Source organism: Camellia sinensis, chromosome 11 (genome assembly GCF_055761805.1).
Source record: "Camellia sinensis isolate YWXY chromosome 11, ASM5576180v1, whole genome shotgun sequence".
In the NCBI taxonomy this organism is placed as follows: Eukaryota; Viridiplantae; Streptophyta; class Magnoliopsida; order Ericales; family Theaceae; genus Camellia; species Camellia sinensis.
Genome location: NC_138971.1, coordinates 136,104,746 through 136,176,834, shown reverse-complemented (window position 1 = coordinate 136,176,834; position 72,089 = coordinate 136,104,746). Strand labels below are relative to the sequence as shown.

Below are 72,089 nucleotides of genomic sequence, written 5' to 3'. Positions count from 1 at the left end.
CTTATGCTCCACATGCCCGAACTACTAAGTCAAAAAGGAGGAGCGTGCCCACGTGATCCATGACGTTAGCAAGGAGTGTCCTACCTCCAACGGGTATATTTTTGTGTATAAATAGAAGTGTTTTGTGTAAAGAAAAATCAAGAATTTGAAAAGAAAAAATCTATGTGCTCCAAAATTTTGAGTGTATTTTGTACTTTACTTTTTCACTTTCAGATCTAAGTGTTGTCTTTGTTCTTACACTTTCATATCTATTATTTGTGAGAAAATTATTGTAAAAGAGGGTTAAAGTACTTTTTTATCTTTATTCATTATTTTGTGAGAGAATTTTGTAAGAGTGAGACATTTATTGTTGAGTGACGCTCAATAAATAAGAGTAAGACCTGTGTAAAATCCATAAGCTTGGTGAAGCTTTGGTGGTGTATTGATTTATTTTGATAGTGAAGAAATTCTAAAAGAGGTTCCTTGGGGAGTGGACGTAGGCCCGGCCTGCCGAACCACTATAAATCTCAGTGTTTAATTTTCTCTCCCTAATTCACCTCCTCTTGGGTTGCCTACTTGGGATAACAATTGGTATCAGAGCAAGCACTCTAAGTTTTGAGACTTAACCGTCTTAGAGTAAATTATTGCAACTCCTAACTATTCTTTACCTGAGGGACAAGCATTCAATCGACCACCATTGTTTAGCGGTACCAATTTTAGCTACTGAAAAACTAGGATGACTATACACATACAATATAACAATTATAAGTGCTGGAAAATTATTTGTAATGGTCCAAAAATTCCTACCAAAACCGTAGTTGGCCAAAAGATACCAAAACCTAAAGATAAGTGGACTGAATTTGATATATGAATGGCTCAAGTTAATGTTAGAACCCCAAATATGTTGTTCTGTGCCTTAGATGCCAACGAGTTCAATAGAATTTCTACATGTAAGACTGTAAAAGAAATTTGGAATAAACTCATAGTAACTCATGAATGAACAGATCAAGTTTAGCTTGCTAGTCCACAATTATGAACAGTTTAAAATGAAACCTGACGAAACCATTACTCAAATGTTATCCGTTTTACTGATATTGTAAATAGTTTAACATCTCTTGGTAAAATATATTCTAATGTTGAAATTATAAGAAAAGTGCTCAAATCATTATCTAAGAGTTAGGAAACAAAAGTCATTGCCATTACAGAAGTCAAAGACTTATCAAAGCTAAGTTTGGACAAACTAATGGAATCTCTTTCTACATATGAGCTCATAATGAAAGAAAGAGATAATGAAGAAAACAACAAGAAAAATAAGGGAATAGCTTGCAAAACCACTGTTACTCGTAAAGAGGAAGATGAAGAAAATTCAGAATTTGATGATGAAGAAATGGCCTTCTTAACAAAAAGGTTCCAGAAATTTATGAAAAAGAATCAAGGAAGAAGAAGATTTTTCAAAAGAGATTTTAACAAAAGAGAATATAGTAGAAAAGATTTTACAAAAAGAGAAAAAAAAAAAAACTAAAATCACTTATTATGAGTGTAACAAGCCCAGTCATATCAAGGCCGATTATCCGAAAATCAATAAACAATACAAGAAATACAAAAGAAGAGCCATGATTGTTGCATAGGGAGATAGTGACGATTTAAAAAATGACGACAACAATAATGAAGTTGCCAACCTATGCTTAATGGCATTTGGAGATGATGATAAGGTAAATAATGAGTTGTATTCTTTTGGTGAATTACAATCTGCATTGAAGAATTGCATGATGAATTTCGAAAACTTGGCATTAAAAATATTGTACTTAAAAAATTGCTTTCAAATTCAACAAAAGAAAATGAATCTTTATCTAATAAAATTGAAAAGTTACAAAAAGACTATTTAAAGGTAAAAGAAGAAAATGAAATTTTGAAATCAAAAGAATCTCTTACTTTAAAAAAGGAACTAAATGATTTAAAAATTGAAAACAATTCTTTAAAAAAGGAGAAAATTACTTTGAATAAAAATATAGAAGATTTGAATAATACTCTTTCAAAATTTAGTCAAGGAAGAAACACTTTGGATAAAATTCTTAGAAGTCAAAATTGTACATTTGGAAGAGCTGGAATTGAGTATAAACCTTTTTCAAAAGAAAAAACTTTCAAAAATGATTTTATTTATGTTTCTTCTAGACACTCACATCTCACGTGTCATTTTTGTGGTAAAAAATGTCATATTTCACCATCATGTCATATTAAAAGAAATCCTTTTTGTAGAATAAAAAAGATGTGGGTTCCTAAAGATATTTCAACTTCGTTAAATTCTAACTTTTATGGACCCAAAAAAATATAGGTACCAATAGAAAAATCAAATTTTTGTAGGTATGTTTCAAGACAAAATCCAGTAACGATAGATGGTATCTCGACAGTGCATGCTCAAGGCACATGACCGGAAATAAAGTTATGTTTGCCACACTTCAATCAAAGCATAGTAGATATGTAACCTTCGGCGACAATAGTAAAGGAAAAATCATTGGTGTAGATAGTATTAGTAAAAAAATTTCTCCTATCATAGAAAATGTTTTACTTGTTGAAGGTTTAAAACATAACTTGTTTAACATTAGTCAATTATGCGATAGAGGTAATATAGTTATTTTTGAAAAAAACTCACTGCACAATTGAGAACACCAAAGACAATAAAACATTGTTTGTAGGACATAAATATGAGAATGTACATGTGTTTGATTTGCATAACTTGTCTTCTCATTTTGATGTTAAATGTTTATCTGTAATAAATGAAACTGGTTGGTTATGGTATAGAAGAATTAAGACATGCTCATTTAGATTTAACTTCAAAACTTTCAAAAAATGAGTTAGTTATTGGTTTGCCTAAAATTAGTTTTGAAAAAGACAAACTTTGTGATGCATGCCAACTTGGAAAACAAACTAGAATTTTTTTTAAACCCAAAAATATTGTTTTAACTACTAGACCGCTTCAACTCTTGCATATTGATTTATTTAGACCATCTAGAACATTAAGTTTAGGAGGAAGATCATATGCTCTTGTTTGTGTGGATGATTAAACTAGATATATATGAGTATTATTTTTAGCAAACAAAAATGAAGCTTTTTATAAGTTATCAAAACTTTGTAAAATAATTCAAAATGAAAAAAAATCTTAATATTTGTAGTATTAAAAGTGATCATGGTAGAGAATTTGAAAATGATGATTTTATTATGTTTTGTGATGACTTAGGAATAGATTATAATTTCTCAATCCCTAGAACTCCTCAACAAAACGGTGTAGTTGAAAGAAAAAATAAAACTCTTGAAAAAATGGCCTGTACTATGCTTTGTGAGAATAATTTACCTAGATATTTTTGGGCTGAAGCCGTTTTCACTGCATGTTATGTTGTAAACCGTGTCATGAGTAGACCTATTCTTAAAACCTTATGAACTTTGGAAAGGTAAAAAACCTAATATTAGCCACTTGCGTGCTTTTGGTTGTAAATGCTTTGTATTAAATAACAACAAAGATAGCTTAGGAAAATTTGACACTAAATCGGATGAAGATGTATTTCTTGGTTATTTGAATTCTAGTAAACCTTATAGAGTATTCAATAAAAGAACTTTACTTGTTGAAGAATCTGTACACGTTGCCTTTCATGAATCTAACAGTGTTGTTTTCAAGAATCTTGTAAGTAATGGTACTGCAAAAACACATACAAGAATGGAGAGCATTTACATAACAAATGAAGAAAATCCATCTCTTGAACAAAAAGAAGAAATCACAATGAAAAATCTTCAAGAAGGATATGCTCGTCCAGAAAACGAATCAAATCTACCAAAGGAATGAAAGTATGCTCATGGCCACCCCAAAGACCTTATCATAGGTGATGCAACGGAAGGTATAAAAACTCGTTCCTCTATTAAAAATATTTGTGGTAACTTTGCATTTGTTTCACAAATTAAACCAAAATCGTTTTTAGATACTGAAAAAGATGAAAATTGAATTTTAAGCAATACAAAAATAATTAAATCAATTTGAAAAAAATGAAATTTGGCTTTTGACCCATCGGCCTAAGGATTATCCAGTTATTGAACAAAATGGGTTTTTTGAAACAAAATGGATAAATCCGGAGTTGTTATTAGAAATAAAGCTAGATTGGTAACCTCGGTTATAATCAAGAAAAAGGCATTGATTTTGATGAAATTTTTGCACCGGTTGCTAAACTTGAAGCTATTAGAATGTTACTTGCTTTTGCATATTTTAAAGCTTTCAAATTGTATCAAATGGATGTTAAAAGTGCTTATTAAATTGATACATTTCGGAGGAAGTTTATGTTGAACAACCTATCGGTTTTGAAAGTCATAAATACCCGGATCATGTTTTCAAATTTTCAAAAGCTTTATATGGTTTAAAACAAGCTCTTAGAGCGTGGTATGAAAGATTAAATAATTTTCTACTTGACAAAGGTTTTTCTAGAGGGAAAATTGATACAACACTTTTTAAGGGAAAATTGATACAACACTTTTTATAAAACCAAAAAAGAAGATATGCTAATTGTTCAAATTTATGTTGATGATATTATTTTTGGTGTTACTAATGAAAATTTGTGCAAAACGTTTGCTAAAGATATGCAGGGTAAATTTGAAATGAGTATGATGAGGGAGCTAAATTACTTCCTTGGTCTACAAATTAAACAAACCAATGATGGAATCCATTTAAATCAAACAAAATATATCAAGGATCCACTCAAATGGTTTGAAATGGAATCATCAAAGCCTGCAGCAACTCCAATGAGCACATCAATAAAAATTGACAAAGATGAGTAAGGTAAACCTGTAGATGAAAAGAAATATCGGGGTATGATTGGTTCCTTACTCTATCTTATTACAAGTAGACCCGATATAATGTTTAGTGTTTTTATGTGTGCGCGTTTTCAATCTGCACCGAAGAGTCACACATCACTATAGTCAAACGTATTTTCAGATATTTTGTTGACACTCTAAATTTAGGATTATGGTATCCTAAAGGAACTACCTTTGAACTTTTTGGCTACTCAGATGCCGACTTTGCGGGATGTGGATTTGATCAAAAAAATACTACTGACACTTGTCATTTTCTTAGACACTCTCTCACTTCCTGGTTTTGCAAAAAACAAAACTCAGTGGCTCTATCAACTGCCGAAGTAGAATACATTGCCGCAGCTGGGTGTTGCGTACAATTACTTTGGATAAAACAACAACTTCAAGATTTTAGACTTCACTATGATCATATTCTTATAAAATGTGACAGCACAAGAGCTATTAACCTTTCTAAAAATCCTATTCAGCACTCACACATTGAATACATTGAAACAAAGCATCATTTTTTTAGAGATCATGTACTCAAAGGTGACATTGAACTTGAGTTTGCGCCTACACATCGTCAATTAGCTGACATATTTACCAAGCCTCTTAATGAAGAACAATTTTGTTATATTAGAACTGAACTTGGTATGATGACTTCTCTCTTATAATAATCTATATAATAAGGGAGAAAGATTTTTGAAAATGTATAAAATGTATCAGAGATACATTTTGTATCAATGGCTGGGATGATTCCTATATACTATCTAACAGTTGAGATCATTTTTATACCCGCCCAAACACTCTCTGCTCTCTCTCTCTCCCACGTCTGCCCAAACGCCTTCTCTGCAACTCCTACGTTCTCTCCTCGACTCCGTCTATGGTGGATCTCTCTCTCACATTCGAAATTCTTTCTCTTCTAAAACTCGCGACCAGAGGTAGCAGATTAGAGAAACTGAAGATAATCTGAAACTGAAGAAATACCTCGCCATTGATCAACATCAAGCTCTGCGACTGTCCACCTTCACTCGGCTCTCACCCTCCCAACATCAGAGGTATTTTGTTTCTTCAGTTCTTCAGTTCTGTGAGGCTTCAGTTTTAGGGCAAATTTTTGAATTAGTCTATATATATGAACTGGTTTCCAATTTTCTGGTTGTGGTTTCCAATTTTCCCTTTCTCTGCAACAGAGACGGTGGTCTCGCCATTGATCAACATCAAGCTCCGTGACTGTCCACCCTCCCTCAGCTCCCACCTTCCCTCGGCTCCCACCCTCTCAATATGAGAGGTATTTTATTTCTTCAGTTCTTCAGTTCTTTGAGGCTTCAGTTTTAGGGCCAATTTTTGAATCAGTCTATATATATATGAACCGGTTTCCAATTCTCCCTCTTGGTCACTGTTGTGTTTTTCTCTTTTTTCATCACTACTCTTTCAAAGTGAGTGGTCACATGTCAATTTGTTTGGCTTACTGCTTAACCAACCTAAATTTTTAGAATTATAAGTCAAAAGGTAGCGCATTCTTTTGCATATATAGTGCTTAATTATGAGAGTGCCAGTGGAATTTATTTTTTTAGCATTAAGAAGGATTTGGTTTCTGTCTATTAAGTTTTCTTTGTATTTTGAAGCATTGTATACTTACAACTTTGGTTTCTGTCTATATTTTTTACTTAAAACTTTGTAGGATGAGCAACCTGAAGTTCAAGGGCCAGGAGTTTGGGTGTCAACTGAAAGAGGTGCAATAAATAGTCCAATTAGTATGCATTTGTTCATGTATATTGGGATCAATTCTGATTGTGAGACACATTTATTCATCAATCTTGCAGGCTCTGTGCTTCACTAATTGTATGTATATGTAACTTTATTATGTTTATTTTTTACTGAGCATCCTCTGCCTGTTCGTGATAACTGAACTATTTGCTGAAAATATGAACAAAAAATTCATTTAAAACGTTGAGCTACTTATGATGGTCTTATAATATTCTTTTGTTTTAATTTTTGTTTGTTTGTTTATTTTCTTTCTTTTTGGAAGCATGTTTCTGGAATATAAAAATGTTTGGGGTAGTTGCAATGTTAGTCATTGATACTGATGGCAATCACTCAAAGGGTAAGGGAAATGTGGATTCTTTGAGCAATATGCACTTTTGGGATTGGTTTCCCCATCTATACAGTCCAATTTAAAAAAAATTATGGTAAAAGAGGTTTTTTTTTTTTTTTTCTTCTTGATTCCAATGCAATCATATAACAAGATCTAACTATATAACGAAATAGAATCTTTGCAACTATTATATAACGAAGTAGTTGTTTGGATTTGTTGTTTACATTCTCCATGGTTTTGTAGTTTATGGTGGTGGCGTATCATATTGGTTTGGAATTTTTGTCTAATTCTCTATGGTTTTGTAGTTTAGGTGGATGTTCATTGACATCTGTTATTTTTGCAATGGCATTTCATTGACATCTGTGAGTCCTTCATATTGGTTTGGAATTTTATTCTCATTTTAGGAAATTATATAAGCATCAAAATTACGAATTTTATTCTCATTAGCCTCATTTCAAAAGCAGCAGTCAATGTGTCTTGGAAAGCTAATCTTTATTCTCAAAATTTAATCAATAAGTAAATTTCTGGTTACAAAATTCTTGATGGTTTACATTTTTCAATTATAAAATCCAAGTAACATCTAACATACTCTCAAAATTGTTGATTAGTTGAGAAGAAAATTTTAAAGCACATCATATGCCAAATTATGATTTTGTGGTCTTTTGGTTACTTCCTATGTTATGACCTGGTCATGGCTAGTGTTTATGACCTATTGTGATTAGGAAAATGATATAGAAGCTTATTTTTCAGACTTACTTTTTAGATGCAATGATGTGTGGAAGAGATGATTGGTGATGATTAGACACTACTATCAGGATTACCTATGGTGATCTTGGTTATAATCGAAAATGACTTTGGATATATTTTCGTGGTGTTTGGTTGTGACACTTTTTTTGAAGTTATGATTGAAAATGATTTAGTTATGACATTTATGTAATTAATATAAAAAATGTACATATGATAAGGCTCTGTATTCTAGAATGACCCCATTGTAAGTACACTAATATTGTAGATGGTTCAAATGTCAAAGATTGTTGGTTCAGATATTGTGTAATTGTGCACATAATGTAATTTTAGAGACGTTCAGTTGTACTATGATGATGTGTGTGAGCTGGTTTATATGTGTTTTTGGTTGGGGTTTGTTTAGGTTAGAATGTGTGGTGGTTTGGAGGGTTGGTCCCTTGTGGGTAATTGTAATTTAGTCAAATTGTCAATTGTAAACCAGTATAAAGCTCAAGGGTTGGTGGTGGCTGCATGTTGTGGCTTTAAATCTCAGATGTGGGTTCATGGATTTTGTTTCAGTGTTGCAGTAGAGTAAAGATTCTTAATTCCTCTGTGCTAGCTAGAGAGGATGAATTTTAGCGGCTTGATCATTTGAAGGAATAAATTCATGCATTGCAAAAAAGAATTTTTTTTCCGTCATGTTGATGCAGAAGAGAGGAGACAATACTTTCTTATGTGGTGAACTCATAATTTTTTTTTGCTATTTCTTTGATGCAGCGCATTTTTTTAGCTAATGTGACAGATTTTGAATTGCATTGGTTCTGACTTTGGGGTTGAGCATGTCTAATTTAAATCTTGATTCTTCATGTGTAGATTTTGTGGTGTGAACATTATTTTTTTGGCAAAGATGTGGAGTCCTTCATATTGGTTTGGTTTGTAAATTGTGTTCACATACTAATTTTTGGTTTGGAATTGTTTTGCTTCCGCTACTATGAAACATTATTTGGCCATTTTCGCCTTATCTTCTGCACTTAAATTAGGGCTTTCTTTTTCTTTGAGAGATTTCTTTTTCTTCTTTTTCTTTTTTCCTTGAGAGATTTCTTTTCTTCTTTTTCTTTTTTCCTTCAATTTGTGTAGTGGATTACAAATATTTACTTTTAGATGCTGATTAAGTTATACAACTATTTCTTTTTTGATCTACAAAACATGCTGATGTACACATTGCTGGATGGATGTTGTTGTGGTCCTTGCTTTATTGTTTCAGTCCCTTGATCCAATTTCATGGTGTGTTCATCTGAGCAAACCAAATGGATAGTTTTATTTGATTTTTTTTAAATTTTTTTATCAGTTGTTCATAGCATTTTAGTGCACAACGTTAACTCATTAATATTCTTTAATATAATGCTTGGGTTCTATTGGGAATTAAATTGTGCAATCTATTTTTAGTTTACAATTATTTTTTAAAAAAATTTAATATTATCATCTATAACTTAAGGAAACAGAGAGTCATCGTTTGAGAAGAGAGAGGAACGGGGGGATATCAGTCGGTGAGAGAGAGAGAGACAGTTGAGAAGATTAATGTTTTACAGTCTTTGGGAGAGAAAGACTGAGGTAATAGAGAAGATGAGAGAGAGTGGGTGAGAAAATTGAGAGATTGCAATTTGGGGGAAGTGCAATTTATCTTGGGAAGATTTTTTTTTATTAAAAATATAAAAAATGCTACATATTCTTAAAAAAATACAACTTTATAACTCTCACTCACCTGTGATTGGTCCAGGAAGGAAATAACAACAATAAAAATATATGATTGGTTCACCTATTTTGGGAGTCATGGAGGTTCCTAATTTTGGGGGTTCCTGAAATTTATTTGGGTTACTAATAAATTGGTGTTTCATTCAAGTTTCATATCTTCATTTAGGAATTTTTCTCCTTCCTGTGAATTCATTACCTACTCGTTGAAAAGAAAAGAAAAAAAACAAAAAACAATAAATTTGAATACATTCCTCTCTAATTTTGATTTATATTTTAATCTCATCATTAATTGTATTGTGCCTTCAGGCATGGGCATACGCTAGTTATAAAATAAAATAAAATTAAAAAAAATAATTTTTTTTTTATATAAATCCTTTCTTTCTCTCTTTACTCACCCACTCTTCGCTTCTTTCACTCTCGCTCTTTCTTGCCTACTCTCAATCTCACTTTTTATTTTTTCTTTCTTATCCGTTCTCTCTGACACCATCTTCATCCCCACCATCATCCATCCTCGATCTTCTCTATCATCACAGTTCATCACCATCATTATCAATCCAAATCCCTCACCGATCTACCCAAATCCATTCTAAATCTACATAAATCCATCACCCATCTACCAAGATCGATCTTTGATCTACTGATCTTCACTGTTCTTTTCGATTCTCTCTATCGATGTAGATTTACATCATCATCACTGATTTTCACCATTGTCACTGATCTTCATCGTTGTCAACAAATTTTACATCCACCAACATCTTTTCCCCTATCAATATGTTAAAATTATTTTTGTATTTTGTTATATTTCTTAAATGGTTGTATGTGGTACAAATTCTTTTGTATTTAATAACAATTGTTTCTACTTGGTATGAAGAAATTGTTTTTATTTGTATTTTCTCTTTTTATGCTAGTGCATTTAGTGTAGTTGTTTGTGGCTAGATCAATCTATTTTTTACAATTTGTGTAAGTTTTAGTGCATTAATTTAGGGGGAGACTCATATTATGTAATATTTTGAAATTTAAAAAAAAAAAACACACACGCACAATCTTAAGAGGGCTTTTGTATATTCAATGCATAATTTTAGGGGGAGTATATATAGTTATCAACTAATTTTTTTTTACTCCTGAGAGGGTAATTTATGCTCCGGCGTTGGGCCGAGGTATAGACCGAGCAAGTTGAGGGCCCAGCAGAGCATTGGGCCGAAATGATCGACTGTTTGCCCAAAATGGGCTGCCAGAACTTGGGCCGGGCAGAGTTCGGGCAGAGTGTCACCCCGAACCGGACAGAAACTGCTCGGCAAGGCGGTGTTCGGTCGGTCCATGATGCTCGGTCCGAGGACGGCCAAAGCCGGATTGGCCGAGTGACCGGGCAACCAGGAAGGCATGGACAACCGAGGAAGTTGAGAGGCCGGTGCCCGAAAAGGCGTGGTAAGCCGAGGAGACTGTATGGTCGGCAGGAAGGCCGATCAAAGTAGGTATCCGGGCTAGGCTCGGCCGGGATGCCGCTTAGCCCGGTCCTCCGTTTGTTTATCCGGTTAGGCGCTTAATGTATGAAGCATGGTACGACCGAGGTAGGGCAGCTCGGCTGCCGAGCCCCAGCTGTGCTGACAGGCAGTTGAGAGCAGGTGATGAATGGCATGGTCTATGCTGACAGATGGGATAGCAGAGCCACGTGTCAGGAGACGACAGGGAGTGGATATGGGGCTCAGAAGGTATATGAGCATGTCTGCGCCCCCCATACACGAGACACGAACATATCTGTAAGAAAATACTTACACTCAAACACTCTCTCCCTTCTCTCTACTCCTCATAAGGTGTGTGCTAACTTGATCGTCGGAGGGTTTTTCCGGCCACACACCGCCGGGTAGCTCACCGTTATTTGCTCGCAGGTGATCGGACAGAAACGGAGCTCAGAAGAAAGAAATACAGGCTTGCCTGAATATTTGCTCCCCGTACAATTGGCGCCGTCTGTGGGAAGCTTGACAGACAAAACCTTGTCTTCCAGGTTCATCTGATCGCCGTCCATGGTGAACAACGACGAGTTCCCGTTGTCCGCCATCGATGGAGCCACCCCGGAGTATACCCGAAGGAGAGAGGGACCACCTGCCGTCCATCCAATGGCTGACTTGGGGACGCCCACTGGAGGACAGTCAGGAGACGCGCGGGATAAGCGCGGAAGGAGTCATGGGCATTCACGAAGTTCAGACGGTCACCGGCGGAGAGACTCACACGCTAGGCGACTGGAAAGCAAGTTAAGGGACCAAGACGCTGCCATCAGGCGGATGGCGGCGGAGATGGAGGATCTTAAGCGGCATGTCAAAGGGAAAGGTGTAGCTGGAGTGGGTGACCACAGTGAGCGCACCCCATCCCACCGTTCAGGCGGACAGAGTCAACGACGTACTCAGTCCATATTTATCACCAGAAGTTACCAGGTTGGTGATTCTGACGTGCGTGCAGAAAAGTCCAGCGCGCAAGACAGCACCTACAAACCCTCACGTCCGGCGACGACGTCGAGGTATTCTTATTCAGCTCAGTCAGAGGACTTACGGGCAGTATTAAGGGAGCGGGCTCGCCGGCGCGAAGCTCAGAGAATACCAGCTTTCCAGCGGCTCTCCTACGGGGTTCATGCCAGCGAGGAGGTCGGAATGCCTCCACCCCGCCAAACAGTGCCAGCATTTGAAGATACAGACCTGGCCAGGCTGAGTGCCACCCCTTTTTCCCTAGAAATAGAAACAACGCCACTTCCGGCAGGCTTCCACCAGCCTAAGTTCACGCTCTACGACGGCAAAACCGATCCTTATATGCATGTGAGCCACTTCCGTCAGGTCATGGCCGGACATAGGCGGAATGACGGACTTATGTGCCTAATCTTCCCGTCCAGTTTAGGTGAGCTGGGCTTAAAGTGGTTTGAGAGGTTGCCGGAAGGGAGCATACAACGGTGGCATCAGTTGGCCGAAGCGTTTGTTACGCACTTCAAAACCAACACAAAAACGCCAAAGGAAGTTGATCACTTGCTGAGTGTCAAGATGGAACCGTGCGACACACTGAAGGCATACAATTCAAGGTATTGGGAGACCTTCAACGAGATCCTGAATTGCCCGGTCAACCTTGCCATCACGCAATATAAGCGTGGTCTCCCGGTCGGACATAGACTGCGGGACTCGCTTACCATGCACCAACCGACCTCCATGGGCCAACTCATGCAGCGCATCAACAAGCACATCCGAGTAGAGGATGATGCGTCAGCTTCCACCATGAAGGCCACTCCGGTCGGAACAGACAAGAAGACAGCAGGCAAGGTGCACGCAGTTGGGCAAGAGTCCAACCGGTCAAATGACCGAGCAGAGGAATCAGACCGAGGTTCAAATCGAAAAAACCGGGGTAGAGGACGTCGGAATGACCGAGATGATTACCCCCGAGATGACGTTGAGGACACAAACAGAAGAATGAAGGCAAGGACTGGCATAACCACGGTCTTCAAGATTCCAATCTATCGCATACTTAGCGAAATCCGAGACGAGGAGTACGTCCGGTTTCCTGCTAAGTTGGGCGATGGACAAAAGGGGTACAATCCGCGGTATCGTTGTACGTTTCACCGGGAGAGGGGCCACCGGACTGAGGATTGTTTGCCTTTGCGACAACATTTGGAAGAATTGGTTGCGGCCGGGCATCTGGACCTTTACATTGATGGCGGCGTGAAACCAAATCAGGCTCCGGTCGATCCCAGGAGAGAGGATGACCGAGATGCGCCACCGCAAGGAGTTATTAATGTCATCCACGGCATCGTGAAACCGGAGCGCGTTTGCGAACTCCGGGGCATGATCAAGAAGGCAGAGCATATGAGGGAAGTTTTGTCAGTGCAACCTGCCATCAAGAGGGGGAAGACAGAGGAGAAAGACGTGATAAGTTTCACCTCAAGAGATTTAGAGCGTATCCAGACGCCGCACAACGATGCTCTTGTAGTAACATTACGCGTCAAAGAATTTGATGTTAGACGGATCTTAATCGATCAGGAAAGCTCGGTCGAGATCATGTATTATGATGCGTTCAAACAGCTCAAACTCCGTGAGACAGACTTGGCTCCGGCCACTTCGCCACTGGTTGGATTTAACTCGCAGCCGGAGTGGCCATTGGGAAAGATTATCCTGCCGGTCAAAGCGGGATCTGTGGTCAAGCAAGTGGAGTTTTGGGTGCTACAAGTACCTTCAACGTACAACCTTATCCTTGGAAGAGGATGGCTTCACGCCATGCAAGCCGTAGCATCGACCTACCACCAGGTGATGAGATTCCCCTCGGCTATGGGGGCAATCGAGGAGATTTGGGGTGATCAGGTCATGTCCAAGCAGTGCTTCGTGGCGGTCAACGGGAGCCGGGCAGCCAAAGGATTCGTTCAAATGATCGAGGGACCGGAGGACCAGAGTGTCTTGGATGATGTTGGCACCAAAGCAGAAGACAAGGCTGTTGAAGAATTGGTTGAGGTGCGGATTGATGCCGAGCAGCCGGACAGATTCTTCTTGCTCGGTTCAAGTCTCTCGGCCATGGAGAGAACCGAGATGATTGAGTTTTTGATGGCGAACATCAAAGTCTTTGCATGGTCGCCCTACGACATGCCTGGCCTTGATCCAAGTTTTATCTGCCATCACCTCAATGTCTTCCCTGGAGCAAAGCCAGTCATCCAGCGAACAAGGAGATCGGCGCTGCATCACGCCGAGGTAGTAGCAGAGGGAGTAAAAAACTTACTTGAGGCACGAGCAATATAGGAAGTGCACTACCCTCGGTGGATTTCAAACACAGTAGTGGTGCCTAAGAAGAATGGAAAGTGGCGAGTTTGTGTCGACTACAAGACAGTCAACCGAGCTTGTCCAAAAGACAGCTTCCCTTTGCCGCGCATTGACCAGCTAGTGGATTTGACGGCTGGACACAATCGGCTCAGTTTCTTGGATGCGTACCGCGGCTATCACCAGATTGCCATGCATGGGCCTGACCAAGAGATCACCTCTTTCACGACTCCAAGGGGACTCTTCTGCTATCGAGTTATGCCCTTTGGTTTGAAAAACGCCGGGGCAACCTTTCAGAGGATGGTGACCAAAATGTTTGCTCCTTTGCTCGGTCGGACAATGGAGGCTTACATCGATGATATGGTGGTAAAGACCCGACATAAGGAGAACCATTTGTCCGACTTAACCGAGATGTTCGCCATTCTGAAAAAGCACAAGCTGCGCTTGAACGCCTCGAAGTGTGCCTTTGGTGTGGGATCCGGGAAATTTTTGGGATTCTTAGTCATGAACCGAGGCATCGAAGCAGACCCTACTCAGATTAGAGCCGTGCAAGAGTTGAAGCAGCCCAGCTCGGCTAAGGACGTGCAGCATCTAGCCGGGATGGCCGCCGCGCTTAATCGATTTATAAGCCGGTCATCAGATCGCTGCCGCCCTTTCTTTCAAGCATTGAAGTCAAAGTTCTCATGGGATGACGAGTGTGACCGAGCTTTGGCCGAACTCAAGGATTATTTGTCTTCTCCGCCACTGTTGGTTACACCAGAGCCCGGTGAGGAACTCTACCTTTACCTTGCCGTCTCCCAGCACGCAGTAAGTGCGGTGTTAGTCCGGGCTGAAGGGATCAAGCACCTCCCAATTTTTTACGTCAGTAAGACCTTGCTGCCGGCTGAGACGAGGTACTTGCCTTTGGAAAAGCTTGCATTGGCACTGATGATGGCTTCGAGGAAATTGGCACATTATTTTCACGCCCATACCATCGTCGTATTGACCGAGTTTCCCCTCAAAGCCTTGTTTGAGCGCGCAGACTTTTCAGGCCGAATTTTAAAATGGGCGGTCGAGTTGGGACAGTTCGATGTGAAGTTCCAGCCACGCACCGCAATCAAAGCCCAAACCTTGGCCGATTTTGTTGCCGAGTTCTCACCTGGTACTCATCCGGTATGCCCGGTCGACATTGCCGAGGCAGATGATGAGACGCCCACAATGCCAACCGCGGAACAACCAGCCGAAGAAGGTCGCGCCGCGGAGTTAGCGCGCACCGTCGAAGTTCCCTCAGTTTGCACGGTAATACCACCCGGCGATGCGATGGCGGAGTTGTCTATCCCCAACCCATCCACTCTGTCCGGTACCGCATCACCAAGGGGGGAAGGAATGGTTCCACACAGCTCAGCACTTGATGATTCGCCTACGAACTTGGGCATTCTGCACCAACTCGCCGAGCCCGGTGCCGAATCATCAAGGGGGAAAGGAATGGTTCCAGACAGCTCAGAACCTGCGGCCGGCTTCACACCGCAACCTGGTGATTCGCCTACGGACTTGGGCATTTCAGATAAACTTGCTGAGTCCGGTGTCGAACCACCAAGGGGCACTGAATTCGAACCGGTCAACACCAAACTTAACACCGCACAGCCGAGCAGATGTGATCCCATTGCCCTTCGCAACTCTCAAGACCCATCTGACTGCTGGAAGCTTTTTGTGGGGGACATGTGGAAGCTTTTTGTTGATGGAGCGTCCAACCGTCATGGTGCCGGCCTAGGTATTGTTCTTATATCCCCGGACGGCCTAACTATTGAGCATTCTATCACACTCGGCTTCCCGGCGTCTAACAACGAGACTGAGTACGAGGCGCTTCTTGCCGGGCTCAAAAGCGCAATTCAAATGAAGGCTGCCGAGCTTCTGGTATATAGTGATTCCCAGCTTGTGGTCAACCAAGTTTCAGGGGTTTATGAAGCGAAGGACGACAGGATGGCGAAATACCAAGCTCTGGTCAGGGACCATATCAAGCAGTTTGAGGCAATCCGAGTTCAACGGATTGGCCGAGAAGAAAACAGCCGGGCTGATGAACTCGCCGGCCTCGCTTCCATGGTCAATAGTACGTCTCCAAACCCTTTGTTGATTGACTTTCTTCCGCGGCCGAGCATTGAAAACACCGGGCAGACGGATGTACTCTGCGCCGAGCTAGGCCCTTCATGGATGGACCCCTTGATCTTGTTCCTCAGAGACCGGATTCTTCCAACAGACAAGAAAGAAGCGCACAAAATCCGGGTGAAGTCAGAGCGGTTTTGGCTCTCTCCATCTGGCGCGTTGTATAAGAAGTCCTTCACCGGTCCTTATCTCAAGTGCGTGCATCCGAACAGTGTGGAGGCCTTCTTGTTTGAAATTCATGAAGGCATTTGTGGCAGCCACATCGGGGGCAGGTCCTTGGCCTACCGAGCTATTTCGCAGGGATACTGGTGGCCGTGCATGCAGGCCAACGCGCAAAAATATGTCCGCAAGTGCGAAAAATGCCAGAAATTCGCCCATCAGATCCACCAGCCTGCCAGAGAACTTCTTCCCCTCACCAGTCCTTGGCCTTTCGCCATGTGGGGGCTAGATATAGTGGGACCATTGCCAACAGCACCGGGCAACCGGAAATTCTTCATCGCGGCCACAGATTACTTCACAAAGTGGGTTGAAGCTGAGCCCTTGGCAACCATCAAAGAGAAAGACGTGAAGCGATTTGTCTGGCAGAACGTCGTCACGCGGTTTGGCGTCCCGAAGATTTTGATCTCTGACAACGGCACCCAGTTTGACGGTCGCCTATTCAGAGGATTTTGTGAAGATCTGAAGATAGAATTCTACAACTCCACCCCGGCCTACCCGCAGTCCAATGGTCAAGCCGAAGCGTCGAACAAGACTATACTGGATGGGTTGAAGAAACGGTTGGAAAAGGCTAAGGGCAAGTGGGCTGAAGAATTACCGAGCGTTCTTTGGGCATACCGAACAACCTCGCGACGTTCGACCGGGGAAACTCCATTTGCTTTGGCTTATGGCATGGAGGCGGTCATACCCTTGGAAGTTGAAATGCCCACCCTCAGAACTGAGAGTTTTGAGCCCGAGCTAAATGCCGAGGCTATTGCCTTGGAGTTGGACCTAGCGGAAGAGCGCCGGGAGAAAGCCCTCATCCATGTGGCCGCCTACCAACAAGAGCTCTCCAAGAAGTATAACAAGACAGTGCACCCCAGACCGTTCAAAGTTGGGGATTGGGTTTTGAGGAAGATTATGGGCAACACCCTGGTGCCAGGAGAAGGCAAACTAGGGGCAAATTGGGAAGGACCCTACAAGATCACTGGTCTGGCTGGCAAGGGGGCTTACCACTTGGAGTATCTAGAAGGAAGAGCCATACCCCGGCCATGGAATGCGGCCAACTTGAAACTGTACTATTTTTAAGCTTTTACTTTCCTCTGTGTAAAGAAATTTTTTGGCTTGCAAAGCAGAATGTAATTCTTTTTGTCAATTTATAGAAGTAATTTCGCCCAGCACTAGCACTTTTGTTCTTTTAATGCTTAAAACCGAGATGATGTACTCCGGTTGGAAGAGTTGGTGTTTTGTCCAACTTCGGATCCCCAACCGAGATGATGTACTCCGGTTGGAAGAGTTGGCGATTTGTCCAACTTAGGATTCCCAACCGAGATGGTGTACTCCGGTTGGAAGAGTTGGCGATTTGTCCAACTTAGGATTCCCAACCGAGATGGTGTACTCCGGTTGGAAGAGTTGGCGATTTGTCCAACTTAGGATTCCCAACCGAGATGATTTACTCCGGTTGGAAGAGTTGGTGTTTTGTCCAACTTCGGATTCTCAACCGAGATGATGTACTCCGGTTGGAAGAGTTGGCGATTTGTCCAACTTAGGATTCCCAACCGAGATGATTTACTCCGGTTGGAAGAGTTGGTGTTTTGTCCAACTTCGGATTCCCAACCGAGATGATTTACTCCGGTTGGAAGAGTTGGTGTTTTGTCCAACTTCAGATTCCCAACCGAGATGATGTACTCCGGTTGGAAGAGTTGGTGTTTTGTCCAACTTCGGATCCCCAACCGAGATGATGTACTCCGGTTGGAAGAGTTGGCGATTTGTCCAACTTAGGATTCCCAACCGAGATGGTGTACTCCGGTTGGGAAAGTTGGTGTTTTGTCCAACATTAGGATCCTCAACCGAGATGATGTACTCCGGTTGAAAGTGTTAATTTGTTCAACTTAGTTACAGCCGAAGTGGCTATTTCGGTTCATGAATTTGTCTTGTTCTGCTGAAGTACTTAGACCGTGTTATGTATTCCGGTTCGATGAGTTATACCGAGATATTTTGCTGAAGACAGAACTGATTACAACCGTGCATACACTTGCAAAAATTTGAATTTTCATTGATAAGAAATTCATTACAAAAAGTGGGGACCAAGCCCGGTTACATCAGCAGTGAGGAAAGCAAAAATACAAGAGAGAAGAAAATTAAACTAGAGGGGATAGATGAGTGAATTCGTCCTCGCCGGCTTCAAGGTCAACAGTTGGACCGGTATCTTGGGCACCGGGTTCTTCATTGCCGGGCTGCTCCTGCACCTCGGCCTCTTCTTCCTCAGAATTTGTCTCCCCATCCCCATCTTCAAGTCCCTCCTCGGCCTCAGTCTGTAAAGCGCTGAAAACATCGTTGGCATATGGCACGAGGTAGACCGGTAGTGAAGCTTTGGGAGGATTGGCAAAAACATCGGTGTCAGAGCCCTGGCCGAGCTGTTCGCAAGCGGATTTCCAGCCGGCCTTGAAGAATATGTCTTGTGTTGCAAAGACTTGCTTCTTGTAATTCTTCTCGGCCTCGTTGAAACCCGCGTTGTTGGCAGCCCGGCAAGCCTTCTTCTTCGTCTTCTTCAAAGTGTCAACCTCGGCCTGGAGTTCACTTTGTTTTTTCTCGGCTGCGTTCAGCTGACCGAGAAGTCTGTTATTGTCAGCGTTTGCTATCTGGAGGGAAGCCTTAGCCCGGCCGAGATCGGCTTGAAGGCTCTCTACCTGGCTGGCTGTGTCGTTCGCCTTTTGCCTAAGCCGGTGGATGCGCTCCAAAACAAGATGTTGTTTTTGAATGGCCTGCACAAAAGCGAAGTAGATTAGAAAGGAGACCGAGAAGAAAAATTACCGGGTAAACACTTTGTGAAATTTTCAAAAGGACGCCGACTTACCCTGGCCATGGACTTCACGGATGACTTGACCAACCGAGTGTCAGGGACGTGGTCACTGCCGACCACGTCGCTCGGTAGTAGGAATGCTTTGGACAGATCAAAGGCGAGCAGATGCTCTTTGTCAGCCTTGATCGAGGCAGTAGCCGGGATGTCCTGACCCCGGTGTTTCAACTGTGGACGCCAGGCCGGCACTGGGGCGGGGGCGTCAGTCGGATGCTCGGTAGTTAGCTCGGCGACTAACTCGGCAGATGGGTCTGCCCGAGCCCTTTTCCCGGTCCGCCGCGCAGAAGGTTCTCGGCTGGACTGGCCGGTCGGTGGAGAGGCAAGGGCGACCACAGCGCCACTGGATTGACCGGCGATGGGTGAGCGAGTTGAAACGCTCGGCAGCTCGGCAGATGTGGCGGTGAGCAAGTTCTTGATTCTGCTGCGCTTGGCCATCTCCTGTTCTTCGGTCAGGCGAACGAGGGGCACGTCTGGCAGAGTAGGATCCGGTGGAGGAGTTGGAGCTCGGAGGAAGTCGGTAACCTTACTCCGGCGGGGAGCAGAGTATCTATATGTGGGACTGTAGCCGAGGAGTTGGTTACAATCTCGGTCACGGTAGCGGAGCGCGGTCCTGATCGCCTCGACGTTGGGGAAGTTGTAGTTGGCTTGCAAGGCTTGGATGGCTGCAAGAGAAACAAGAGAATCATTAGTCTACAGAAACATCAAGTGTAAAAACCGAGATACTTTGCACGGCTTACATGTGCTCCCAAAATTTTTGCTAATCATCCAGCCCGGTACCTCGGCTGTCTCGTAGTTACCAGACACCCAGAAGAAATCGTCGTCATGAAGATCCTTGTCTGGTGTGCCGGTCACGATTTTCTCTCTGCCCGGTCTAATCTTGAGGTAATAGGCGAGACCGTCGCCGGTGTGGCCCATCGTATATTGCCTCAGTATCTCGGCTAGACCTAAGTTGATGCCTAGCCGATTGTTTAATTCGTGAACGCCGTTGATTATTCTATAAGTGTTGGTGGAGACCTGTGTAGGTGCCAGCCCGGTGCGGCGGAGGAACTCGGTTATAAGAGGGTTGAGCGGGAAACGAAGACCCCCTTCAACGATGGATAGCACGGTGAAGGGGCACTCCTCCCTACCCCAAGGTGTGGTCTCCTCTTCTGCGAGCTGCAGGTGGACATCGGCCGGGACGCCGTAGTCCTCCCTGAACGTAGCCAGCGCAGCCGGAGTATCCACTAGGAAGCGGAACTTCCCCATTTTTGGCCGGTCTAGTGTATCCCGGCTGAGGGGTTTGGCTCTGGGTATTGGATGTTGCCCGGTCCTGAGAGCCTCAGGAATGACAGTGGTCCCCTTGGACTCTGCAGGAAAAGGATGGCAAGTGTTAGCGCGGTCGCGCGAAGGTGTTGGATTTAGCTCGGTCATTAAGTGTGCCAAACCACCTCGGTTGTCTATTCTATCTAAGGAGCCCGGTCGCCCAAGCGGACCAGATATTAGCCCGGTTGAACGGCCAAGTCCTTTTGTTATCTCGGTTTTCGCCTTGGTTGAAACAAACATGTTGTTATCCCGGTTTGGTCGGTTTTTTGGATCAAAAGAAGGCCCAAAGCCCGGTTCACCCCAGTTCTTCAGTGTTCTTCAGGAAGACGAAGAACACCAAGAACAGTTGGGGCGTTTGGGACGGATTCCATGGCCTTTGCCCTAAATGCTACGATTTTGTGCCCTAATGTGTGTAAAATGAAAGAAAATAGCAACTAGGGGGATTGAAAACCTTACCTTTGGAGGATGGGGGCTGTTCTTCCAAGAATGAGAAATGGCAGTCGAGATAGAGGAGAGGGCTTGAGCTCTGGATCGTCAGATAGTAGAAAGGCAGTAGGAAGAAATGGCTTCAGAAGGGCATGTATGTATAAGCAAAGAAAACCGCCCAAATTCAAATTCTGGCAAAAACGGCGGGTTGGCTGCCCGATGACCAATGGCAGACCGCCACGTGTCCCCATTTATGGCTTTGGCAGGACTGAAGCGACGGGTTGAAAAGACGAAGAGCCAACCGAGCTACTTTCAACGAGAATAGGTCAGCCGAGGATTATAACAGGTCAAATCTGCGGACAATTACGTCAACTAGCTCGGTCGAGGCTTGGCATCTCGACGACCGGAGAAACGTTATCTCGGTCGAGGTGAGTAATCCCAGTCACGCTTCCGCGGACGGAATTAAGGGGCAATTGAGAGGGTAATTTATGCTCCGGCGTTGGGCCGAGGTATAGACCGAGCAAGTTGAGGCCCCAGCAGAGCATTGGGCCGAAATGATCGACTGTTTGCCCAAAATGGCTGCCAGAACTTGGGCCGGGTAGAGTTCGGGCAGAGTGTCACCCCGGACCGGATAGAAACTGCTCGGCAAGGCGGTGTTCGGTCGGTCCATGATGCTCGGTCCGAGGACGGCCAAAGCCGGATTGGCCGAGTGACCGGGCAACCAGGAAGGCATGGACAACCGAGGAAGTTGAGAGGCCGGTGCCCGGAAAGGCGTGGTAAGCCTAGGAGACTGTATGGTCGGCAGGAAGGCCGATCAAAGTAGGTATCCGGGCTAGGCTCGGCCGGGATGCCGCTTAGCCCGGTCCTCCGTTTGTTTATCCGGTTAGGCGCTTAATGTATGAAGCATGGTACGACCGAGGTAGGGCAGCTCGGCTGCCGAGCCCCAGCTGTGCTGACAGGCAGTTGAGAGCAGGTGATGAATGGCATGGTCTATGCTGACAGATGGGATAGCAGAGCCACGTGTCAGGAGACGACAGGGAGTGGATATGGGGCTCAGAAGGTATATGAGCATGTCTGCGCCCCCCATACACGAGACACGAACATATCTGTAAGAAAATACTTACACTCAAACACTCTTTCCCTTCTCTCTACTCCTCATAAGGTGTGTGCTAACTTGATCGTCGGAGGGTTTTTCCGGCCACACACCGCCGGGTAGTTCACCGTTATTTGCTCGCAGGTGATCGGACAGAAACGGAGCTCGGAAGAAAGGAATACGGGCTTGCCTGAATATTTGCTCCCCGTACAACTCCTTATCTGCATCAACAATTTTTTTTTTTTTATGTAGCAAAGACAACCGTTTTTTTTTTTTCAAAGAGAAATGTTTGTAATTTTATTTCAGAATGAGAAACTATTGCTCGATTACATGTACGATTTGAGAAGGCTTCATAGATTTTTTGTGTTTCACTTCTTTCAACAATTTTTCATGAGCCTCCTTTATATCCTTCTGTCTATTTTCGACTTTTGTGAGTCTTGGCATTATAACTGTTGCATAATATTGCATCGCATTCTCCAACTAAGAATTTTTCCTTTCTAATTCTCTCTTCCCCTGACGAGTATTTGCTAGTTGTTGTTTTAACAAGCTCACATCGTCTTTCCATTGTTGATTTTCTTGTATTCTTGCTTGTAGTCGTCGAGCTATATTGGAAACCGCAATCATCGCCTGTGTACTAAGAGCCATAGTGTTATTAATAGCATCGATATCATTCTGATTACCAAAAACACTAGGACTCTCATTTATTGGAATAGCATGCGAATGCACTATTGGCAACCTCTCATTTGCCTGCATTACAAGCACTTCATGCATGTCAGAACCATTGATGGCTAAGGTAAAGAATGACAAGTTTTCACAGACCGTAAATAATTTTTTTCTCTAAGAACACTTGAAGATTTAGTATCTCTACATCTCATCTATGTCACTTTTTATACACTCCACCGATCCAATACTCGATGCATATCTGCTCAAATCTCTTATTTGTCAACCTTTTGGGCGCCGTTGCACCATTTTTCAAGAGATGCTACAAAATCCCCACAATGATCACGAAAAAACATAAGAACCATTATTATATTTTTGGTAAATCGGATTCTTTTCTCAAATGTGTTTGTTTGATTTTTGTTTTGGTCACTGAAAATTTTATTCTCTCTAAAACCTTCTTATCTTCATATTTTATTTTGATGATGTCAACGGGAGAGAAAAATATGATTTTGATTTGTTATGCATGTGCTACTTTAATTATCAAATATCTTATGCTGCAAAGTAATCAAATATTTTGTTAATTTTAATTTTGTGTCAAATCCATACATATATTGCCATCATAAAAAAAGGAGAGATTGTAAATCATATTGTTTGATTTTGATGATGTTATGGGATAAATTGCTATTTTTTTACTATACATATTTTATATTGTTTGATACAAACTATTATCTGCTTAAAATATATATTGTATGATAAAAATATTTTGAAAAATTTACTATTCACGTTTTGAAAAACTAGGCTGATCACTATTCATCTTTTGACAAATTTAATGGGTTATTTTCTTTTGACAAATTTGATATACTCACATGAGGTGGTAGGTTATTTTTTAAAAAAGTGTATTTAAAATCTCGTCAACAACTACAAAGATTATAAAAGATGTATATATTTTCATAGCTATTATAAATGTTATTTTAAATATACTTAAAGAGATTTTATTGTGCAATTAAATATTTTATTAGAAAAATTACTATGCAATTACTATACAATTTTTGATTGTTCGTTGTTTTGAAGGGAAAATTTAAACATTATTCATTTGTTAAAAAGTTGAAAAGTTGTATATACAATAGTGATCACTTATATTTTTAATGTTTTGTAAGCCATAAGCTTGGCATCTGACATAGAAATGAAAAAGGAAATGTTTATAGTATGCTTCATGCAAATTTTGAATATAAAGAAGAATGGTCTTATGCTCCATATGCTCAAACTACTAAGTCAAAAAGGAGGAGTGTGCCCACGTGATCCATGATGTCAGCAAGGAACATTCTATCTCCAACGAGTATATTTTTCTGCATAAATAAAAGTGTTTTGTACAAAGAAGAATCAAGAACTTGAAAAGAAAAAATTTGTGTGCCCCAAACTTTTGAGTGTATTTTATACTCTGCTATTTCACTTTCAGATCTAAGTGTTGTCTTTGTTCTTACACTTTCATATCTATTATTTTGTGAGAAAATTATTGTAAAAGAGGGTTAAAATACCTTTTATCTTTATTCATTATTTTGTGAGAGAATTTTGTAAGAGTGAGGCATTTATTGTTGAGTGAAGCTCAATAAATAAGAGTAAGACCTGTGTAAAATCCACAAGTTTGGTAAAACTTTGGTGGTGTATTGATTCATTTTGGTAGTGAATAAATTTTGAAGGAGGTTCCTTGGGGAGTAGACGTAGGCTCGGCGTGTCGAACCACTATAAATCTCAGTGTTTGATTTTCTCTCCCTATCTCTCTTACTTCTATATTAATAATTATTGTTTTATTTTTTTATTTGTTAAAATTTAAACAATGTGCTTATTATTTTTTTAATATTGTAATTTTTTTTAATAACCCAATTCACCTCATTCTTAGGTTGCCTACCTGGGATAACAGGTATGACAATTTTGCTTGTATCATCTGTATCAATAAAATATTAAATTAATTAATTAGTTAATTTTTATACGATACCTAAATAAAAAACTAATATAATAAATGAAAATGAAATCATACCATATCAACTTGAGACATCCCACTTGTGTGAAGATTTTTGACTTGCGTTAAACACCCCTGAACTTTATTGGAACATCTCATGATTATACCCCATTGAGATTGGATAGACACTTGTGTTCTTGACTGATCATTCTGAAGCAAGCAATAATTTTCGTAAATTCTCTCTCAAAAGTAAGCATATGATTGCAAATTGCCAACAATTAGGTCTTCACAAATGTGACACTAAGATTTACAAATTGCCACATCTTCATCAACGGTGAATGATTTTCCTCTGTTTATTTTTGATGAAGCTCCCATATTGATTGTGTAAATAAACTATAAAGAAAATAATTTTGGAGGTTTGTTGTGAAATGAAATTCAGATAAAGAGAGGAGAAAAGAAAAATAATATTTGAATTGTTTGCTGTGAAATGAAATTGAGATGAAGGGTTTCTATTTATAGGAATGCCAAATATTTCCATTTGAAGATAATAGTTGTTGAAGATGACCGTTTGAAGATAGCTGTTGTTTGTACTTATTTTTGTTTTTTGAGACAAACAGAGTACATCAACTCTTTTCACTTCCAAGAATGATTACCACCGTCCACGTACAAACCAACGGTTGAGATGATTTCTCTAGAATCATCCAACCTATTATCTTTACATTCATTCACCGTCTGCACTTTCCCTCTCTCTCTGACTCTGACTCTCTTCTTCCCTTTTCCTCATCCATCATCGAAACGCCCTATTTCTTTCTGTGTGTCTCTGTCTTCACTATTTTTCTTACTCTCTCACTTTCCTCTTCCCTTTTCCTCTTCCATCATGGAAACGTCTCTCTCTCTCTGTGGGTCTTTGAGCTCAAGAGCAGTATACTCTCCGATCTGTCATGGTGCTGTCTCTGATCTGTCTACTCTCTGATCTATCTCTAATCTGTCTCTCTCTTTCTCTGCCATCAAACCTCTCCGATCTGCCTTTCTCTCTCTTTGTTGTCAAATCTCTCCGATTTGTCTCCGATCTGACTCTCCCTCTCTGTTGTCAAACCTCTCCGACCTGCCTCCAATTTGTCTGTTTGTCTCTTTCTCGCTCTCTGGTCAAACCCCTCCAATCTCTCTCTTTCTCTCTGTGTCCTCAAACCAGTATACTCTCTAATCTCTCTCTCTCCTCTCAAACTGATCACCGAGTTCCGATCTCCAAAACCAATCTTCTCTTTCTCTATCCTCAAACTAGTCAACTGAAGAAGAAGCCCTTGAGGTCGATCCAGATATTTATTATCTAATTTCGTTTACGAAATTTATATAAATTTGTGAAATTGATTCTGAAATTTGATGTGTGATTTGTTTGTGTGATTCTAAAATTGATTTTGAAATTGAAATTTTTGTGATTTGTTTGTGTGGTTTTGAAATTTATTCTGAAATTTGTGTGATTGTAAAATTCTCAAATTTATTCTAAAATCGTGAAATTTATTCTGAAATTTATAGATTTATACTAAAATTTGTGAATTTGGCAACACCATTGAAATTTGGGTTTGATTATGAAATTTGGGAAGTTTTCTACTGTTTGAATTCTGTTTTTTCAACTGAATTTGAAGCGAAAAATCTGTTGATATTTGCTGATGTGGCATGTTTGGCAGTTACTATTCAACTTGTTAAATTTGAAAACAGAAATGGTGTCACGCCCTCAAAATAAACCCATTATATATATATATATAATTGACATGCATTATTTAAAGAAAACAATTTATTAATTCATTCATCAGAGTATTACTAAATAAAAGCATTACATGTAACATCGAATAAAATGCCCTGCAGGCTTACATCTTTCCAAGCCAACACTTGGATACAAAAAGATGAGTTCTAACTCAATACAAGAAAAGTCCTAGGCTTAGATGTTTACATGTACTAATAAATAAAGACAATTAACTAAAGATAGTCTTCAAAATCCAAGTCCCTTCCAAGCTAAGTCCTTGGAGGTAGCTTATCACCTGAACCTGAAAATGATGTTTCCATATAGGGTGAGCCACAGCCCAGTAGAAATATACTAAACCACATATAAGCAATGAATAAAGCAATAGCATTCAACAGATGGTTAACCAAGATAATCAATTACTCCATTTTACAGTCTCATGACACTATTGTCTAAGACACGTTTTACTTTCCAACTTTATCAACATGGCTCAGAACCTGGCCAAACTTACCACAGTGAATTAAATATATCATATTCACATTCCTCCAATATCAACAAACAAATGAGACTCAAGTTCAAAACAAAACACTTCATACTTCCAGTTTGATACACATTTTAGTGCTGTATCAATAAAACACTTCAATATAGATAAGCACACATAAAAGTGATGCTAATGGAGTCCATCCCCTATTTCCTCCCAAACAAAATCCGGTTTAGAGGTCCATCCCCTATCTTCTCCTAAACCGTGGAGTACATCCCCTATCTCCTCCCACACAAAACAAAGTATGTAAACACATAACATATACATCACACAATCAATACACATAATGTCTGTATTAATTCAACAGTCAAGATTAATGACTCAACTAATGTGATTAGTTTCAGTTATACCTAATCCACATGCATTGTCTACAACAATCATGACTATCCTCCACCGATAGCCCAAAACAGTTATTTCTAGACTTGGAAATAAATATATCAACAATTCCATAGGTGAGTGATTTAAATTATCCAACTACACCATTTAATCAATAAATTTCCCAATTCCCTTAAATTAATTATACAAATTAATTAATTAATACAACTAGGGTTTTTCCCAAAATTACCAAAGTATCCCCAACATATCAAAATACTAAAACTTAGAACAAAACTTATAAGATGGAGTAGGAAATCCCTACCTCGAAGAAATAGCCCCAAAAGAGAAGATGGAGATGAAAGCCCAAACTCCAAAGTGCTCCAAACTACCAACAATTCAGATTTAATGGAAGCCCTCGACCCACTCTATCTTTTTAATAAAGGATCTAAGGTAGAAACTCACTCTAAGTAGATCAATCCTAAGAGAGAAGGTGTGTAGAGGGAGAGAGAACTCGTACCTAGGGTTTTGGAATCTGAAAGGGAATGAAAAACTGATCTGAAACACGTTGCTGCCTATTTAAACCTGACAGGCTCGCTCGAGCGAAGACTTGGTCGCTCGAGCGACCAGACACAGAAAAGCTACGCTCGAGCCAAGAAAACCTTGCTCGAGCCAACAACCCAAAAGCTCGCTCGAGCGAAAGAAAACTCGATCGAGCGAAGAACTCAAACCCTCAGGTCTGTAATCAGACTCACGCTCGAGCGAAGGAACTATTGCTTGAGCGAAGAACGAACTAACTCGCTCAAGCGAAGAAAAGCTCGCTCGAGCCAAGAATGCAAAGCTACAGGTCCAAACCAGACGCAAACTCTCGCTCGAGCTACCAAACCCCGGTTCGAGCGAAGAACGAAAACAACATCTCGCTCGAGCGACAAACTCCTCGCTCGAGCGAAGATCCAAAATTCTGGACAGCAACACTTGGTTTCTAAACCCTACCAACCTGGAACAGACCTGCCCAAACACATCCTATAATTCCAAAAGAGAAAATAAGGGACAACAACAACAACAATTATACAATGACAGAATCTACGGAACCTAAGTCCGGATACAATAATCAAACGGGAAAAGACCGGGGTCGCTATAAATGGCATCTGTTATCTTTGGCAAATAGAATAACAGGCCATTGGAGACCTTTTTTTTGTCACTCTTATCAAATTATAACTTTGACAGGTTTTTTGAAAGTTCTATTGGAGATGTTCTTAGACATAGCAATAGTAGTAGCAATAACGGGTTATGAGAGAGTTAAGGATGCCAATGATAGTGACAAAAACGAAAAAATTATAAATGGAAAGAAGGAGAATTGAAAGGGATTGGAACTGACAAAAATAGAGTTGGCGACAACGAAAAAGGAAAAAGAAAAGGAAAAGGAAAAGGAAAACATAATTGGTATTATTCACCGGAAGAAAAAAAAGAAAAGAAAAGAAAAGATAGTTTGAGATTCTTTTGCAATTATTTATAATTCCAATGTTATTTCCTCAAAAATATTTTTATATTTATTTATTTATTTTAGTTATATAGTCCACTATTGGAGATACTGTAATTAGCTTATAGACCACTCCAAACTCGAAAAAAAATCTGAGTTGGTCTGGTCCGGTCCACAAAATGCACATCCACGCACCTCCCCTTACCATCTTCTGCTCATCCTTTACGCTTGCTTTTTTTATGTAGGGTTTCCGTTCCCACATCAATCTCTTCTCTCTCTCTCTCTCTCTCTCTCTCTACATTACCATGGCCGAAGAGGTACAGTACGCGGATTCAGCCACCAACAAGCGCAAGTACGACGACCAGACTCCTCCGCCGTCGTCGCGGCGGACCACTGGCTTTTCTGCTCCGATCTCCTCCCACTCGCCGGATTCCGCCAACGCTCTTCCTTCCTACAACACAGTCCCTCCGCCCGTCGACGATATCCAGCTCGCCAAGCAGCGCGCGCAGGAGATTGCTGCCCGCCTCTTCAACAACGCCGAAGCCAAGCGCCCTAGGGTTGAGAATGGCGCTTCTGCCTTTGATTCCAACGACAGTAAGGGTTTCTGCTCTGGTTCCCCCTTTGGTTGATTGTGATAGTTAAAACTCAATTGGATTGATTATATAGTATACACTAATGCCAATTTAGTTACTGATGAGTGTCCACTTTGGTTGATTTTGATTTTGATATTGATATTTCAAACTCATTTGACGAAAAAAATTTCATGGTTGGCGCTAGAAAGATGTGGGTGTAGATAAATTAAGAGAGAATAGGTTAAAATGGTTTGGTCAGATTCATATGCAGGGTGGACAAAAACTTAATGTACTGAATTTAACTGAGGATATAGCACTTGAGCTGAATGGAGAAAAACTATTCATATAGCTGACCCAACTTTATTGGTACGCAAGACTTGGTTTGGCTTGGTTTGATTTGGTGCTAGAAATATAGATTGAGTATAGTAATACAAAAAATCAGTCGTAGGATTGGTCACAGAATGTATATGAATGTACCAGAGTTTTCAGAGTGGGTCCCTCCACCAAATTCTGTAAAATCCTATCTATCCATATGTGTTTCTTTGTTTGATGTCTGTGTTTGTAGCCAAACTAAGAAATATATGGTGGCTTCATATGGTGCATTTGTACTTGCTTTTTGCTAATTGGTGCCATAAATATGTGGCTTCATAAGGTAGCATAATCCCAGATCCCTCCAGCTTCTGTAGGGTGCAAATTTTTTTGAAATTTTTTTTTGGGTCCATGCATTGTTCTATGGGGGTTGTATTGTGTTTGATTAATTGGTTCAATTTTTATGTTCCTTTTTTCTCTCGTCTTTTTACTGCTTTTTCTGTTGTCTTTGGGGCTGAATGCCTATTATTCGTTTGAAGTTAGTCCAAGTCTTTGGTTATGAGATTTATTAAATGCAGATGCTGGACAGAAGCCTATGTTTTCAAATGTGGCCCCCTCGTCAATGCCGGTTTCATATGGGTACCAGGGATCAAGCAAAAGGATTGATGTACCGAATGGCAGGGTTGGTGTGATTATTGGGAAAGGTGGAGAAACTATCAAGTATCTTCAGCTTCAATCTGGTGCTAAGATTCAAGTGACGAGGGATATGGATTCAGACCCGAATTCCCCAACTAGGATGGTTGAGCTTGTGGGGACTCCAGATCAAATAGCGAAGGCTGAGCAATTGATACACGACGTTCTTTCGGAGGTACTGTGGTACATTTGTAATGTAAATAAGGAAATGACTCCTTTCTTATTAGGTAATAGGTCTACAGGTTTTTGACCATATTGAATTTAGCACGGGAGAGAAAGAGGGTTAAGAAATAACCAATTAACTTATGCAGTTGTGATGCATCTTTAAAGTAATGCATTTAACTGATCTTTGTGCTAATATATATATATTTTTTATGTTTAAGTCAGGCTGAAGCAGGGGGTTCTGGAATAGTTTCTCGGAGGTTGACTGGACAACAATCTGACTCTGAGCAATTTGTAATGAAAATCCCGAACAACAAGGTAAATGAAAACCGTTATGGATGACTAGCTAATTATCTGATACAAAGAACTCCCTGGATACACCATGATTTGATGTCTATCTTTATTCAGGTTGGTCTGATAATTGGTAAAGGAGGTGAGACCATAAAAAGTATGCAAGGCAGGTCAGGAGCTCGTATTCAGGTCTGTTGTTGAATGTTACATATCCTTCTTTGCTTTGTTCTATTGTTGTCGATTTAGTCCTTTTAACCTCATGGTTTCTTTGCTTAATTTTGGTAGTGTTGATTTAGTTTCTTTTAGTCTCATGGCATAATTGTCTTGGAAAGTTTGGCATTATTTCCTTTTCTTTTTTCATGTAAAATATCTTGTATTGGTTCAATTTTGAATTTTTATACTTGATTATATGTTAATAGTTATTGCATTATGGCTTTTGACTACGCTGTTTGTTTAATTCCATCTAGGTGATTCCTTTGCACCTTCCCCCAGGTGACCCATCAACAGAGAGGACATTACAGATAGATGGGACCAGTGAACAGATTGAGGCTGCAAAACAGTTAGTCAGTGAAGTAACCAGTGAGGTATGCTTGATTGTTGCAAAATCTTGCAGATTCGGTCTAATCAACACTAAGCTTGCACTTTAATTAGAAATAGTCAATTATAGTTGTAGTGAGTAACCGGGTAGTTGAGATATCATTACACTGAATTGCTGCATTCCTGTCTTTTTACTTTGTTATCACGAACATGGGGAATCCGCTTAGACGTCATTTCAGGATGCACATATTAGATTCCTTCTGTTTAAGAAGGCCATAATAGGATTGGTGATGCTATAATTTGCTAATTAGGATTTTGAAATTGTTATGAATTTAATTACATGATGTTCTGCTGAAGCATCTGTTCAGATCTATTTATTTGTTGATGACAATTCTCAATCCAAGTATTCTGTCTGAGCAATTTCTTCAAGTGATATCTTAGAAGTGACAGCATATTTTAAAATGGGCACCGATACTCGTATTGTGCAGATACAGCATATGATCTTTATCACAGGGTAAAAGGGTTTTATATTGAAGTTTGGGTGATTTTTGTTTCAAGAAATTTCCTTTTTTTTTTTTTTTTTTTTTCCCCTTTTCCCGTCTTTTTGGTTGTTTTACCATTTTATGTACAGATACTGGTCAATTTCCTTGTAAGGTTATAGCATGGAGGTCTCCATATTGCTTTTCTACATCATATTTCTGTTAGTGAATTGCAATATTCCTATGTTCTTACCCCTGTTGAATATAGTGAAGCAGTTTTGGGTCATCTGAGGCGCTTAATAATCTGGTTTTTAAAAATATTAGCTTTCTTTAGTCAATTTCCCTTCAGGGCTTCTTATTTTTATTATGATATTGGCTTTTTCTTTGATACTCCTATCACTTCCATGAAACTTTGCATTTGTTTTCCTCAAAGACTATATTGAGGTAGTGTGGAATCTTTGGAACTTCTTCATATAATTTCTGGCTTGCTTGGTTGCAGTTCTCAATTTTCATATTTTCATGTACTAGAATACTAGGGAATGCTAAATATCTTTCTGCTATATAAAGCACTGATGGTTGCTGCTATTGGTGGGCTATTTTAACCGAATAGGCACATATATGTTCTAATACCTAAACTTTTGTTTCTCTTTTTATTTCTAGTGTTTGTATCATTGATTTACAAATCTAGCTTTAGTATATTGTTTTTTTGTATGTCTGCTTTGATGGATATTGGCAAGTTTTGCAATATTTGTGCTCTGTTTTTGTGTACCTGAACTTGTAAACTAAGAGAAGCTATTCTTTTGTTTGTTGTTGAATTAGATTCTAGCTAATTAATTTTAATACTCTTTAGCTTGTGGCCACTGCATGGTAGTGCTGTATGATATATATCTTTTGGTGTATATGTGGTGCTCCTTATTTGTTTCCCAGAAGTGGTGGACATCATCGTGGTGCTTTATCAGATCAGATTTCCATAGTCATTATTTCACATGTTGTAAAGTTAACTTTCCTTGATTTCTAAGAGCTTATTTCCTTTGGGTCTATATTCCCGTAAATAGTTATTTGGTTATTTGCAAATCCTTATGGTTGTATATAAATATATATAGTTGTCAATTGGTTTTCTTCTCTATATTCGTTTGATATGCTGAAGGTTGCAGAAGGATATGTTTATGTCTTGGTTGGTTGAGGAGTATTTCCCGTGTATCAAAATGACCAAGGATGGAGGTATTGAGCTTCTATTGATGCTTATTCCTTGATGGGAGAGATTTCGTTACCTCTGAATTGGGTCTTCTGCGTCTTTCTAGTTGTGAAATAAGACCTGGTAGCACAGTAATTTGTACTGTTATGTACCTATCTGTTTTCTCGATGGTTGGAGTTGTCTTTTGTAGACTCTGCAGGATCATTGCACTTGTCACCAACACAGGTTCATTTCTACTTGAAGTTGGTTTTCATAAATATATTGGCTGGGGTATAAAATTGAGAGTATGTCAGGAGCAATTTTTGGTTTTGAATTGTCAATCTTTCAAGGTGGTGATAATTATTGATCTTTAAGATGTGCATAGCTATGTTGATTCCTTGGATATTGGATATATAAGGCAGGTTTTACATTATTCTTTTCCAACTAGGCAATTGGGGCCTATATAAGAGTGAATGCTATTGAGGATGTATCTGAATCAAGTATCTATGGCCATGCTGTTGAATGTTTCAAGTGAATAACTATCGGGATTGTCAATTGTTGTAGCCTCATGTGCTTCTTTGATGTGTATCTCATTACTGATACTGTTGCTGGGAACTATTGTAGGGTTAGTGGGTATTGGAGTATTGGTGACACCAACATGGAATCCTTAGTAGTATTGGTGTTTCCTCGGCATTGTTTTGGTATGGTTCTAAACATTATTTTTGGATAATAATTTATACCATTAGCAGAGGCAAGTTCGGGGCTTACGTTTGTTGGATATTTAACTGATTGTTTTGAGAGTGGATCATGAGTGAGTGTTCAGGATAATTTATTTATTGTATTTTTAAAAATGTTATATATGTCTGCTGGGCATTTCATAGAGATAACTTGAGCATTTAAGTTCCCATTTCTGCTTACATATTCACACACACACGCGCGTGCACAAAAAAAAGGAAGATTCTATCCATATCTATTTGGGTCTATTTTCTATGGTTTTATTTGATTTTGAGATTGGTGAGATTATGAATTTTTTTTTTTGCTTTTTTATGTTATTTGTAATGATTTGAATAATCTTTTATTGCTTCCCTCATGGTGGAACAAGCTTCAAGTTCTACTCATGCTAGTGCTGTAAATACTGACTATTGAATTTTAAACTGGTTATAAAGCTTATAATTTTATTTTTTAAGCTTGAACGGTACTGTTATTTCTTGGCTCTGTGAAAAATTGTTCGTCTGTCTTTTCAATTTTTTTTTGGAAGTGATCTGATTTTTGTTCGTCTGTCTTTTCAATTATTTTTTTTGGAAGTGATCTGATTTTTGGGAAATGCTATAATACAACCCCCCCCCCCCCTCCCCCCCCCAAAAAAAAGTGTATCATATGCCCTAGTTATGACCTTTTGTGGTCTTCGGTTATGTTAGTTATGACTCGGTTATGACTCATTGTGGTATTAGTTGTGACTTAGTTATGACCTATTGTGACTATTATTTTGGTTATGATCGAAGAGGTCTTTGGTTATGCCTCAATTGGTGTTTGGTTATGATCTAGTGTGGTCCTGTTGGTTGATTAAAAGTGGTTTGGTTGACACAATGTGATATCAACGTCACAAAATGTCTTTATTTGTAAATGTTACACTCCTTTTTTAAGGTGTGTAGTGTAGAATCTTCCCTGTTTTACAGTTATTTTATTTTGGACTGCATCTGCAATTTCTGTTTGCTCACAATAATTTAATCCTCTCCTAAAATATCATACCAGTCACTACTGGAACGTTAAGTTTTGGAAGGCTCAAGGATTTTGAGATTTTTGCCTGTCTCACTTTTCATTTGATATTTTGTAGTTATGCATGCCTATTACATCACTTTGTCACCCAGGTTACCTGCACCACGTAATTGATTTTTCTGGTCGCCATCAATTGATGAATTTTGAGATGTTAGCCTGTCATGAACTATGAAACAGCAGTGTACTGTATTTATTTATTATTTTTTTTATGAGCCCCTTTCTAGCTTATAATATTCTTATATTACTTTTGTGTTAGGCTTATTCTGTTAACTCATCATAATCCTGAAAGCACGTATTCTTGTGTGGAATCTTAAGTGAATTTAATTTAGATTGATGGATGGGTACTTTGTATGGAGTTGAAATTGGTCTTGCTTAAATTTTGAAGGCGGTTTATTTTAGAGCTTGTGTCTGCTTGCTTATGTTTATGTTTATGTTCCCATGTACTCAATTCTTCAGTAGCGCAGTATTATCTATTATTTTCAGTAGTTTCTTCACTTTGCTGGATCAGCTACATATTACATTGAGCTTCTGTTCATTGTACAATGCATCAACTGAATGCTCAGCAAGATATATCTTGGTGTAGCAAGTCTGCTATAAAACCCGTTGCCTCTTCATGGCAATGGGGTTTGTGTTATCTCTTCTTTTATGTGAAAACCTGTATAGTTCTTGCAATTTCTTTTTGTACCCATTCGCTTCAAATAGGAAGAGGATGAGCTTCTGCAGGAGTTGCTCAATAACACAATCAACCAGTCCGGTATGTAGGCGCCCAAACCCCTCTTGATAATATACATGTATCCTTCTTTAGTGATAATAATCTGACCCATGTGTGCTTGTCATGTTAATTCATAGGCAAGTTCCTTCCTCATTATGCATAAGTAATTTGTATTCTATTTTTGTGCCTGCCTGTATTTTACAGCATATGCTCTGTCTGGTTTACATGGTTCATATGAAATAAATTTTTTTTGCAGAATCGGCCTAGAAATCCAGCAATGACTGGAGGATATTCTCAGCAAGGTTACCAAGCACGACCTCCGACTAGCTGGGCTCCGCCTGGTGCTCCGATGCAGCAACCTGGTTATGGTTACGTGCAGCCCGGCACATATCCTGGTCCATCACCACAGTACAACACATCTCAGCCACCATACCCTGGGTATCCTCCTCAACCAACATCAGGTGGTTATGCCACTGGCTGGGATCAGACAACTGGTGCACCAAATCAGCAGACCTCTCAGGGAGGTGGTTATGATTACTATAGCCAGCAGGCTCAGCAGCAGCAAGCCCCTGGTGGTCCCTCAGCCCCAGCTGATAATACGAGTTACGGTTACAGTCAGCCACCGGCTTCTGGCTATAATGCACAGGGGCAAGGTTATGCTCAGGATGGCTATGGTGGGTATACTTCAACCACTCCACAACCTGGATATGGTCAGCCCCAGCCAAACCCTATTCAGGGGTATGATCAGCAAGGTTATACTTCAGCTCCTGGTTATGGTAATGTGACTAACCCAACCTCAGAGAGTCATACACCTTCCTACGGAGGAGCTCCGGGGGATACCAGCCAAGTGCCTCCACCAGTCCAGTCGACTGCAATGGGCCAACAAGGATACAACACAACTCAGCAGCCTAGCCCTAGCCCTGCTAATTATCCACCTCAAGGATCTACTCAGCCAGGCTACGGAGTGGCCACTTCCCAACCTGGTTATGCGACTCAACCACCTTCTGGATATGGTCCCAGCTATGCTCAGAAACCACCAGCCAATCAATCAGCTTATGGGCAGCCCCAACAGTCACCGAGTGCCCAAGGAGGCTATGTTCAGCCTGGATATACTCATTCTCAGCCCCCACCTGCTCAACCAGATTCTGGTGCCCAGCGGGCTCCACCTTCCGGTTATGCTACTGCAACGGCACAACCAGGGTATGGTGCACCACCTTATGGTACAGCTCCAGTGACTCAGCCAGGGTATGGGCAGCCACCATATAACAACAGCTCTTATGGAGGTGGTTATTCTCAGCCTCCAGCCTATACTGCTGATGGCAATGGAGGGGGAAATGCTCGTGGGACCTATGATGCAGCACCAACTTCTCAGGTTGTTCAGCCTAGTGGGGTTACCAAAGCTTCGCCCAAGAGTTGATGTGTGGTAAGTGATGAATTATTGGTGTTTATGTGTTACGCTTTTTAACTGGTTTTGTAGTTTGCATTAGTCCTGTACAATTTCTGGATGATTTTGAGTTCCCTGCAACAGATGTTAATTGTTTGTCTTGTTTGGATATACTTTGGCTGTTCTTAACGATCTCTCTTCTGCATTGCTTTATTTGAAGTTGGATGATATCATTGGTTCTTTTGCCTTTCCTGTGTTTAACTTGTATGAGAATTCAAACAAAAGAATGATGACATCAAGTGGTTTGGAATTTTTTATCCAAATTGTTAAAATAGGGGGCAACTTCATTGGTTGAATAGCGCACTGTGATGTGTTGGTATTTGCGCATACATTTTAAATCTAGTATGGCAACTTGGTCCTTGACACTTGTGACCAGATGGAATCAATCCGAGTCCCACAATTTGGAACATCCTCGTATGGTTCCACTTGTTTTGGCATTACTTTGTTTCTATTGCTTCTTTTGGTGGGATGATTGACCTAGTTTAGTTAGAACTACAGGATTCTCAAACACCAAACGAATTGACTGTAGGCGTGTCTGGTGGGTTGATTTGCCCAAAGTATGTTGTGGTGTCTGGTGGTTGATTTGCAAATTCACCCCTCTCAGCATCTGACTATTTGGATTATGGCTTCTTACCGAATGGTGGGACATGCTTTTATCAAGTGAGGGGCTGCTAAGTCCCATCTCTAGCCAGGGTAGGCTCCTTGCCTTCCTCGTTCTTGGTAAGATTAGATCTCTTTCATTTTCTTTGAATGGGTGGTTGATATATGCTATTTGAGCTTGTAAGCAAGCACTTTATTTCAATGAAGCTGGAGATCTTTTCAATTCAATGAACCTGTGCCTTATTTTAATCTAATTTATTTTTTTCACAAAGCCTACACAAAGGAGTTCATAGGATAAATCGTTTAGATTATAAGTAAAATTTGTGATTGTTTTAAGAACCCAATTATATTATACTATCTAATCCACTCTAGTGGAAAATTTTAATTAGACTATAAACTAATTTGTCTTTATTATCTCAAGGCAAATCGTTTCCTTTCTTCCTCTTTACCCTCGCACTTGCACCCCAATCAATTTACTTATCGACCTTGTGCTTGTTTGATTTATTGGAACGAGTTAAAATAGATTTGAAGTCAACATGTCTATTCTTTTGTTTGATTTATTAAAAAAAAATTATGAAAAATGAATTGCAATTGAATTTATTTTAGTGAACCAAATAATATCTTACTATCAATAATAATAAAAAGTTTTTAATTGGAGAAATAATTAATGGATTCCCAAAATTATTTTTAAGGCAGATATAATTGTTGATATCTTTGTGATTAAAATTATTTTATTTTTTGAATGATCAAGTCTATTTCAACGCCACCATCCTCAATCAATTTGCTAAAGAGGTTCAAGGTCCTAAATGACCTTGTTCTATTTTACCTTGATCGATCAACCAATCATTTTATAGACGTTGGTTCCTGAACTTGGCTTGACTCGAGCTAAACTCGAGTCTATATTTATATACCCAAGTTTAGCATAAAATAAATAAATTTGAAAAAAACTCCAAATTTTCACTGGCATGGCCGTATATTGTTTAATAAATATAATTTTGTCACATTTTTTTAGATAGTATAATTTGTGACATTTTAAAATAAAAATAATAATATTTTAATAATTTGTGTGCCGCTTTAATTTATTCGAACAACATCTCTACTGATTCAATCCAACAAATTTTGTTGGTGGGTTGCTAATAAATCAAGCGGAGCTTTGGGATATTCAAGCTTAGGTCACTAAAAATTAATCAAAATTATAAAATGGGTTGAACTTGGCTTATCGATTACTTAAGTACGTGACAAATTTGAGTTTAACTTAACTTAACTCGATTACGTAAATAAGTTCAATTCGAACCTGAAAAGTAAAATCAAACCAAAATTAATATGTATATTACAAGAAAAGAAGAAGATAATTATAAGCAAAATATAAAAGAATGTTCGTATAATTGATAATTTCATCAATCAATTATGTTATTTTGCACAAACACCTAACGTAAACAATAAAATAAAATAATATAAGAAAAGGGTGACTGTGATTTCAATATTATTCGGGGGATTAGCGTAATTTAACCATTTATTACAGAGGAAATTATATTTCAGTGCATGTTTTTAAAAAAAATAAAAATAAAAATAAAAGTACAAATACAAATCAATAATAAATTTTTTCAACACCACTTAAAATTTTTTCCTTTATTATACAACTGTGAGAAAAGCACACAAAACCCTACTCTCTCTCTCTCTCCCTCTCTCGCATCACGAACAGAAATACAAGCATACCAAGGAGATTAAAAAACAAGGTTTTAAGCTCATCCCTATCATTTTTCTATGATAATCTATTCATATATATAGATGTATATGTATATCTACATTGGACTATGCATACGGGTAAAGCTTCGTTTGAGAAAAATCGTTTATGGTGTGGTGTGATCTGGGATAGTCTTCGTTTGATTGAGTCTATTAGGTTTATAGAGGTCTTCTTTGTGTTTGTATATATGCATATATAATAGATTTTCGTTTCTGGCTTCGGTATATATAAATTGTATGAATTTCAGTGTAGATTTTCATGTATTACACTCTGTTCTGCTAGAATTTTATGTATCTCAAAAGAGTTAAAAAGGGTGTTTTTATTTTTATTTTTTATTTATAAAATGGTTTGATCGATTAAAGATTGCTGGTTAACAAACAGTTTGTTTGGTGTTGAAATTTGTTGATTATTCTATGGAGGGCCAAGATTCTATAATTAAAATTAAAACCCACTCTAATCAACCCACAAAATGTCTTGTACACTATTTAACAAATATTTCAAATACATACTTGAAAGGCAGTGATAGGGTATCCCAATTTGAGTTTCATTCAATTTAACAGTCTATGTTTAGATTTGGAATTTGTTTGTGGATGGCATGTCATATCTGATGTGTCTATGCCAAAGAATGGTATATGGTATACGTGTGAGTAGGGAATGGAAGTGCTTGTAGATGGTTGATGTAGTTTTGGGAAATGTGTTAGAGTTGTCGTGCTTAAAATGTTTAATTTGGTATGATAGGCGAGGAAATTATGGCGTCAAAGTTGAATCTATTGCAATCAAAGGCAGCTGAAATCTCAAAGTTTGCGGTCAAGAATGGATGTACTTACTACAAGCAACTGTTGGAGCAGAACAAGCAATACATCCAGGATCCACCTACTGTGGAGAAATGCCAGAGTTTGGCAAATCAACTGTTTTACACGCGACTTGCCAGGTTGCCCCACTTACTCCAAATGACGATTCAATTTATCTGTTTTGACATTTTAAATTTTGAATTCTGTTACTGGAATTATCACATCAATTGGTGAGGTTCCTTTTTGGGGGGCTGTGGATGTAGAATATAAAAGTCTCATGTCTTGTTAGTCCATATAGATTCCTGGTTTCACATATCTCCAAATATTGGGGAGCAAATTTTTTTGAATCGTCTAGCTACTTTCTGTGTGTTTTTCTTGAAATTTTGCAAAGGCTAAATTGTCAAAGTTTGGGCTACTTTGTGCTTTGTTTTGTATTTCAAACTTGAAGATTTTGTTTTCTAGAGTTTCAGTTGTACGACTTGTCTTGCTTGCACTCCTTGATAATTTTAAATTTTATAGCTAAGAAATACCAACACTTCGAAGAAGGTGGCATGTTTGCATCCAACACTCACACTCACACTCACACTCACACTCACACTCACACTCATTAGACAATTCTTGACACATGTTGGACACACGTCCAAATGTGTCTTGTTGTTTTTATTTTTTATTTTTAGACCTAGACATGCTTCGAACACTTGGGAGAGACATATCAATTGTTTAGGCCACATGAAACACATTATAACTATGAATAAAATAATTTAGGATACAATTAGGGGTGTTCACGGGTCGAGTCGGCTCGGTTTTAGTCCTAAACCACTACTCGACTCGACCAGTTCGGGTTTCAGAAAATGGGACTTGAATTCGACCGTGAACTTGTTGAAGCCGACAAGAATCGGGTGTCTCTTTAACGGTCGATATTCGATTCGGGCATCAAATATCCAACCCCAGTTTCCAGAGTCTCTCTTCCTTTACCAAACACACCTAAAGCATAAAGAAGACAGATTAAGGAACAAAAAGTTCCAGAGAGGACGTTGGGGAGGGAGATGGGCAAAGGAGGTTGAGGATTGAGAAGAGCGGCCTTGGAAAGTGAAGGGAGATTAGAGAGGGAATGAAGGAGAAAGGGGTGGAAGTGGGATAGAGATGAGGTTGATGAGAGAGAGAGAGAGGGGTTAGATATCAATGCTCATTTTGAGCTCTTCAATCTTCATTTTATCAAGCATGATCACCATTTGTCCCAATTAATCGCTGCTGATCACGGCCCATGTTGCTGTAGATTTTCTCTTTGAAACTCTCTATCACAGCTTCAAATTATTGTTTCACCATCTGCTTGCCTATTTGTGAATAAAGAGTAGGGTTGTCAAGAGAGAGAACAAATGCTATTTGTTTGATCTTGGAATTGGAAAAAGAAAATATGTTTGTGAAGAAAGAGAAAACCCCAACATGATTTGATAGATCTGATGATTCACATGGGTTGTTTTCAACTATTAGTGATAAAACAATAAGGTGATAAATTTAAAAAGTCTAGAATTAATAAAAAGCTGCCAACTATTTTTAGTGATAAGGTTGTAATATTGAATATGAATAGAATGAAGCCACGTATGTACTACATAAAGCTCGGTCGGATCGGTTTAGGCGGTTGCGTTTTCCTTCCATCCGTTCACCAACCGTAACATGGTGATTTTAAATTATTTGCAACCGTTGCCGACCGCATATGCTGATGAAGCCGACCGTGACACTCCGGTTCTGCTCGGTTCGGTTGAGTTGATCGGGCCAATCGGTTTTTTGAACACCCCTAGATACAATGATAAAAGAAAGACAATGTATAGTTTTATATCTATTGATTCTTCTTTCTTTAAACTTTAGGAATTAGTATTATGTTGCATATTTTTATTATTGTTAAATGAAATATTCACATATATGACATGCCATAGTTATACTAAACTATGAATTTTGCACGTGTCCCTTTGTGTCGTGTCATATATTTTTTGAAAATTGTTAGTGTCACTCAAGGTTTTAAAAAACAGTTGCAACCATTACGTACGTGATTGAGATTCACAGGTGTGTCAGCTGTAGAGGCTGCCGTAGCGGTCCGTAACAGCCGTAACGGCCTATTACGCACCATTACGTAACGGTTCCAAACTGTTTCTTTCGAAAAAACAGAAAAAAAAAGCTGAAAATGGGGGAAGAGGGATAGAGAGAAGAAGGAAGATAAAAGAGAGAAAATGGAGGAGTAAGAGATAGAGAAAGAAGAGAGAAGAGAGATGATGAAAAACATGTTATTGATTTGTTGAAACTGTAAAACTTATGCTATTTTATTCCGCTGCTATCACTAAACCATTTTGTTTGTGTGTCTATCTATATAACCAAACCAAGCCTTAAGTCCCATCAAATGGGGTCGGCTACATGAATCCTTCTTCTCCACGCGACCCTATCAAAGGCCATTTCATTAGTGTGTCTATCTATATATTGTTTGAAAATAATAATAATAATAATAAGTGTGATCATTATCTATTTGGCTTGGTTAAAATATATATATATATATATATTTAGGCTTTTATTTATTCTCTTACTTTTGTTATTGTTTATCTTATATATGATAGTTAGTGATTGATTTTTTGTATAATATAAAGTCATTAATTATTAAAATAAAATGTAAAAAACTCAGTTTATAGTGATTTAAAAATATGAAATATATTGGATCATACTTAAAAATTTACAAAAATTGATCAATATTTATTTTTAACCCAATAAATATGATCATGGAAAAAAAATATGCGTATCGGTAAGTTTTTTTCAAATTGTGCGAAAAATAAAAAATTCACGGTTCCGGTTATCGCAACCGTTACACTATGGCCTTTACACCCCGCAACCGCAACCGCAACCGCAACCGCGTCACCGCCACCGTTACGGCGACCGCAACCGCTTTTCAGAACCTTGGTGTCATGTATCCATGTTCATATCATGTCGTGTGTCCGTGTCCATATCCGTGTCCGTATCATGTTGCGCCGCGTGTCATTGCCTATGTTCATGTCCATGTCCATGTTTCTTAGGTTAACATGGGTTGAGTTTACTTATGCATTTACAACATCAAAATTTAGGACCAAACTTAAAGAAACATAATGGTATGCTCAATTACATAACTTAGACTTGGACATTGGGATAGTGGAGATGAGAACTATCTATTATACCTAGTTGAATAACCTATCAATTATGAGGTTGTCAGAAGCAAGAAGCACCACTTTTCTACATTTGGTTAAATAATTGATGCTATTCCAAGAAATTTTCAAACTCACATTCTCCGTAGGCTGCAAACGTGTTATAAATTTGCTAAGGCTATGAAGTTCACCAATTGACAAACAAGCTGGGTCATGACACTCATTATTCAAATGGCTCTTTTTTCTTTTTGTCCAATAAGATAATGGTTACTATGTACAGACTTGGTATACTCCTGTTTGAAGATTAATAGGTTTTAGAGGTAAAGAGAAGATTGATAAGAGAAAATTATGGTGAGGATGCAAACACTAGTGTTTGGGTTTTCTGGTCTGTTTGTCTATGGAATTTACACTGAACTGATCATTGATGTGTATGGGATAATTGTGTGCTTCTGTGTCATTTTTTCGCTCAAATAAATAAAACAAAGAGGGGATTTTGAAAAATCTTGAGATTATCATTGATATATGTTTTCTTGTCCACTGTTATTTTTGGTACAGTAACATGAATTCTTTGTTTAGTGTTCTCTTCTGAAGTGGAAACTGTTGATGTTTAATATTTTCTCCAGATTTGGATCCAAATCTCTTTGACGTCTTATATACCAGATCAATTTATATTTGCCAATAATCTTTTCTTTTGACAATGAATCAGTTAATTTATATCTATATTAATAAGAGTATCCTTCTACAAAACTGTAATTTGGATTTCAGAGTCTCCAGACTTTGAGGTGTTCGTATTCTTTTGAGTTCTACTTCATTTATTTCATTTGTCAATACCAGTTCTATTAATTACTTTAATTTCTTCTTTCTTGAACCTAGTTTTCCTCTTATATGGTTTTGTGTTGAAACCCTGGTTTTTCATGCACTATTTTGTTGAAACTGGATCTTTTTCAACATTTCATAAAAGGTTGTGCCACATGAAATGATCTCTAAAAAAATAATGACACAAATGATAATGCAAAGCTGATTAATAGCTGACTGCTTACTTGGAACAGCATTCCTGGTCGTTACGAAGCATTATGGAAGGAACTTGATTGTGTCAAGCAACTGTTCAAGAACAGGCAGGAGCTGAAGACTGAGGATGCTGGTATCATTGCTCTTTTTGGGCTAGAGTGCTTTGCCTGGTTTTGTGCTGGTGAGATTGTAGGACGAGGGTTTACAATTACTGGTTACCATGTCTAAGTGGCTTGAGAAAATTTGCTTTAGGTGTTCAACTGCTGAGCTTCTCAAAATTGAATTTATTTCTTTCTATTCCTTTCTATCAGCTATTCAGTCATCGACCATGCCATATGAACTATTGTTTGAGAGCAACTTAGAAACTTGTAAGTAGCAAGTTTATTTGCATCAATAATCTAAAATTTTGGTCTTGCAGCATTTTTCTCCTTCCCTTTTACTGCTAAACTCATTAGTATTTGTTCTGCAAAACTGAGCATTGAATTGAAAGGTTGTTTGCAAATCTCTCTCTCTTCATATTTCTGTTATGTAATTACTTCCTTTTGCTCCATTTGGTAGGATCGGCTTTGTTAATTCCTCCATTTAGTGATGTCTATCCCAATAATTTAGATTAGGATGCTAGAGATATTGATGCTATTGCTTTATATAAACTTGGAAAAGGAGAAGGAAGAGGTGTAACACTACTATGCACTCCGGCTCTTGCTTGCAACACCTCGGCTTTCCTGATACATGTGGCTTGTGGGTGATTGTAGGGATTTATGCTTTAAAAAAAATTAACACACACAAATGTCGTGTGTACTGGGGACCGAGCGTAAATTTTAAGGTCTTATGTGTTCAACTCTTGCTTGCAACACATTGGCTGGCCTGATACTTGTATGCCTATATCTGGGCTTTAACCTTCATAGTAGATGGGATCATGGTACATATTTCTCACTATATGCAAATAAATTAGTTATTGAATGAGCATTTTGATCATAAAATTGGTATGGATTTAACTCGTCTTTTTTTTTTTTTGGTTCTCTTCCATAACAAAATGTTAATAAAATGTTGAGATTGACATTAAAAAATAAAATAAAATAAAATGTAGCACCTTTTAGTTAAAGGACAATAAAATGTTGAGATTGACATTAAAAAATAAAATAAAATAAAATAAAATGTAGCACCTTTTAGTTAAAGGACAAAATAATGACTCGTAATCAAGAGGAATAAATTGTAATTTGCCCTAGAATAAATTGTAATGCGAACAATCTCTTATGATGTTCCAAACACTCTTGGATGGATTTTAGACTTGATAATTTAGCCTTCCAATATGTGCAAAATGAAGAATCTTTTTGGTTTGGAGTTTTAGAAAGTAGTTTTTTGATGTTTAATTTGTATTTTTTGTTAGTTTTATGATTTTTTTAAATATTTTAATATATATATATATTTTTACTTTTTAGATCAATTTAATCTAAATATATTTAAAAAGTAATATTTGTGAAGCAATCTTAAAAAAAATGCAAAAATGTATTAAAATTTTCTATGTAGTGAATGCTAATAAAAATTACAAATCTGATACATTTTTAGTATATTTATATTATGTTTGTTTGGGCGGAAAATATTTTTTGGAAAATACTTTTCATATTTTTTGATATTTGATACAATGAAAAATGAAAGTTAACAGAAAATATTGTTCATGATCGATGGAAAATAAACTTATTTAGATAGATTTACATTTAAAAGGCAAAAAATATTTTCTGAACAAAAATTTTATCAATATCATCACACTATCACCACTCTCACCTCCACCACCACACCACCATCACCACTGTCACCGCTACCATCACTCTACCACCATGTCACCATCTCCACCTCTATCTTTGTTCCACAACCACTACTAAAAAATTTTAAAAAAAAATTCTTTAAAAAATATTTTTTGAATTTTTTTTTTCCTGTTCAAATAAACTGAGCATTAGATTAAGTGTATTTAAAAAGAAAAAAAAAAATCATTGAGAGAAAAAAATATATATATATATATTTTGAAAATTTCAAATCAAATATGAGCTTGGAATGAACTTTCTCACTGCAAATGGGCTTTAAAAAGGGGCTCAACAGTCCAAAACTGCCAAGTATGGGCTCTGCACTCGTTATGCTTTTTGGTAATTTCATAAGTTTACAGCATTTTTAGGGTTTTGGGAGAAGTCTATATATAAACACAGTTTATAAGCCTTCCCAAACCCACAACAGCAAAGACGCAATCTTGGAGTTGACAGCTACTCTTCTTCTGTTGCTTCTGATTCACGAGATCTGATGGAGGATTTCTTCTCCAAACCAGTCTCGATCTCCACCACCACCACCACCACCACCACCAATCGTCCTTGCAATGTCAGATCAGACTACTCCGAAATCACTCTCTGGTAATCGAAACTATACAATCCAATACAATACGATACATTTATTCAATAGAGTTATATGTACAGTTGTGTTGTTAACTGGACTAAGTCTAATCTGTTTGATTTTTTGTTTGTTTTATAATCCTGTAGGTCTTGTTTGGATGCGCCAAAATAATGATTTTGCTGGAACACCTCTGAATCTCTGAGCTTTCCTACTCAGATTTTGTTAAAATGCTAGAAGGTATAAAAAAAAATCGTTGCTTTGTGAGGATTCAGTAATTTTCAAATTCAAATTTTCATTTATTTTATCATACTCATACATGAAATAGTGAATCATAGTAAATGAAAGTGGAACTGAAAGAAAGATGTCTTTTTTAATTTAGGGTTAGGGTATATTAGTGATTGTGGATTGATAAAAGTTAATGATGGCTCTAAATACGAGTCAGCAGCTGGCACTGATCCAATAGTGACCTGACTGCCGCATGGAGCCAAGATTCATTTGCCAGTTGAAGATCCATGAAATACTCACTCTTGTTTCATGATACAATAACATGGTTAAATTACTTCCTTTTTACACATTTTCCCTCTTATATCCTAACACAATCATGTTTGGATGATTTGGGTAAGTAAGAAAACAAAGAATGGATATTGGGTTGTGGTTATATTTTAATGGGCAATCTTGGTATTATCAAAAATAAATTATAAAATATTATTGCATTGTTCATTATGTATTGAGATTTGAGCTTTTGATATTGGTTGATATATGATTTTATTGCTTAGTTTGTTTCTAACCAAATTTCACTGCATTTGGTGAGAAATAAAACTTATAAATAGTAGGATTGTCTTCTCCATTTGTCATCATTTCTCACCTAACTTATAAATCAAACATGAGGAAAAAAGATGTTTTTCTCTTGAGTTCTTATGATCTCTATTTTCTATGTTGAATAAGCCAATGAGCAATGTAGAAGTTGTGTATTTAACTTCTTTATCTTTTGAAGTTGACATTTTTTTCTTGTTTATTTTTTAGACATGGGCACTCAGTCAGACACGGGGGTTTTGTTTTCTCAATACAATAACAAGCCACCTTTTGCATGGTGCCTATAAAAATAGCTACTTATCACGATTGGAGGTGCTGCTTCTTCTATAGGGTTTCCTTCAAATTTAAAGTAGCAAAATTGCTTTACCTCGTTCTATTCAAGTGAGACTTTTGTGGATTTGCTTCTTAGAATTTTTTATTTTGGTTGATTACTTTATTCAACATCCATCTTGAGCTGAAATTGTTTGCTACTTTGTTTTCATCGCCGTATAGATTGGTCAATCCTTCTCAGTGGATGATGAGGACTCATCGTTGCAAAAACTTGGGGACTACCTTTGTGTATTAGTTCAATTTTTTTTGCATTTTGTTCTAGAAAGTTTGTACACAACAAAAATAAATTCCTCTTTGATTTTGTTTTGAACATTCATCAGAACTAATTAGTTAGATGAACCCTCGTGAATATCACCCTTATTTAGGGGATCATGCTTTGATAACATATTTAAGCAACTTCTTGCAGTGATGAGCAGCTAACATGTAAGAAAGACCACTTTGTGTGGTTTCTTCAATGAAATATCGTTACGCTTGGCTTCTGAGCACTTTTTGTGAAGATTTTTGTCTACTGGATGGCATAAAATCCATTTTATTTGGTTACTTGTAATCCATAAACTGCCTGTGGTAAAATTGAATTAGCTTCGATCACCAGAGAGGTAGTGCAATTGGACTTGTCTAGTATTTGCAAGTGCAAGAACAAATTTCATCCTCCCCAATCGTTTGGTTGTTGAAGTTCATTCTTTGTGCTACCTATGTTGTGATTTTTTAGATTTGAACATGGTGCTCTCTATAATCTTCCAAAACCAACGTCATTTATATTTGTTTTTGCAGATTGCAAACAGGGTTGGGTTGTGGGTGCAAAATCTGGGGACCATGATGCATAGCACCGAGCTCACTGCTACTATTATCACTCCAGAGATGAGATGAAGAGCAAGCTGTTACATTCCTAATTTGTGTTCCCCATATACATTGGAGACTGCTGGCTCATATGATTTCACGATTCTCCCCCAAAATAGCCTTCAAAATGAGTTGTGCTTTGTATTCAGGCTGTTGCAATAGCTAAATGTGCAGTTCAACACACATCCTTAATATTAAAATAAGCGGCTATTGATATCTAGAAAATTAGATGAATTAGTGTGGACATTTCTATCATCAATTAAATGATTAATTTTTCATTTAGCTTTCTTCAAAGAAAGCAGAAACGTAGTGATATGTGAAGTACATTTCAATTTTTTCCCCTTTCTTTTATTGAGGCTTGATACAGATTCACTAAGGTTGTGTTTGGTTGTATTCTCAAAATATATTTCCACCTGTACATTTGCGCTTCACGTTTGGATACAATTCTTAAATCGTAATTCTACCATACAATTCAAAATATATCTTCACTTTTCATTTGACAGATTTCTCCCTTCGTTTTTTCACTGTAAAAAGCTTTCAATGGTACATACTCTATGTTTTCGATATTCTCCATTTTTAAAAAGCTTCATGTGAAAGAAATTTAAAGCTGAATTTTTGAAAAGCTGAACCTAGAAAGAAACTTAAAGTTGAATTTCATGAGTCATCTTTCTCTCTTTCAACGATCACAGTTTAAGATTCTTCACAGGTCTTTCTCTTTGTGAACTGAGACCACCAAATTTAAACCATGTTTGTGAGCCTCCTCTCCACCTATAAAATTGCATTTACCAGCTTTCATAAATCAAGTGAGTTGCAGTTGGTGCGTTGTGAAAGATTCATTCTCTGAGCAACGAAACAACAACAAGACCGAGGTCAACTAAATCACAAATTTCTCTTAAATTTTAAATTACAACTCATTAATTTCCTCAAACATCTCCAAATTCATTCCTAATTTATGTGTGTCAGGCCAAATTTGTGAATTCTCGAATCAAAAGCCTATCGAAGAAGCGCACATCCATCCATTGTATCCACTCCGTCACCAGTGACAACTATTCCACTCCTATTGCTCTGGTACGTATATCTTTCAATCGATCTGCTATGCAATAGCTGAGAAGTAGAAATGGTTCTGATCTGTCAAATCGGTCAATCGCCAGGACAACTGGCCGGTCGTCCCACCTGTCTTCCGGCCGGTCGATCGCCAGTTCAGCTCCCTTTTCTTTGGGTCGACCGCCACTTACCCCTTTTGATGCTTCTCTTCTTCTGCTCTCCTTCTGCTTATTGCCTATTGTGTACACTTCTTGCACAAACTTTTTACATTCAATATTCTGCTTTTTCTTGTTGTATCTGTTTTTTTCAACACTGTTAACAACTTCAATTGATGATTTTTTTTTCTAACAATATTCTGCTTTTTCTTGTTGTATCTATTTTTTCCAACACCGTTAACAACTTCAATTGATGAGCTTTTTTTCCTACCGAAACATAATTGGAGATGATTCTTGCATTTTTATTTTTTAATATCCAATTCAGATTTATTTAGATATAAATTGTGTTGTTAGATGGATGACAACAATTCTGATGACAATCAGAACACAAGAATATGGAGTTCCATAATTAAAATGAAGCTAATAAACATGTTGAGAGACTATATACAAAAAAAATCAAACAGGCCGTAGTACTGTGTAGACAGTTACGCATTGAAATCATTTTGCAACTGAGTTGCAAAATTTGTATGGGTTTCGATACACACCAAAACAAGTGAGACAAAAATATCAGCGACTAAAAGCTGATTACCAAACCTTCAAGCGATTGTAGGCACAAATTGGTCTGGGATGGGATTCTATTGTAGGAACGGTTATTGCACCCGATGAATTTTGGGATAAAGTATTGAATTAACCTGTACCATTTTCAATTTTTTTTTGTAACATTTGATCACACGTACGGAGTGCTGATTTTTAATATTTTCAATTGCTGTAGGCAACAAAAAATGTTAAGAAATTTAGGACAAAAGAATTTGAGTATTTTTAAGAAATGACCAAAATTATTGAAAACTGTTGTGCCACAGAGGCCTTGGCCTGTGTATCCACACAAGGAGCCCCTGACTCTGATGAAGAGGATGAAATGCTAAATAAATTTTGGTCGCTTAGAGCTGGTGGGAGTAATGCGGCCGAATCTATTGCTGTTGACTTATTCGACAATGCGTACATAGAACTATCGAAGGGCAAAAGTCACAAGAGGGGCCCCACAAATAGCTAGATTGATAGTGGTCATTCTAAAAGGTCATGGTCAAGTGGCTTTAATGATGTTTGCCCAACTTTCACTACCTTTGTACAGGCAAAAACGGAACATTCCCGTGCCCAACCAATAGACACAGAGGCTGTAACTGTAGGTGGTGATGACTATTCCCTTGATGCATGTCAAGATGCTCTGTTAGAGTTTGAGGACATACCACCGGTTCAGTACATTAGAGCACTGACACTATTCAAAGACAAGGAATGTCGGAGGTTTTTTATGCGTACTCTTGCCTACATGCGACTAGCTATGATCCTAGCTTTGCAGTGAAGGGAGAAGTTGTGGCTTGATCGAGCTTGCGGTTCTCTTTGTGGTTGTCCAACATGATTTGATGATGTCTATGTTGTTCTTATTAACTTTTTTTTTTTTTTTTCCCACCTGATGACATGCTCTTTTTTATCCGTCTTTCTCTGTTTATTTCTATGTTTTTTAAAATTGTTTCTGTTTTACATTTAGATGTGATTTTATTCTTCTGCATTCTTTCATGTCTGTTTTCTTATTTCTGCTTCAACTTTCAATTTTACACACGACATACAATATAAAAAGGTAGTAATGACAATATGACTAAATATTAATATATTTTTTCTTCGCATGTATGTTTCCATCTAGTTTGATAAATGACTAAGGCTGAGAAATTGTAGGCAGTATTGTATTTTAGTTTCACCAATAATGGTAACAGTTAACATGTTAATCACTTTTTTTTTATTTATAATTATGCGTTATTGTCATGTAGTCGAAACAATATGTCATCCGACACAAAAAATAATGCAATGGAGAGGTCCTCAGAGGAGGATGAGGTTATTGACGATTTTATGAACTTTTTGATGATTGCTTTTATGAATGAGCATATGAATGCATCAATCAGTAGACCACCGCAGTGAACTTGTCCATTCAAAGGTGATGATTACATCTTCAGTTTATTAAATGGCCATCCAGAAACAATAATGGACATCATGCGAATGGATACCTAAATATTCATTTTATTGAAAGACATCTTACTTCAAAATGGCTTTGTTGAAACTGAACATATACATATCAGTGTCGAGGAATCGCTTGGCATTTTTTTGTACACTTTCGCACAAAATGATCGACATATACTACTAGTCGATAGATTTCAATACTCCACTGAAACTATTTGTCAGCACATTAAAATCATTATGTGGGCACTGTGAAAGCTTACATCAACGGTTATCAAACCACGTAACCAAGATGAGATACCGACAAAAAATTTAAATGATAGGAGGTTTTTTCCTTGGTTCAAGTTATGACTACATGTTTGTCTTGAAAGTTTTCAATAACAATAATGAATGAATGAATTTATTTATTTTATTTATTTATTTATTTATAATGTTTTACAAGTAATATCTAGTTTGTTTCGCGTTTAATGTCAAACTAATATATTTCAAGTAAGATTGTGTTTGTACTATTGATGGCACATTAGTGGATGCGTAGGTCCTAGCCTCAAGACAGAATACATTCGTGGTCGCAAAGCTACGGTATCGCAAAATGTACTCGCAGCTTGCGACTTCGACATGTTATTCACATTTATCAATTCTGGATGGGAAGGTAGCGCCCACGACAATGCAATTTTAGTTGACTAAATTATAAGAGCTGATCTATATTTCTCACACCCACCCCATGGTGAATGTCACCAATAACACACTGTACTATTTTAAATGTTGATTTTTGTGTACATGTATTTGACAGAGCATTGCATACATCATTTACATGTAGGCAAGTATTAATTAGTGGATGCTAGCTTCATGAACATGCCTAGATTTCTTGTCCCATTTCGTTCCCAACGCTATCACTTGCAAGAGTTTCATGGCCATCATTATTCTGGACTTAAGGAATTGTTTAACCATCGACATTCGTTATTATGCAATGCCATATAACATTTGGTGTTCTGAAGAAGCGCTTTCTAATATTGCGGTCCATGCCACATTACAAGTCCACAAGATAAGAACCTCTCGTAATTGCATGTTGTGTAGTGCACAATTGGATCCGTTTGCATGCAGCTATGGACACATTCTTCATGGAAGCTGATAATGAAATGGCGACAGAAGCGGCAGCAGATGGGTTTGTTGGAAGCCAAGCTGACTATGTTAACATGTCACAACATGAGTTGACGTACCAATCGAACTTCAGGAATGCAATTGCTACTGTTATGTGGTAAAATCATGTTGGCCATAAGTAGATTTGTGATGTGAAGAAATAATGTGAATTTCGTAGTATTGTATGTATTATTACATTCGACTTCTTTTTTTTTTTTTTTTTTTTTTAATGTGTGAAACATTTGAAAATATTAAAAAATTACAAAAATATTTTTAAAAAATCAACCATAATTTTAAAGAAAATATTAAAAAAAATTTTGTTGTAAAACTTTTTAGTAAAACAAAAATATTAAAAAAAATCAATTTAAAATTCATCTACCGCGTTGGTGTTCGAAAAAATCAACTATAATTTTAAAAAAAAATATTAAAATTATTTTTATTGTAACATATTATAATATTTCAGTAACACAAAAATATTAAAAAATAAAAACTATTTTAAAATTCATCTACCCCGTTGGTTTCTACAAACACAACCATAATTTTAAAAAAAATATCAAAAAAATTATTTTTGTTGTAACTTATTATACTATTTCAGTAAAACAAAAATAATAATAAAAAAAGCATTTTAAAATTCATCTACCTCGTTGGTGTTCTGCAAAATCAACCATAATTTTTAAAAAAATATTACAAAAATTATTGTTGTAACATATTAAAATATTTCAGTAAAACAAAAATAATAATAAAAAAAATCATTTTAAAATTCATCTACTCCATTGGTGTTGTACAAAAGCAACCATAATTTTAAAAAAAATATTAACAAAATTATTTTTGTTGTAACATATTATAATATTTCAGTAAAACAAAAATAATAATAAAAAAACATTTTAAATTTCATCTACCCCGTTGGTGTTCTACAAAATCAACCATAATTTTTAAAAAAATATTAAAAAAAATAATTTTGTTGTAAAATATTAAAATATTTCAGTAAAACAAAATTATTAAAAAAAAAATTAAAATTCATCTACCCTGTTGGTGTTCTACAAAATCAACCATAATTTTTAAAAAAATATTAAAAATAATAATTTTGTTGTAAAATATTAAAATATTTCAATAAAATAAAATTATTAAAAAAAAAGCCATTTGAAAATTCATCTACCCCATTGGTGTTCTACAAAATCAACCATAATTTTTAAAAAAATATTAAAAAAATAATTTTGTTGTAAAATATTAAAATATTTCAATAAAACAAAATTATTAAAAAAAAAAACCATTTTAAAATTCATCTACCTCGTTGGTTTTCTACAAAATCAACCATAATTTTTAAAAAAAATATTAAAAATAATAATTTTGTTGTAAAATATTAAAATATTTCAATAAAAAAAACTATTAAAAAAAAAACATTTTAAAATTCATCTACCCCATTGGTGTTCTACGAAAGCAACCATAATTTGAAAAAAATTATTAAAAAAATTACTTTTTTTGTAACATATTAAAATATTTCAGTAAAACAAAAATATTAAAAAAAAAGCATGTTAAAATTCATCTATCCTGTTGTTCTAACAAATCAACCATAATTTAGGAACCAAAATATGATTGTAGACATATTTTTGTTGTATATTTTATAAAAAAAGTGACTTATTCCGAAATGTTACGTAGTATCAAATGCAGTACCAACTTATAAATCAGACGTACATTCCCATACCTATAATTAGGTGATACCCACAAGTTACATATTTTCAGAAACTTTCCATGAAAAATTAATGGGTAAAATGCTATATAGTTATTTTTGTTACATTTATTTCTAAATACAATTTTACTGAATCAAATAAACAGATAGGTGCATCTTTTAAAAATAAAAACAGGCAGCAGTAAATTATACAAAAAAAATACACAAACAAAATACAACGACAAATGGTGCTTACATCCATGAACCAAAAAATTAAGAAAGAAATAAAAGGAAACGAACAAGAACAGAAAGTACGAGTACATCTGCAACACAACTAAAAACCATAACATGTATCAACCATTTAATCGCTCATCGAAACAAATTAAGCGTCATTGTCAGGTGGTGGTGAAGGTAGAGGAAAGTAGTGATGGTAGACCTAAGTCACTCGATGGTCAATTTGATCAATGCGGTTGCTTGTAACTTTATCACGTCTTTCAGTGTCTACATGAAGCTTACCAAATTGTTGAATCAGTGAATTCTGAGCGGCGGCAAATGCATCAAACCGATTACCCAGTGCGTTGAACTGATTTTCCATTTGTTGTTCCCATTGTACGTGCTGATTGTATCGTTCTTGTTCCAACGCCAAATAATCAGTCCAGTATTGGAGTTGTTGATTTGGTGGCATGACATTGTCATTGGGATCTTCGAGATCATCAGCTATTGGTGCATTTGCAACATTAATAGAGCCCAATAAGTTGTCAGCGCCACTAGCTCGGGTCAGTGTATACTCTAAAATTGGTGAAGAGATTTTCACATCTACTTCACCTACAAGGCTGACATGATAAGCTTTGAAAAGGTAGTGACCGGCCACTAAGAGTACTAAGATTTGCAACCACAATTTCTTTCAGTAGTATGTAGCATAAATCTAATGTTTGTCTAACTTCAAAACAATATAACAAATAAACATTATAAAATGGAACATCATCAAAATGTCCTTTTTTGGGAGTGGCAGGTGGGGTTTCAGATGTTGTGCTTGTAAATTAGTGCCGGTAAATCGGTTCTCACAACTTGTAGTATAAACCTCACTTACATCACCAACAATGTTAACTAGGTCAGACTCACTTTGAAAATGACTTTGCAAATCCCCTGACTGAACTCCAATAATTTGTGCCAAAGTGTAGGGGTTCAGTGTGATTAGTTTACCTTTGACGTAAGATATCAAACTATTCTCTCCAACTGCTCCCTCAGTAGGCCTGAAGTGAAGGGAGAATAAATACACAAGACGTGGATATACCTTTTGTGGTAAATTGGTTAAAGGTAGCCATCCTATCTTCTCTAGTCTGCCAACCAACAAAGGATCATATTGAGAAGGTAGATTTATCCTTCTCCTGGTAACAATTGGTCGGTTGACAAAATTTGGATAAGCTTGTTCATGATTATACGTGAGAAAATCACTAGTTGGATAAGTCTGCTCTTGTTGGCGTGGTGAAGGGTTAGAGGTTTGGTCACGTTCTGGTCTAGCTCTTTTTGTTCTCAGCATGATTTATGAACGTAAGCAAAAGGTCAAAAAAATGTATGACAAATGTATAGCAAAATATATGAAAATGGTGTGCAAAAGGTAAGCAACAGATAGCCAAAGCTCAGCCTCGGGTTAAGACTTGCTGGAAGCTAGAACAGACGAGGCCGGTTGACCTGCTAGATGACCTAGTGGTTGTCCGGCCAGATGACCCATTGGTTGACTGTCGGGTCGACCTGCTTGCTGAGCTGTTCAGCTTACTTCTACAGCTCTGGAATTGTGAACAACAAAGCTCTTGGTCTCTTGTTTTACACAGATATGAATTGTAAACATATAGACTGAATTTTTGAAATTAATTAATTGTGAAATTAATTGAGGTAGGTAGTGAAGGAGGTAGTTGTATCGTTCGGGTATCGATACTATTTTGATACTATTTGAATAATGAATGTCAACGAAAATGGTGAAGAAGTTGGTAAAAGTTGTGAAGTAATGAAGTTGTTGGAATGAAGATGGTGTTACTAAAAGTTATGAAGTGAAATTGTTGGTTGTAGAGTGATATAAAGGCTCGGTCAAACAAATGGTCAAAAACATTTTTTTTTTACTTTGATCGAAAGCTGACCAACTATTTTGGCTTTTTTTTTCTTTTATCAAAGCTGACCAACTGATGTTTTGTAGACGGCTGATGGCTTTGCAGAATATGCATTATATTACCATGTTGTCCTTTTTATTTTTTTCTAACATATGAATTTAGTATTCACTAAAAGAGGGGTAATGTGGTCATTGTGGTTGTCAAACACATCAATGAACATCCACACTAATATTATTGATGGTACTTCCACTTCACGGGTGAGAACTTCACAGGTGTAATTGATAGTGAAATGGACAGGTGAGGTACAATAATGAAAGTGAAGACAAGGGTATAAGTTTACGGATTTTTCATAAAAGTAATAAAATTTAACAAATGAAAAAATGTTTAGGTAGCGTTTGGTAATGTTTATATTTTTGGTTTCTATTTACAAAAATTTTATTAATTAGTTTTTATTTATTTTTTAAAAAATATAAATTACAAACGTGTTTGATTTGAACATAATATTTATTGTCTAAATTTAACACATATAAACAAAAAAAATATGTTTATTTAGGTCTAAAATATTTATATTTATTTTTTATTATTTTATGACAATGGGATCATACACATTATAATTGAAAAAAAATTAATTGGGAAAAAATTAATTTAAAAAAATAATTGCAATAAAAATTATTTCAAAAAAAATTATTTGGAAAAAAAGTAATTGAAAAAAAAAATTTCAAAAAAAAATTATTTCAAAAAAAAATTAATTGAAAAAAAATTATTAATTCATTTTTTGAATTGAATTTTAAAAAGAGTTTGGTTATGAATGTTGATCAAAAATTTCAATCGAGTTTTGAGTTGTGTGTTTGATTGTGATTTATAACTTTTTGAATTAAATTTTGAAAACTCATAAAAAAACTCATAACCATACAAATTTTCTTACTTCACATGTCACATCAAACTTTCAAAACTCAATTCAACACTTTATTCAAAAACCATAATCAAACCAATTTTCTACACTCAAATCATAATTCAAAAACTTATAAATTTAAAATACAACTCTATCTCAAATCATATTTAGAAAGTTTTACCAAATGCTACTTAAATGTCTCTTGAGAGGTTTATTCTATAAACATTTTCCCTTTTCTTATGTCCTAGGATTATTTCACTTTTGCTCGAATATTTTTGAATATGTCCTCCACGGATTTTATAATTATTTTTACTTCGGTCACATTCAAAATCATAAATGAGATTACATTTCATGGCCGTGGAGGAGGAAGAAGTCATGGTTTTGGACGTGGTCTAGATAGAAATAATTATAGAATCAATGGGGACATATTTAGAAATATTCATTCCACTAGAAGTGGAATAATCGTGGGACATCACAAGAAAAGGGAAAAAGTTTACAGAATAACCCTTTAAAGAATTATGAACATAAATATTCATTCCTCCAGAAGTGGAATAATCTTGGGACATCACAAGAAAATGAAAAACGTTTACGGAATAAATCTTCCAAGAATTATGAAGATATTTGTTATTGAGTGGACAAGACAATGTAACCATAAACAATTTTATGTGATGCAAAATATTTTATACAATTAATTATGAGAAAAATTAATGTCAATACAATTTCAGGTTCTGCAAACCTGATTGAGGGTTTCGGAAGAGTTAATATTATGTTGTCAAATGGAATAGATTAAGAAGAAATCTCTTAAAGTTTTAAAGATATACGTTGTAATGGTTATCATATTATAAATTGGTATCAGAGCCTGGGGCTCTTGTTTAGATTTAACAATCTTGAGTTTTTGATCCATAGCAACCATGTATTTTACTTACTCTGTTGTAGGACAAGCTAGCAATAGGCCACCTCTCTTTGATGGTAGTAATTACATTCATTGGTAAGAAAAAATGACTTTGTATCTTCAAGTTACCAATTATGCTTTGTGGCTCATTATCACTAAAGGTCTTAAAATCCCTACCAAGGTAGTAGACTATATCAGTGTGCCTAAACTTGAGGATGAATTTGATGAGAGTGATTATAAACTCCTTCAAGTTAATGCTAAAGCCAAACTTATTCTTGTGTGTGGACTAGATGCAAATGAGTACAATAGAATTTCTTGGTGTATTACTGCTAAAGAGATTTGGGATAAACTTGAAATCACCTATGAAGGAACTAGCCAAATAAAAGTCTCAAATTGACATGCTTATTCATGATTATGAACTCTTTACTATGAAATCATTTGAATCTATATCTGAGATGTTTTATAAATTTACCAATATTATTAATGCTCTAAAATCTCTCGGTAAATCTTATACTAATGATGAGCTTGTAAGAAAAATACTTAGATCTTTGCCAAATGAATGGGAAGCTAAGGTTACAGCTATCCAAGAAGCAAAAGACCTGACAAAATTAGGCATTGAAGAACTCCTAGGCTCACTCATGGCTCATGAACTTTCAATGATGGATGGCAGCAAAAAGGAAGCCATTTGGGGAGAAAATGATGGAGTAGCCAACCTGTGTCTCATGGCTCTTGGAGAAGAAGAATCCACTCAAGGTGAGGTAATTTCTAATTATGTAGAACTTGAAAGTGCTTTCAATGAATTACATGACATATTTAGAAACGTTTGTGTTAAGAATTCTAAATTAAAGAAATTAGTTACTTCTCTTTCAAATGATGTGGGTGTTTTAAAAATGAAAAATGCTACTTTGAAAAATGACTTTACGACTATTGCCAATGAGAAAAACATTTTGAAAAACAATGTTGAGGATTTAAACAAAACTCTTGAAAATTTTGTAAAAGGAAAAGAAAAGCTCAACAAGCTTCTTGAAAATAAAAAATGTGTTTTTGACAAAGTAGGCATTGGTTTTGATCCTCCCAAACCTTTATGAGATTAAATGTTCTTGAGACTAATCCCCATGGACCCAAGAAAGTATGTGTACCAAGAAAGAAATCAAGATATTTTGTAGGTGGAATCTCAAAGAACACCAAGGACTTTGAGAGGAAATGCACAACAAGAGTGTTCAATCTAAAGAACAAAATAAGCTCCTACAAGAAGAAAAATGATGAAATGAAAATCACCAAGATGAACAATAAAGGTAATGTATGGGTGAAGATTCCAAAGAGGTAAATGAAGGTATAACTCCTAACACACCTTTAAGCTTAAAGTTCTATATTTTTTAAGGTGTGATTTGTGTACAATATGTTGTGTCTAATCATTGCTTCCATGTAACCTAATTGTACTAAGTTTGCTAAGTCATGTTCTGCTAGTTTCTTTCAAACATTCATTGAACTAAAAAATGAGAATTATATTATTTTGATGAATGCCTATTAGAATATGAATGATTCATGTATTCATTAACATTTTATATCATGTCATCTATTACTATGAAAAAGAGATAAGAAGTGATAAATTTTTTTGTGAGCATACTTTTCACATCTTATATATGACTTCATACTAATATATTAATTCCTTTTTGAGTCATATCTTTGTAGAATCAATTTTGATGTCATAGCATGTTTTTGAGATGTATACTATCTATATTTTGAATTCTACATTTGTGATCTCAAGAATATGCTCAATATGAAAATTTCATGCTTATATGCTTTACATTGAAATATTTGAATGAGTTGTGAAATTCCTTGATTATGATCCATCAACAATGTCTAAATGAAAAGAAGTATCATACATTTGTAGAGACATTGCATTTATCCTATTGAATATCTTTTGAATATGGATTATATTGGCATACATCTCATAAAATGCTTTTGATTGATAAATTGTTGAATTAATTGTTTATAACATTCATGTTGTGTTCCATATTGAGTAAAATGTTTTATCACACTTGAGCATGTGATTTGAATTGATGAAAATGCCTCTTGATAATGTTATGTGATTAAATGAGATTGTTGCATCATTTCTTAATAAAACAAAGAGCATAAAACTATTTTCTTATGCATATTATGCTATGCGTTACAACTTGAAAATTCTGAAAAATAACATTCCAAACTCTTGTTTAATCGTTGAATTATTTTTCACCTTTTTAGTTTGTGATAAGAAGTGATTTGTGTTGTATTTTTATTGAGTAATAGTAATTGTTCTATGAATGCTATATTTACACAAAATAGAAAAGGGTAGCACTAACTTAGGGGGAGAAATCATTTTGCTAACATACTTGTTAAACCTTTTTCAGATGAACTCATCATGAAAGAAAATTGAAGATTGAAAGCTTCCATCTCTTGAATCTAAGGTATGCCTCATATACTCTCTTAAGCTTTTGAGGTAAAAATTCTATCTTATATCCCTTGAGCTAATACTGTTATTACTTTGATATGAAAAAGATTGATTATGCTTCATATGATTTGCAATGTATACTCTTTGATGATGCTCTTACCTAAAAATCATGCCTATGCTTAAATGTGTGGTACATATTGAAATTCATGATTTCTCTTGGCATATGGATTGCTATACCTTGAAAATGTTTTATTTTTTTTTTGGAATTACATTAGCTTGATGAGATTATATTGAGTTTAACCTATTATGAGCAATATTTGGTATTCTACATAATGCTTAAGCTATGATTATTAAATCTTCTAGATTGCATATTAGTATCCTTGATAGATTGCATGTTGGTATCATTTTGGCATCTTATTTGATATTATTGACAAGAACATTTCAGTTATGAGCTTTTATTTGTCATATCTCCTATTGATTTTGCCAAATGAAATATGGGGAAGAATTTAAACTTGATTATTTTTTAAAATTCCCTCAGTTTCTATTCTGTTTTTAATATCAAACTTATGGGTTTGCACCTTCACATGTTACTATTTTTTTTGCCTATTATTGTCAAATGGTGTGAGCTTCAATTGTGTGATCATTATGTGCTATCATTTTTTTTTGGTATCATAGAGCTACCTTGATATGGATGATTATTTGTGCTATAATGAGACTTACATTCTTTCATCCTATATGCTGTACCATACTCCCTCCTTGTGCTTTTTTTGTTGAAAATGTCACCGGGGAAGAAAAAGAGACTTAATTGTTTTAGTATCTCTGATTATTTTGGTATCTCTATACTTTTGGTATCTTAATTCTTACAACATGACCTTTGAGCTGATTAGTTGTTGATAATGTAAGAGGAAGATCGTTTTCCTCAAGGAAGAGTGACTTGAGCTTTAGCTCCATATTTATGCTCTTGCTTGGCAACCTCGTTTGATCTATGCACTATTATGTTTATTATAGTCTTGAGATTGGTATGCTCTTGCTAAGAGATTGAGAATTAGGTCATGCTCAAATGCTTCTCATATACTCATTAACAATTTGGTTTCTCATTATTATTTTTTGTTTGGGCTTAATTTTCTTATTTTTTCTCTGTTTTTTAATTTTATTTTTCAGTACTTAAACATAAATACAACAACAAATCAAAATAAAAATATTTACCTAAAAAAACCAAAAAAAAACCCTTCATTTTTTTTTACGGCCATACACCAATCAAAATAAACATAAAAAGAAACCCTTCATTTTTTTCCGGCCATACGCGATCTTACTTACTTACCTCTTCCATCGTTTTCTTCTTCTTTTTATCACCTTGGGCGACCCTTGACGCCCTTGCCCCCGTGCTTTCGTCAAGAGCGACGACTCCTCGCTGACTATCAAAGGCCAAGAACGACGTTGCTTCAAATCGGGCTATGGAGGTGGTCTTCCATTTAAGCTCTTTATTTTCGACCTTTAGTGCGCCTATTTCTGCTCACGCATCCTTTTACATGAGCTGGAGCAGAGAGAGTTGGGTGTTGACCTGATGGAGCTCACTCATCATGTTCTGTAGTCGGTGAGCCAATTTTGTAACTGCTGTCATCGTCTCCATACAGGACGTCAGTGTGAAATGATTGGCTTCTATGTTAGATTGAGCTGCCATGATTTGCTCAATCGACATCATAGGAAGGTTAGAAAGAGGAATGACAGGAAGAGTAGGAGTAGGGGCACTCAATCCAGTAGAGCTTATGGGATCGTTCAGGTTCAGAAATAGAGTGAGGGGACGGGATGAGGAAACCATGGTTTAGAGGTGTGAGGTGTAAAAGAAATGAGTTGTAGAGAAATAGAAGCGAACAGACTGAGGTTTGGCCTCATCCATTCAGTTTTTTTTTTTTGTCTCTCGATGAGAACGAAGAAACAGATGAGAGTGGTGAAGAAGAGATAGAAGAGAATGGTGAAGAAGAAAATGGAAGAGTGTGTGATTAAGAAGAAGGCAAAAGAAAAGAAGACAAGAAGGGAGAGGGAGCCGAGGCGAGTACAAATTGAGGCCTGCTTTTGTCGGTCAATGACGCAAAAGTGAGGCCGCGTGTCAAACGCGTTTATCGAAGGAAAAAGAGAGACGTGGGCGAGTTGTATGTGTATGCATATATGTATATATATGTTTTGAATTGTATAGATGCCATTTATCACTATCATTCTCCTCCTCCTCCTCCTCCAGATTCTGACCTATGATTTCCTTTTGATAATGTCACAGGGGGAAAAATTATATAATGTTATGTATTATGGTATTATTTTCAAACTAATCTGATGTTATGTATTTATAGTTTGATATCTTAATCTTATATCATATTGTTAATTAAAGCTTATTTATTACACATGTGCTAACCTATGTATTTAGAAATGAATTCAAGGAGCATGACTTGAGGGGGAGCCTTTCTTACTCCAAAATCAAATCAAAACATCATTGTGTGCCATCATCAAAAAGGGAGAGATTGTTAGACTTATTTATTTTGATGATTTATTTAATTATGTTTTAATTTATTTGAAAGAGAAAAATAGAATCCAAAATTTATTTTGATGATTTATTTAATTATATTTTAATTTATTTGAAAAAGAAAAATAGAATCAAAATTTATTTTGATGATTTATTTGAAAGAGAAAAATAGAATCAAAATTTGTTGTCCCATTATTTCTCACCTAAACCTTTATCCTAAATGTTGTTAGAATGTATTTAATATTTGATTAAATCAGGAGTTCAAACAGCCCAAAACAAAGGTTCAAACAGCCCAGCACAGCAGCAGGCCAAAAGGTTCAAAAGGTTCAAGTGGAAGATATTCAAATTTGTAATGATGGAGTAGAAGAAATTCAAATTAGTAATGATAGAGTACAACGGCTATAAACGGCTATAAGTTTCATTATATATACCAAAGCCTTTAATGTAAACAAGTTACAAAAGAAAAAACCAGAAAATATTCTTTGATTTATAATCACTCACATCTATTCTCTAAAAAATTCTCTAAGAGGTGTTCTTCAATTTTTGTTTACATCCTCTCTCAGAAATTATACACTGAGCCTTATAGCATTAAGCTCATCTTTCCTGTGTGAGGTTTACAGAAAAACCAGAGCTTCATTTTTATATCTATCTTTGAGAAATAATTATTGTAGCTTTCTGTGAAAGCAAAAACACTTTCTTTTCAACCTTGTTAGAGTGTAGTACACTCAGTGTTCTTGACTTAGAAAGTTTGTGTAAAATCTGTGAAGGATTGCTCCATCTGTGAAAAGGTTGTTAGCACCCTGTGACGCTAGAAGATAGTGGAAAATCTCCAGTGAAGTTTGAGGGGTGGATGTAGGCTTGGTTGAAGCCGAACCACTATAAATCTGTTTGTCTCCTCTTCCCTAATCTCTTTACTTTCCTACTACTGCTATATCTATCTAAGATTCATGTGCTAATCATTTGATTTACCCTGTATGTTAGTTATACTTCATTGTTATATTGCTTGATCATTTACTGCTAAGTTCATCATTGTGTTTGTTAATAATTTGTTGTACTAGTAGTTAATTTTATTGGGGTATTATTAGTTTTAATTTGTAGAAACCTAACTCACCCCCCTCTTAGGTTGCTTTTTGGGTAACATTATACGATGATAAAAATGATTGAGTCATATCTTGTAATGCATTAGAAATGCTCTGATCCAAAAATATTTATGTTATGGCATGATCGACTTGGGTATCCAAGATCTATATTGATGCGTCGAATAATTAGAAATTTACATGGATATCCATTAAAGAATTAGAAGATTCTTTTACCAAGTGATTATATCCATGTTCGGTTTGTTCACAAGAGAAACTAACTAATAGACCGTCAAGTAATTGTTGAATCTCCATCATTTTTGTAAAGAATTCAAGAGGATATATGTGGACTCATATGCCCTCCCTGTGGACCAATTTGTTATTTTATGGTTTTAATAGATACATCAACTCGATGGTCACATGTTTGTCTACTTTCTACACGTAATGTTGCATTTGTTAGACTCTTTGCTCAAATAATTAGATTACGAGCACATTTTTTAGACCATTCTATCTAGACGACAATTCGTCTAGATAATGTATGTAAATTTACATCTCGAGCATTTGATAATTATTACATGTCCATTGACATTGATATTGAACACTCTATTGCACACTCATACTCTTAATGGATTAGTTTAATATTTTTTATTAAGAGACTTCAGTTGAGTGCTTGGTCTTTGCTTATGAAAAACAAATTACCTACTTCAGCATGGGGTCGTGCTATATTGCATGTGGTATCTTTGATTTGTGTCAAACCAACTGTATATCATGAGTACTTGTTATTACAATTGTATTTGGTTAACCACCAAGTGTTAGTCACCTTAGAGTGTTTGGTTGCACTGTATATGTCCCTATTGTACCCCACATCACACTAAAATGGGTCTACAACGTAGACTTGGAATTTATATTGGTTTTGATTCTTTTTCAATTATTATATATCTAGAACTTTTGACTGGTGATGTGTTTAAGGCATGATTTGAAGATTGTCATTTTGATGAAATAATTTTTTCATCATTAAAGGGAGACAAGTCGTAGTGCAAAGCTCGATGAGAAATCACTTGGTATATTTTGACATTATCTCAACTTGATTCTCATACTGATCAATGTGAACTAAAAGTTTAGAGGATCATTCATTTGCAAAGTATTGTAAATCAGTTACCGAATACATTCAATCACACAAAAAATGTGACAAAATCTTACATACCAACAGCTAATACCTTAGCAAAAATTGATGTCACTGTCGGAGAATTGGTGGGCATTGCAGCAAATGAGTCTAAGACATGCCAAAAGGGTAGAAGACCTATCAGTACAAAGGATAAAATTCCTTAGAAAAATAAAGCTCAAGAACAAACAATTAGTACTCTAAAAAGATTATATCTAGAAGATATTATACCCATAAATGAAAGCACTTTTGAAGAAATTAGAACTGCAAAACAGGTTATAGCAAGTCTATCCAAATCTCCTACTTATAAACCTCTAGAAGAGGAACCTCAAGAAGAGGAATCTCCTGTAGAGTTATTTCTTTAAGTTGAAAAGGTACTAAAAAATAATGAGATCCCAATACATTATATGAGTATAGTAGAAGTTTGGGATAAAAATCAAATTGTTGTCAACAACATATTTTCATTTAAAGTTGCTTTTGACATTACTAGAAGTAATGCTGAAAACATTATCAAAAGTGATAATGACAATGAACCACTAACTGTCAAGGAATATCGATAGAGAAATGATTGGCTAATTTGGAAAGAAGCAATACAAACAGAGTTAAACTCGCTTACAAAACATGAAGTATTTGGACCTGTAGTCCAAACCTTGGAAAAGATACAACCTATGGGATATAAATGGGTGTTTATTCGAAAATGCAATGAGCAAAATGAAATTGTAAAATATAAAGCACGACTTGTTGCACAAGGTTTCTCGTAAAGATCTGGTATTGACTATGAGGAAACATCTTCACTCGTAATGGATGCAATTACATTTAGATTTTTTTTATTAACTTAGTAATCACAGAAAATTTAGAAATGTGTCTAATGGATATAGTTACAACATATTTATATGGATGTATCTAATTTAAAACCTTGAAGTGTTTATTCAATCAAGTTATAAAGATCTCTATACAGGTTGAAACAATCCGGATGCATGTGGTACAATCACTTTAGAGTATATATATTGAAAGAGGGATATGAGAATTGTCCAATTTGTCCATGCATTTTTATTAAGAAATCAGAAACCGGATTTGCAATCGTTGCAGTATATATTCATGATTTGAATCTTATAGGAACTCCAGAAGAGCTTACAAAATTTGTAGGATATTTAAAGAAGGAATTTGAAATGAAAGATCTTGGTAAAACAAAATTTTGTCTCAGCCTGCAGATTGAACACTTGCCAAATAAGATTCTTGTACATCAATCAACATATACAGAAAAGGTCTTGAATAACTTTTATATGGATAAAGCTCATCCTTTGAGTATTCTTATGGTTGTTCGATCACTTGATGTAAAAAAAGATCTTCTTCGACCTCGAGAAGATAACGAAGAACTTCTTGGTTCTGAAGTCTCATATCTTAGTGCAATTGGTGCTCTTATGTATTTTGCAAATTGTATCAGGCTCGATATTGTATTTGCTATCAATTTATCAGCAAGATATAGTTATGCACCAACCCGAACACATTGGAATGGAGTGAAGCAAATATTACATTATCTTCGTGGAACAACTAATAAGGGTTTATTTTATTAAAATTAATCAAAGCCACTAATAATAGGATATGCATGTGCTTGATATCTCTCTAATCCACAGAAAGCTAGATCACAAACATGATATGTTTTTACGTATAAAAATACTGCTATATTTTAGCGATTAGTAAAACAAACATTGTCTGCTACTTTTTTAAATCACTCAGAAATACTTGCAATTCATGAAGCAAATCCAAGAAAGATGTGTATTATCTTCAACAAAAGATAGTCCAACCATATTATATGAAGATAATGTTGCATGTATCACACAGATTAAAGAAGGTTACATCAAAAGTAGCAGGGCCAAACACACTTCACCAAAATTCTTTCACACATGAGCTCCAGAATAATGGTGATATTGATATTCAACAGATATGCTCAAGTGATAATCTAGCAGATCTATTTACTAAAGCATTAACGACTGTAACCTTTAAGAAGCTGGTGCATAATATTGGGATGCGTCGACATAAGGATCTATTATGCAGCTTTGAGGAGGAGTCACATATTTAAGCAGATTTGCAGATTGTACTCTTTTTCCTTTGTTTAAGATTTTTTCTCACTGAGTTTTCCTTAGCAAGGTTTTAATGAGGCAATCTAAATAAATCACATACAAAAATATTGTACTCTTTTTCCTTCACCAAAAGTTTTTTTTCACTAAATTTTCTTGATAAGATTTTGACGAAACATATTCTTTAACATATGGCCATTGAAGGAGAGTATCATATAATATATAATATTATATTTGAATGACCAGAGACAGTGAAACTTCTAGCGATCTGGCAGTAAAAAGTGATGGCTAGACGATTTGTAGTGTCGATTTTATTTGCTTATAAAAGCAAAACATGTTGCTGTATGCAGTGACACTTTACAATATGAAGAGAATACTTGTTCTTTCCTTTATTTTACAATAGTGTCTATGTTTTTTGCAACCCTTTTTTGTTGTTGGATGTGTCTAACGCTTCTCCACTCAAATCTGTATCTAAATTGCAGCTCTGTACTAAGTTGTTATTACTATTGTTAGAATCTTACGATTCATGATACATATATTACAATTCGATACCTTTTAGAAGGAAATCGATACTATCATCAATACGTATATTAAATTAAATCTATCTTACGATACATACATGATACGTGATGAGATATACGATACGCGATATATAATGCAATATGTATGTTACATAAATAATTAACTTTCTTTAGCAAATTTGAAAAGAAAATATTTAAATTAGGATGAATTACACTAATGGTCCTTGTAGCTTGGAACTTGTATTATTTTGGTCTTTGACTTTTCAATTGTGATACATTTAACCTTGACTTTTGAATCTTGTTTCAAATAAGGACAATTGAAGATATTGTTGCTCCATTTCAAAGGCAAAGTTATCAATTTGATAAAATATAAACTAGTATGACAAAAATAAATGTCAAAAAATTATTTTTAAATTTTTAAAAATTATTTCTACTCACCAAAGATAAATTATATAAAAATGATAATTTTTTTAAATTTTATTTATTTTTATTTTTTTACCAAATTAATTTTTGGTATGTTTTTGGATGATGCTCATGTAATATGTGGTTGTTTTTGTTTATATTTTTTGGATGGTTATTATATATAGATGGTTGTATTTGTTAATAGATATTTTTGAATGGTTATCATCTAATAGATGGTTATTAGGGTTTTAATGTATAATTGATATATTTAATATATGAAATATTTTTAGTTTTGAATTTTTTGATTTAATAGATTGGTTTAATAATGACATCAAAGTTGTCGCCATGTTTGACTTTTGAAAAAATAAAAACTAATTTAAGGAAAATAAATATAAAAAAAAAATAAATAAATAAAAATTATTTCTACCCTTCCAAAAGATAAAATTATATAAAAATGATGGCCTTGTTTGGTTTGTTTTTGAGAAACAAATTTTGGAGAAAATTTTCTAAAATTTTGTTTGGTTTAGTGATTTTGGAAAAAAAAATTTCAAAATCACTTTCTCTCTCCTACACATCAATCAATCACTTTTACTCTCTGCTCTCTCATTCTCAATCGCTTTTTATTTCACACACATCTACTCAACTATAACAAAATATCAAATCATTTCAAACTCCCATACTCCAAAACTATTTCCAAAATATATAACCAAACAAACCAAAAAAATCAAAAAAATTTCTAAACTCTTTCCTCAAATTTTTTTTTTGAAAATTTATCTCCCAAAACCAAACCAAACATGTGTTTTTAATTTTTTTTTCACCAATTTAATTTTTAGTTTCTTAGAAAATATTTTTGAAAATGGATTCTAAAAACCAAATCAAACAAAACTTTATAACAAAAAAAGTTTCAATATTATTCATTAAAAAAAAAGGTATTTATTTTCAAACAACATATAAGTTAGAGTGGTGCTATTAGCACCCCCATTAATTATTTTGGAGCCCCAATTTCTTTGGACCTCCACTTATAAATTTTGAAACCCTTAAAATTTCTTTCTCCCTCCAAATAATACCAAAATTACTCTTGTGAAAACATTACACCAATTGAATGCACGCCCCCAACACCCTCACACCCCAAAAAAACCTCACTTCCAAAAAAACCCTAACAAAGCCCGTGAAGAAGAAGAAGAAGAAAAGGCAATGTAATTACTATCTCTGCTGCCTTATCTACCATTGTCACAGTTGGTATGCTCTCTCTCTCTCTATATACACACACACACACACACACACACACACACACACACACACACTTTCTTAGTTTTCACATAATAATTTCTTCTTTTGCAGAAAAAATTATAATAATTGGTTTAGTTTTATTAGTAAAATAGGTCTGAACCTATGAATAATGTTCGGTTACTTGTTTTTGAATAAATAATAAATGTTTGGTTACCGGTTCCCGAACAAATAAACAATGTTCGGGCCTGTGTTCTCGAATTTCGATCATATGTTCGAGAGTTCAGTCTCGAAAAAATGACAAACAGATTTTATTATTTTTGCCATTGTTTTTAAAAAACTTATCCTTACAAGGTCAATCCCTCCGAGCTAAGAACAACATCAAAGTTAGGAACCTCCTCTAAGCTTTTATTGTTATACTCTTATCTTATGAAGTTATAGTTGCCATAAAAGCTTCCATTCATTGTCATTGCCGGAGAAGTGTAGATAATCAAATCATTGCCAATGTTACCATCAGAATATTGCCCCAAATGGTTTTTAAAGTTTTGAGGGTGGGTAGGTTTTGAAGATGCGATTTGGAGAAGATAGATGGGTGATGATGGAGGTGGGTGCTCTCATAAACCCTAATTCATGATGTAGTGGGTGTGTAGGTTTAATTATGAGATGAAGTGTCCCAAAATTAATGATGTCCTTTATAGTAATTTTATTTGAGGTTATTATTGTAATAAAAAAAAAGCTAAAAATTGGAGGGTCCAAAATAATTTATAGGGTGCTAATAGCAGCACTCATAAGTTAACCATTACAAAATAAGTTGTATGACGACTTTGCCCTTCAGATAGAGCAATAATGCCTTCAATTGTCCTTATTTGGAAAGAGATTCAAAATTTAGAGTCAAATGTATCACAATTAAAAGGTCAAGGACCAAAGTAACATAAGTCCCAAATTATAGGGATTGTTAGTATAATTTTTCCCTTTAAATTATTTTATGTAAAGTAATATTGTTGAAAATTTTCATTAACTTATTAAAAAAAAAAAAAAACTATTTTTGATATGAGAATGGTACATTTTAGTTTATTTCATGACCTTTTTGACATATCTATTGTATGGTTTAAAAATCTTGCATTATTAATTTATACATTGCAAAGATAATATGTATTGCTGCATGCATATATTTAATCTAAGGAATTTTACTTTTGCAATTAACAAAATTATACATTGTTTAATGTTTTATTCTCATAAGATATTTGTTTTTCATAACTATATTTATTTTTCTACCTATTTCTAAAGGTATTAAAATATCTTACGATACATCATACGATACGCAACTCAGAAATATTAATAAACGATATGTAATTCGTATCCTGATTTGACAACAATAGTTATTAATATATTATCTTTTGTTTCTTGTTCAAACAAGAAAAAAAATAAGAAAAGAAAGTGGTGTAAAGTAAATTCTTTAGTTTTTATGAATGTTATGTTTGGCAAAGGTTGTTTTACGTGGACAGAGGGTGGTTGTTGTGCGGCTTGATGGGGACTTGTTGTGAACCTATTTTGATATTTCTACAAGTTGAGTAGATCATTCAATAATAAAAAAAAATCAAATTAATTGAAAAAAGTCACATTTGTTAGGCAAGAGGGAGAGGTGGCATGGGGGGTTAGAGCAGTTGATAGGCCTAGGGAGGGTGACATTGACAAAGGGTTAATTGCTTTAAGGAAATTATTTAGAGAAAATTATTTACAAGTCCTATTACGAAAACTTATTTAATGTGAAGTTCTATGTAGTTTCTTATAAAGTTTTAAGTCCTATTTAGATTGGAAGGTGTTCCACAAGGTCCTATGAATTGTGATTAAATGGTATTAGTGTACTATTATGCCCTTTATATGTTTTCATATTATAAATTATTCTATCATTCAAACTATTAAGTTTTTGGAGACTTTTAGGAAAGTGCAATGTATTCACGTTGTCCATGGGAATGAATGTCGCATTAATAGCGGATTCCGGTGAATTTTGAAAATGTTGTTGGTTTGGATCTAGATATGGGTGATGCTATCGTCAAGGTTGGGGGCTGTGTTGTTTGCTTTTGCCGATTTGAACTCCAAGTGTTTGAGGGAAAGAGGTAAAGTT

General features: G+C 36.3%; 2 protein-coding genes, 1 long non-coding RNA gene and 1 other non-coding gene across 5 annotated transcripts; all 4 read left to right on the top strand.

Annotated features, from left to right (window-relative positions):
* Positions 1–28,743: 28,743 nt before the first annotated feature.
* LOC114257870 (uncharacterized) lies at positions 28,744–37,132 on the top strand. Its single transcript, XM_028197691.2, has 6 exons — positions 28,744–29,448; positions 30,314–30,603; positions 30,816–30,908; positions 30,999–31,070; positions 31,349–31,465; positions 35,816–37,132. Exons 1-6 carry the CDS (start codon positions 29,160–29,162, stop codon positions 36,974–36,976), a joined length of 2,022 nt encoding a protein of 673 aa, XP_028053492.2. The 5' UTR covers positions 28,744–29,159; the 3' UTR covers positions 36,977–37,132.
* A 374-nt stretch (positions 37,133–37,506) lies between these two features.
* LOC114257871 (uncharacterized) lies at positions 37,507–44,724 on the top strand. 2 transcript variants are annotated; one of them, XM_028197692.2, is made up of 3 exons: positions 37,507–37,723; positions 40,086–40,278; positions 44,346–44,724. In XM_028197692.2, the coding sequence occupies exons 1-3, from the start codon at positions 37,651–37,653 to the stop codon at positions 44,530–44,532; spliced, it is 453 nt and encodes a 150-aa protein (XP_028053493.2). In that variant the 5' UTR covers positions 37,507–37,650; the 3' UTR covers positions 44,533–44,724. The 2 variants fall into 2 exon arrangements, with proteins under 2 accessions (XP_028053493.2, XP_028053494.2); XM_028197693.2 differs by lacking the exon at positions 37,507–37,723 and adding an exon at positions 39,210–39,339.
* A 740-nt stretch (positions 44,725–45,464) lies between these two features.
* On the top strand, positions 45,465–48,966 carry LOC114257872 (uncharacterized). The gene is made up of 3 exons (XR_003627749.2): positions 45,465–46,700; positions 46,827–46,917; positions 48,595–48,966. It is a non-coding gene; the product is annotated as an uncharacterized LOC114257872 (long non-coding RNA).
* LOC114257920 (small nucleolar RNA R24) lies at positions 48,223–48,310 on the top strand. The gene has a single exon (XR_003627768.1). It is a non-coding gene; the product is annotated as a small nucleolar RNA R24 (small nucleolar RNA).
* Positions 48,967–72,089: the final 23,123 nt, after the last annotated feature.

Bases quoted from the DNA above. Each gene is read 5' to 3' on its own strand.
- LOC114257870 (XM_028197691.2), top strand. From the start codon at position 29,160: ATGGCCGAAGAGGTACAGTACGCGGATTCAGCCACCAACAAGCGCAAG. The intron at 29,449-30,313 runs GTAAGGGTTTCT...TATTAAATGCAG, and splicing joins TGCCTTTGATTCCAACGACA to ATGCTGGACAGAAGCCTATG. The intron at 30,909-30,998 runs GTAAATGAAAAC...ATCTTTATTCAG, and splicing joins TGAAAATCCCGAACAACAAG to GTTGGTCTGATAATTGGTAA.
- LOC114257871 (XM_028197692.2), top strand. From the start codon at position 37,651: ATGCTTTTATCAAGTGAGGGGCTGCTAAGTCCCATCTCTAGCCAGGGT. The intron at 37,724-40,085 runs GTAAGATTAGAT...TTGGTATGATAG, and splicing joins CCTTGCCTTCCTCGTTCTTG to GCGAGGAAATTATGGCGTCA. The intron at 40,279-44,345 runs GTTGCCCCACTT...TACTTGGAACAG, and splicing joins TTTTACACGCGACTTGCCAG to CATTCCTGGTCGTTACGAAG.